This window comes from Halichoeres trimaculatus, unplaced genomic scaffold (genome assembly GCF_033239565.1).
Source record: "Halichoeres trimaculatus isolate MK-OKI-2021-1 unplaced genomic scaffold, fHalTri1.1 fHalTri1_scaffold_8, whole genome shotgun sequence".
Classification (NCBI taxonomy): domain Eukaryota; kingdom Metazoa; phylum Chordata; class Actinopteri; order Labriformes; family Labridae; genus Halichoeres; species Halichoeres trimaculatus.
Window position 1 is genome coordinate 33,272,667 of NW_027437186.1, and position 61,046 is coordinate 33,333,712.

The following is a 61,046-nucleotide window of genomic DNA, read 5'->3' on the forward strand; positions in this document are numbered from 1 at the left end:
TAACTGGTAAATAACCGTATTCTCATGTGTATGGCACTTTATTGTACAGTATAAGAGTAACACAAAGTGCAAAATCGCAGTAATGATGGGACAAAATAAAGTTACCCGGGGTCTTAAATTTAGGCTGTTAACTGGCAGCAGTGGAATTGTCTTAAGTATATTGGAATTGTCCCATAAATAACATTACAAGACCCTTTCAGCCTCAAGCACGAGTAAGTCTAAATAAATAAATGTTGTTGTTGTTATTATTTTTATTATTATTATTATTGCTATAATAATAATAATAATAATAATAATAATAATAATAATAATAATAATAATAATAATAATTTATTTTATTTAATAATTATAAGTTTGATATTTTTTGATGGTTACCCTCACCTGAGCTTGGATTTTTGGTCAACCAAAAATGAATAACAAAGGATATGATTTTATTGGTTTGGTCTGTCTCTTTTCTAATTTTTCATACTTATATTTTTTCTTTCCTTTTCTGTTTTTTTTTTTTTTTTTTTTTTTTAATTTTATTTTTTTTATTTAATTAATTAATTTATTTTTTTAACATATTGGTTGATCACATAGGGCTTTGAAAACCATGGGGGGGATCAGTCAGCTCTTCTGCGGTGTGTGAAAAAGAAAATACTGCAAATCATTTTAATGGCTTTATCTTTTCAAAGCTCCTTTAAGGACTTTTGGTTTTGCATCTATTGTAGCGCCTCCCTCTGGACAAAGTGGTACTTTGAACTCTTTTTGAATTCATTATTTACTTGTGGAAGAATTTTTTGCTGATCCGTTGTTTAAAAACTATAAAACTTCCCCAAACAACTTCTGAAGTTTTTTTTGTTGTTGTTTTTTTCTGGCACATATTATATAGCTGTAGGCATAGCTAAACAACATGCAGTATTTGATTGATGATGGACTCAGTTCCCTTTTTATCTGTCTTTACTGGAACTTTGAGGATAATTTATTATCAGCAAATTCAGGATGATCACATATATATGATACATAATAAATCATACATTGACAAAATAAGCAGCCACTAAAAGAAAATGCTGAGTTGTGACATGTTATATTATATTTTATTTCTCATCTTTAACCATCTCAAATAATCAGAAACCCCCAATTTGTCATTCTGGAGAAATGATCTCTCAAGGCCCAGCTTCAGGAAGACTCATGCATAGTAAAATAACGGGTCAGTGTTGTCTTTGTTGAGTCTTCCTTTTAGGACATCTACAGTACATCATACAACAATGCAAAACATAATTCAAGTTTTTAAAACCAAGTCAAATGTCAGTCCTCATGGGAAATGTCTCATATTGTGCAGACGAGGATCAAAAATAACTTAGTATAATGAAAGCCTGAAACTAAAACAAGAGGTAAGTTACCGTAAAAACAAACTGCAAAAGCTGACAACACAGCACTGCTCTTATCTTAAAAGAGTGTGATGATAAAACAGTTAAATAAATGAGAAGTTAGGGGAAAAACATTTATAGACTTTGCTTCTGCTGGGACACATTGCTATAAACGACATCTTCATCTGTTGCTTGGACCTGTGAAAAAGAGGAACAGAGAGAAGCAGGCTGTGTTAAGGTATATGGTGCATTTGGCATTTAAGCTAACTTAAGCATGCTAACAAGCGTGTACAGACTGGTGATGAAAACCAGGGGTGAGAACTTTGTATAAATCACTGCCCTGAAGGTTGTAAACAAGGTAATATTTGCTGACTGAAAAAATCAATTGGTCTGTAGTTTCACTACTACTTAGCTTAGCTTAGGTAACAAAGTGGTGCTGAGTGTAAATCTGTATCCTGGGCTGATTTATAAGTCTGGACTTAAATGTCACAAAGTTATTGTCTTTGTGTTACTGTATTAGTATTTGTCTGTGCAGAAACCAACAAAGAAATGCAGAACAAGTTTGCATGTGGAAACCATAAGCAGGTGTTTTTGTCTGCAGAGGCCACAGAGCTGTACACCACATCCACAACAGTAACATCTGACAACTGGGTTGAATAAAAATACATAAATGAATCTTTTTGTTGATCTTTTGCTTTTCTTTTCTTTTTTCTTAAAAAAAAAAAAAAAACCTCTCGGTTTATTTTCGCTTTAAGTCTTAAAGTGAACTTAATGAGTGACACAAAGTCATGCTCTGTATAACTGTTACCTCGCTTGACTTTTTTCTCACGTGGCTAACAACAGTGTACGTTATTTCGTCTTCATCCTGTAAGACAAAAAGCAAACGTTATTTTTGTTAAGACCTTACGCAGTTATTATAGTTCCCGTGCAAAGTAAGCACATGAAGGATTTTCTCAAAACCAGAAATAAGAACTAAAACCCACAATCAGTTTGTCTGTTACTGGCTGCACCACCACACACCACATTTGTTTAACTTTGTCTACAGCTGCAGATTGATTTCCTTTTGACTTGTTTGTGAGTATATTCAAAGACATGAAGAGTGTCTGAAATGACTTAACATTTCTTACCGTTTCTGCAATCGATGGCACTCGTCTGTTCACTACAGAGAAACAATCAAGACTTATTTCACTGACACTAAAAATATAAACAATTAATTTGAAAAAAAAAAAATCATTTAAGTTGTTTTTTGTGTATCTTGAATCAGCTTCCCCTTACCATGTCTCTTAAACAGGAACCAGATTAACAGAGTCACCATAACAAGGAGGATCAACACACTCAAGCTGATGATTATTGGCTGGTACACAGTGCTGAAGAATACAAACAAAGTAAGCAAAATCATCCAATAGATGAAAATAATCAGTCTTTGAACAAATGATGCAATTGTTTTTGAATGCAAAGACTCCTGACCTGGGGTCCTCATTGGAAACTGTGGTTGTTTCTGGGCAGCAGGACACAGAGAAGAGAGCGACTCAGAAGATCTAATGGCTCTTAATCATTTTTACATTTCTAGATCTATAACTGACAGATATTCATTGTACTCACTGGTATTATCTCCTGTGTTCACAGTTAGATGTACAGGCATCTGAACATCTCCTCTGACGCAGAAATACCAGCCGCTGTTCTCCGGCTTCAGTCCACTCATCGTCACAGTGAAAAAGTTTTCAGATTCACTGATGATCACACTTGATCCATCTATTGACCCAGATGACTTTGTAACACAGGACCCACCCAGGCGGCACCATTTATTTTGACCTGAGTAACTATGTGAACACTTGATGGTGATGCTTTGTCCTGTGGAGGTTTTAAACTGATGATCCACATAGAGACTGGGAGTACCTGAGGAGAAATAACAGTTTCTTTGAAGGGACTGTGCAGAAAGTTTGGTGCTGTTATGTCCCAACTGCATTATTCACATTACAAATGGCAAATAGAGGATGTGTCTATGGCGCAGAATCAGACTTTCATGTCTGCCATGAACCACAAAGTCATTGTAGCTTCTTCATATTAGACCTAATCTGCTTTAAATTTCATACAATCTATCAAGGTTCACTCCTAACATGTCTATAAGCTCAAACCTCTGCAACCAAAATAGCGCCATTAGGGTAATACACACCACATATTGCTCACAAGTCATATAAATGAACACCAATAAACACCTTCAAACGTGTCACGTATCATCCAAATTCTTCAACGGTCTCTTACCCACTTTATTGCACATGATAAAAATATAAACCTCATGACCATACCTACCAAACACAGTCAAGGCAGATGTCTGTCTAACATGACTCTGGTTCTGTCCGAAGTTTCTGTCTGTTAAAGGGTTTTTTCCTTGATATTGTAACTTGCTAAATCCTGCAAAGCCCTGTACTCATGGTGGATTATGATGAGATAAGACTCCTAATCGGATAAGACTCCTTATCTTGTCTTGATGTTGGGTTTCTGCTAATGGAATTTTATCAACATGTATGGGTCTAGACCTGTGAATGTTTTTGTAAAGTGTCTTGAGATAATGTTTGCTATGATTTGGCGCTATACAAATAAAGACTGTTTGTTTGATACTGCTCAAAAGCAGCACTGTAGCATTCTCTATGCTCAAAATTACCCATGTATGCTTGCTACAGGGGCTGAATCTTATCTAGATAAGTGACTTTTTGCAGAGGCAGATCTTGCATGATGGCCAAGGGCTCACTTTTCACCGCTTGCCAAAGCTTGTGGCTTTGATTCACATTGTAACTGGCAGGTGAATACTTTCCTCATTGTTTAAGTTGCTGTCATATGACCACAATAAATACTCCTTTACTGTGGGAGGTTAAACATTTAGGGCTAAAACTGTTGTCTGATTCTCGGTGAGCCCTCCTTTAAGAAATAATCTAACATCAATGCTTTTATTTTGTAAAAGGTCAAAACAGTTTGAAAACAATTGTTGTTGTTTTTTTGTTAAAAATAAGTTTTCTGTAGAAAAATAAACACAGAAACAAATGAATACAATATTCCTGCTTTGATTTTACTCCTCATGAAACATACCCAATTTCTAAGATTAAAAATGAGAATTTCAGGGGAACTTACCAGAGGTGACTGAAAGTTGAAAATACGTCCCAGTGTCTCCCCAGTTACTGATCTCCACAGCACACCAGTAATAAGCATCTGAATCCATTAGATCTCCGATACTCACATTGAAGATTCTTTTTTCTTTGTCATCAGAGATTGAATACTTCTTCATATTTCCCTGAGTTGTTTTAATTGCATAGGAGCAAGATTTCCAGTAATATCCTTTACACAGGTATTTCACATTCCTTGTGTATTGTGCTTCATACAGACATGGGATGGAGATTGAACCTCCAGCTTTCACAGATACTTTACTGACTGTAGTTATGCTGTCAATTCCTGCAAGATATACACATACACAGCACGTTATTACATGTAAATATTCAGAGTAATAAGATTTAAAATTTGGATATTTCAGTTGATAATAAAGATGACTGACCTGTGATTCCTGTGAGGATGATGAGAAAGCTGATTTGACGAGCCATGTCACTGAGAGAGCAGAACACGTAACCCCAACAAGTGCACTGTGATACTGAAGCTCACTTCCTAATTTTTACCTAATGTACAAACACTTCTGTGAAACTCTGACCTCCCCCTGCTGTAAGAATGTGGTTTTACATTGGTGGCTGTGTAAAAATGAATTTGCTAAATCATCCTTGTCCACAACAATGTGAACTGAGGTGTAGGCGTTATTGAAGGTACAACAATATTAGAAATGAAGACATCATCAGTACAGGGGTTTGTGGATACACAGAAACAAGAGAAGAGGGACAGAGAGGAACACAGATCAATGATTGTGTTTTTTTTCCACTGTATTTTGGGGTTTTTTATGATTTCAGTCAGATAGAAAAGGACCATGTAAAAACCAATTCAGTTTAGTGGTTTTAGAAAACAGTCAAGGTAGCATCACAGACCTGGATAGGGATGAACACATGCCCAGTTTAACAGCATTTTTCTTTGTACTGATCACAATAATCTGTATGAAAAGTGAAGGATTACTTTCTAACCATACTGAAACAAGGTCCAGATCATCAACTTATGAGCTCCTATTCTCATGAATAATACAATGAATCACCTGCATTCTGTCTAACAGCATGTCTGAAGTGTTTCCTCATGTGACCTTCTTGACAGAATTCTCACGTCTGTTAACCCACGTAAGCAGTATATTACCTCCTGTTCAGCGCTATTAACGGCAAAAAATAGAATTACCATGAACTCTAAAGTAGACAATATGAAGCTGTGTTGAGCAAGAGCCGACCACATCAAGCAGACGACTGATCGACCACTAATGTGAGATGCCAGCCAGAGCAATTTGTCACCAGACAACTGCTTTACATCAGAAGAAGGAGACAAAGACTGTTTCAACTTCGTGTTAACTGCAAAATTTCATCACTTTAAGTCCCTCTTCAGTTCCTCTGATGCTATTTTGTGTTTTTTTGTTGGTTTTTTTTGTTTTTTTGGTGACGGAGAAACAGTTGCAGCACTCTTTCAGAATAAAGTTTGGGTAAAGGTTTGTGGAAAACAAAGTTTGAAAGATATTGTGAGAGTTCAAGGTTTGCGTTTAAGCTGACCATTCTCCTCTTTGTCCTCAGGGGTAGAATGAGTCAGTAGGTGTAAGACCCAGCTCTTATTGATTTTTCAGCACTACTACTGAATGTTGTTGAAGTTTGTGGTTTGCTGGCTTGAGGGACCCCCCCAAAAAAATAAATAAATAAATAAATAAATAAATAAATAAATAAATAAGTAAATAAATAAATAAATAAATAAATAAATAAATAAATAAAATTAAATAAATAAAAATTCAAATAAAAAATAAAATACAATTAATTAATTAAATCAATAAATAAAAATAAATATAAAAAATAAAATAATAAATAAATAAATAAAATTTAAAATGAATAAATAAATAAATAAATAAATAAATAAATAAATAACAAATAACTCATAGCACTGTGGTCGCACTAACTATGGTTTTTTTTTTTCTGAATTCTTGCTTGTGTTGTGTGTCGCTTTGGACTAAAGCGTCTGCTAAATGAAACTGTAGAACTGTAAACTGTAAGCTAAACAGACTCATGTCTGCTGTAGTTTCTTAAAATGAACTTGCATGAGCGTCACAAGTCATGCTCTCTGTAAATAACCTTTTATCTTGCCTGACTTCTTTCTCTTGTGGCTCACAACAATGTATGTGGCTTCCTTTTTTTTCATGTAAAAACAAGCCGAAGGTTATTTTTGTGAAGATCACGCACATGTTTATTTGCAAGACAACCTTACAGTTGAGCAAGTCCTGCACAAAGTGACCCCTTTTGAAATCAGTCTAAAGAAGATGCTTTTGAATGGGGTTAGGTTTTATTTGGTAAATATTATGTTTTCAGCACAAAAAAAGTCCAGTTCACACAGCCTCAGACCTTGCTTGAGGATCTTCATTTTCCTAAGCAGTAGTGCTTGCAACTTCTTCTTCTTCATCCTATGATGGACAAGCATTGAGAAGATGAATAGACTCCAAAACCAGAATTAAGAACCATAACCCCCAATCAGTCAGTTTGTCTGTTATGTTCTGTCTTGTTGGAGAGTAGAGATGACTTGAAATGACTTGACATGTCTTACCATTGTTGTGGTTGATGCCTCTTGTCTGTTCTCTACAATTGAAACAATTGAGACTTATTTGAAATAACTTGTTTTTTAAATAAAATACAAAGAGTAAACTGTTTTTGTCAATATCACACACATCAAAGATCAGCTAACACTTACTGTATCTCTTAAACAGGAAGCAGATCAAGAAGCAGGTAAGCAGAGTCACCACGATGATCAACCGCACAGGAGCGGTACTCCGGTAAACAGTGCTGCAACACAAAAACAAAGAGAACAAACCTTAGAAAAAAAAATATACACCACACTTATAAACAAAAAATGCTGCTGCTTTCAAAAGAAAAGACTCCTGACCTGGGGTCCTCATTGGAAACTGTGGTTGTTACTGGGCAGCAGGACACAGAGAAGAGAGTGACTCAGAATATCTAATAGCAATTATAGCTTGATTATTTTCAAATAACTAAACTGCATAAATACTGATGATTCACATTTCTAGATTAACGGAAAGTAATTCATTGTACTTACTGGTATTATCTCCTGTGTTGACAGTCAGATGTACAGGCATCTGAACATCTCCTCTGACGCAGAAATACCAGCCGCTGTTCTTCGGCTTCAGTCCACTCATCGTCACCGTGAAAAACCTTTTAGAATCACTGATGATCACTCTTGATCCATCTATTGACCCAGATGACTTTGTAACACAGGACCCACCCAAGCGGCACCATTTATTTTGACCTGAGTAACTATGTGAACACTTGATGGTGATGCTTTGTCCAGTGGAGGTCTTAAACTGATGATCCACATAGAGACTGGGAGTACCTGAGGAGAAATAACAGTTTCTTTGAAGGGATTGTGCAGAAAGTTTAAAGCTATTATGTTTCAACTGTATTATTTACTTTACAACTGGCAGATAAATACTTTTCTTATCTTCTTAGTTGCTTTCAAATGGACACAATAATTATTCATCTCCTATGGGAGGTTAAGTGACGAAACTGTGTTTGATTCTTGGTCAGCCCTCCTTTATTAAACAATCTAATATAAATGATTTGCATTTAAAAAAAGGTGAAAAGAGTTTAAAACATCACTTTTTAAAATAAAAAATCTTTTCAAGACAACAGCAAACATGAAATATATCCACGGTGATTTTGCACCTTAAGAAACAATCCCAGTTGTAAGATTAGAATTTTAAGAGGAACTTACCTGAGGTGACTGAAAGTTGAAAATATGTCCCAGTGTCTCTTTCTGTACTGATCTCCACAGCACACCAGTAATGAGCATCTGTATCCGTCAGATCTCCAATAGTCACACTCAAGATTCTTTTTTCTTTGTCATCAGAGAGTGAATACTTCTTTGTGCTCGTCTGAGTTGTTTTAATTGCAAAGGAGCAATAGTCCCAGCTATATCCTTTACACAGGTATTTCACATTCCTTGTGTATTGTGCTTCATACAGACATGGGATGGAGACTGAACCTCCAGCTTTCACAGATACTTTACTGACTGTAGTTATGCTGTCAATTCCTGCAAGATATACACATACACAGCATGTTATTACATGTAAATATTCAGAGTAATAAGATTTAAAATTTGGATATTCCAGTTGATAATAAAGATGACTGACCTGTGATTCCTGTGAGGATGACGAGAAAGCTGATTTGATGAGCCATGTCACTGAGAGAGCAGAACACGTAACCTGAACAAGTGCACTGTGATACTGAAGCTCACTTCCTAATTTTTACCTAATGTACAAACACTTCTGTGAAACTCTGACCTCCCCCTGCTGTAAGAATGTGGTTTTACATTGGTGGCTGTGTAAAAATGAATTTGCTAAATCATCTTTGTCCACAACAATGTGAACTGAGGTGTAGGTGTTATTGAAGGTACAACAATATTAGAAATGAAGACATCATCAGTACAGGGGTTTGTGGATACACAGAAACAAGAGAAGAGGGACAGAGAGGAACACAGATTAATGATTGTGTTTTTTTTTCCACTGTATTTTTGGGTTTTTCATGATTTCACTCAGATAGGAGAGGTCCGTGGAAAGAGCAATTCAGTTTTGTGGTTTTAAAAAACAGTCAAGGTAGCATCACAGGCCTGGATAGGGATGAACACATGCCCAGCTTAACAGCATTTTTCTTTGTACTGATCACAATAATCTGTATGAAAAGTGAAGGATTACTTTCTAACCATACTGAAACAAGGTCCAGATCATCAACTTATGAGCCCCTATTCTCATGAATAATACAATGAATCACCTGCATTCTGTCTAACAGCAGGTCTGAAGTGTTTGCTCATGTGACCTTCTTGACAGAATTCTCACGTCTGTTAACCCACGTAAGCAGTATATTACCTCCTGTTCAGCGCTATAAACGGCAAAAAATAGAATTACCATGAACTCTAAAGTAGACAATATGAAGCTGTGTTGAGCAAGAGCCGACCACATCAAGCAGACGACTGATCGACCACTAATGTGACATGCCAGCCAGAGCAATTTGTCACCAGACAACTGCTTTACATCAGAAGAAGGAGACAAAGACTGTTTCAACTTGGTGTTAACTGCAAAATTTCATCACTTTAAGTCCCTCTTCAGTTCCTCTGTTGCTATTTTGTGTTGTTTTTTTTTTTGTTTTGTTTTTTTTGGTGACGTAGAAACAGTTGCAGCACTCTTTCAGAATAAAGTTTGGGTAAAGGTTTGTGGAAAACAAAGTTTGAAAGATATTGTGAGAGTTCAAGGTTTGCGTTTAAGCTGACCATTCTCCTCTTTGTCCTCAGGGGTAGAATGAGTCAGTAGGTGTAAGACCCAGCTCTTATTGATTTTTCAGCACTACTACTGAATGTTGTTGAAGTTTGTGGTTTGCTGGCTTGAGGGACCCCCCCCCAAAAAAAAATAAATAAATAAATAAATAAATAAATAAATAAATAAATAAATAAATAAATAAATAAGTAAATAAATAAATAAATAAATAAATAAATAAAATTAAATAAATAAAAATTCAAATAAAAAATAAAATACAATTAATTAATTAAATCAATAAATAAAAATAAATATAAAAAATAAAATAATAAATAAATAAATAAAATTTAAAATGAATAAATAAATAAATAAATAAATAAATAAATAAATAACAAATAACTCATAGCACTGTGGTCGCACTAACTATGGTTTTTTTTTTTCTGAATTCTTGCTTGTGTTGTGTGTCGCTTTGGACTAAAGCGTCTGCTAAATGAAACTGTAGAACTGTAAACTGTAAGCTAAACAGACTCATGTCTGCTGTAGTTTCTTAAAATGAACTTGCATGAGCGTCACAAGTCATGCTCTCTGTAAATAACCTTTTATCTTGCCTGACTTCTTTCTCTTGTGGCTCACAACAATGTATGTGGCTTCCTTTTTTTTCATGTAAAAACAAGCCGAAGGTTATTTTTGTGAAGATCACGCACATGTTTATTTGCAAGACAACCTTACAGTTGAGCAAGTCCTGCTCAAAGTGACCCCCTTTTGAAATCAGTCTAAAGAAGATGCTTTTGAATGGGGTTAGGTTTTATTTGGTAAATATTATGTTTTCAGCACAAAAAAAGTCCAGTTCACACAGCCTCAGACCTTGCTTGAGGATCTTCATTTTCCTAAGCAGTAGTGCTTGCAACTTCTTCTTCTTCATCCTATGATGGACAAGCATTGAGAAGATGAATAGACTCCAAAACCAGAATTAAGAACCATAACCCCCAATCAGTCAGTTTGTCTGTTATGTTCTGTCTTGTTGGAGAGTAGAGATGACTTGAAATGACTTGACATGTCTTACCATTGTTGTGGTTGATGCCTCTTGTCTGTTCTCTACAATTGAAACAATTGAGACTTATTTGAAATAACTTGTTTTTTAAATAAAATACAAAGAGTAAACTGTTTTTGTTAATATCACACACATCAAAGATCAGCTAACACTTACTGTATCTCTTAAACAGGAAGCAGCTCAAGAAGCAGGTAAGCAGAGTCACCACGATGATCAACCGCACAGGAACGGTACTCCGGTAAACAGTGCTGCAACACAAAAACAAAGAGAACAAACCTTAGAAAAAAAAATATACACCACACTTATAAACAAAAAATGCTGCTGCTTTCAAAAGAAAAGACTCCTGACCTGGGGTCCTCATTGGAAACTGTGGTTGTTACTGGGCAGCAGGACACAGAGAAGAGAGTGACTCAGAATATCTAATAGCAATTATAGCTTGATTATTTTCAAATAATTAAACTGCATAAATACTGATGATTCACATTTCTAGATTAACGGAAAGTAATTCATTGTACTTACTGGTATTATCTCCTGTGTTGACAGTCAGATGTACAGGCATCTGAACATCTCCTCTGACGCACAAATACCAGCCGCTGTTCTCCGGCTTCAGTCCACTCATCGTCACCGTGAAAAAGTTTTTAGATTCACTGATGATCACTCTTGATCCATCTATTGATCCCGATGACTTTGTAACACAGGACCCACCCAGGCGGCACCATTTATTTTGACCTGAGTTGTTATGTGAACACTTGATGGTGATGCTTTGTCCAGTGGAGGTTTTAAACTGATGATCCACATAGAGACTGGGTGTACCTGAGGAGAAATAATAGTTTCTTTGAAGGGATTGTGCAGAAAGTTTAAAGCTATTATGTTTCAACTGTATTATTTACTTTACAACTGGCAGATAAATACTTTTCTTATCTTCTTAGTTGCTTTCAAATGGACACAATAACTATGTTTTAAAACATCACTTTTTAGATAAAAAATCTTCAACAGCAAATATGAAATATGTCTGCAATGATTTGCACCTCAAGAACCAATCCCTTATTTTTAAGATCTGAATTTAAAGGGAACTCACCTGAGGTGACTGAAAGGTGAAAATATGTCCCAGTGTCTCTTTGTGAACTGATCTCCACAGCACACCAGTAATGAGCATCTGTATCTGTCAGATCTCCAATTGTCACATTTAAGATTCTTTTTTCTTTGTCATCAGAGATTGAATACTTCTTTGTATTCATCTGAGTTGTTTTAATTGCATAGGAGCAATATTCCCAGCTATATCCTTTACACAGGAATTTCACATTCCTTGTGTATTGTGCTTCATACAGACATGGGATGGAGATTGAACCTCCAGTTTTCACGGATACTTTACTGACTGTAGTAATGCTGTCAATTCCTGCAAGATATACACATACACAGCATGTTGATACCTGTAAATATTAAGATTAATCCTGCTTTATAGAATATTTTAGTTTATGATAAAGATGACTGACCTGTGAGTCCTGCGAGGATGATGAGAAAGCTGATTTGACGAGCCATGTCACTAAGAGCAAAACACGTTACCTGAACGATTGCACTGTGAAACTGAAGGTCACTTCCTAATTTTACCTAAAGTTCAAACACTTCTGTGAAACTCTGACCTCCCCCTGCTGTAAGAAAGTGGATTCACAATGTCTTCTGTGCAGAAGTGAATTTACCAGACCATCTTTGTCTGCAGCAATGCGAACTGAAGTGTGGACGTTCAGGAAGTCAAGACACCCCAGAAAAGAAGACGCCATCAGTACAGGTGTTTGTGGACACACAGAAATACTTAGAAAAGAGGGGCAGACAGCAACTTAGAGCATATATTGTGGGGTTTTTTTTATGTATTTTTGGGCTTTTTATGGATCAATCAGATGAAGTTCAGCATATTACATGAACAAAATTTTGACTTTGTAGTACGAGCAGCAAATTTGCCAGGTGCTTCAGAGCCTTTTGGAAAAATATGTTATCCACTTGAACACAGGTGGAGACAATGACATTGGGGCTCACAATCACTATGGCGGGAAAAGATGAGGGCAGGATGTGTAGCTGCCTGAAACAAGAGAAGAGACGTGACTACAAAATCAAAGTGGACTTGACACCATGAAAGGCAAAACTAGAGTAAAAAAGTGCAAATTTAACATGAGACATGACAAAAGAAAGCCACAATAAAAGTGATCAGAAATGATAATTTATTAAGCAGTATGAAGACATATGTTATATAAAAAATGCTTGTACACCTAAAATAATTGGACAGACACACACACACAAAAAAACATCACAGCTTTGTGAAATATTAAAAAAAAAAAAGTCAAATACCTACATAGATGACTTGTGAAACAAAAGTATGAAAAGCTTACAAAGGTTCCAAAAATGAGACTCTACCATTGTCTCAGCTTTTAAGGCGATTTGTGGAGACTGCACATGTTTTGTCAGATATTCATTGTTACGATTATGCCTAACTATGTCCGGTCTTACTTACGAGAATTGACATGTTCACAAGAGAATTAAGAGAGCAGCATATTTCTCATCTTAGAGACCCTAATTTGTCATTCTGGAGAAATGATCTCACAAGGTTCAGCTTTGGGAAAACTCATGCACAATAGAAGAATGGGTCGGTGTTGAGTTTTCTTTCAAGGACTTTTACAGTACATCCTACAACAATGCAAAAGATAATTGAAGTTTTAACAAACCAGGTCATACTGTGCAGACGAGGATCAAAAATAACTTAGCATAGTGAAAGCCTGAAACTAAAACAACAAGTAAGTTACTGTAAAACCAAACTGCAAAAGCTGACAACGCAGCACTGCTCTTATCTTAAAAGAGTGTGATAATAAAACAGTTCAGTCAATGAGAAGTTAGGGGAAAAACATTTATAGACTTTGCTTCTGCTGGGACACATTGCTATAAACGATATCTTCATCTGTTGCTTGGACCTGTAAAAAAAGAGACACCGAAAAAAGCAGGCTGTGTTAAGGTGCATGGTGCATTTGGCATTTAAGCTAACTTTAGCATGCTAACAAGTGCACTAAGGCCTGGCTTCACAGACAAGGCTTATATTAAGCCAGGAATATGCCTAAGTCAGACTAGTAAAGCTGGGTCATTAAAGTAGCTTGCATCACCATAGCTTACATTTATTTTAGTTTGTCCCAGACTATAAGGTCCTGGAGTAAGCTTCAATGACAAAACCTGCGTCAATTCTCATTAGCCTAAGTGGGAGCACAGCTCATCAGCCTAACGGTAATTTTAAGAACATGGAATAGAATTGAGGGCAGCTTTGCTGAAGGGAATTTTGACACCAAACATGAGTGAATCCAGAAGAATGTATTTAAAGGACTTTTCGAGTTTGAAAAAACTCTACTTAAACAAATTGTGGGAAATCATGCTGTCATTGAAAGTAAAGGCCATACTGCTGCCATTAAACACAAGAAGAGGAGTGCTTGGGATGCCAAGAACCACAAAGCGATCAGAACTTGGAGAGAACTGGGTACAGGCCTACTTCTTTGAGACATGGAGGAAAGTCTATGCACAAGCAAATTGGTTTTCTCAAATACGTCTTCTTTGTACATACGAGAGCGGTCTCGGAAAGTCATTTCATCAAACTGATTCAATGGATTACTCTGATCGTCTGGTTGGCCTCTGCAGCAGATATTGGTCTTCATTTAGATATTCCAAATACTCCATGCTCCCAAACCATTTGTGTGCTCCCTTTAACAAACTAAGGGTACTAAGCTGATGTTAAACCTGCCTCTTTGCATGATTAATATAAACTTCAATTTAGTCCTGGAATAGCTCTAACCCCCCCCCCCTTGCCATTGGCTTTGAGTAATCCAGAACAGACGAAATCTGTGGCTATTTTAAGATTAATCTGTGAAAGTGACTGAAAGTTAAACCAGCCAAAACTGCATTTTAGTCTTGGACTGAGCTTGAGTCTCGTCTGTGAAACCAGGCCATTGTCTTTGTGCTACTGTATCAGTAACAAAGAAATGGAGAACAAGTTTGCATGTGGAAACCATAAGCAGGTGTTTTTGTCTGCAGAGACCACCGAGCTGTACACCACATCCACAACAGTAACATCTGACAACTGGGTTGAATAAAATACATAAATGAATTATTTTGTTAATCTTTTGTTTTGCTTTTCTTTTTTCTCAAAATGAAAAAAAAAGAAAAAAAAAGAAACCTTTTTGTTATTTTTCCACTTTAAGTCTTAAAGTGAACTGAATGAGTGACACACATCATGCTCTGTAAATAGCTCTTACCTTGCTTTACTTTTTTCTCATGTGGCTAACAACAGTGTACATTACTTCGTCTTCATCCTGTAAGAAAAAAAGCAAATGTTATTTTTGTTAAGACCTTACGCAGTTATTTTTAATGCCCGCGCAAAGTAAGCACATGAAGGAATTTCCCACACACGAGGGAACCCACAATCAGTTTGTCTGTTAGTAGCTGCACCACCACACACCACATTTGTTTAACTTTGAAGACATGAAGAGTGTCTGAAATGACTTAACATTTCTTACCGTTTCTGCACTTGATGGCACTCGTCTGTTCACTACAGAGAAACAAAACTTATTTTACTGAAACTAAAAATATAAACAATTAATTTGGAAAAAAAAATCACGTTAAAGTTTTTTGTGTATATTGAATCAGCTTCTCCTTACCATGTCTCTTAAACAGGAACCAGATTAACAGAGTCACCATAACAAGGAGGATCAACACACTCAAGCTGATGATTACTGGCTGGTAAACAGTACTGAAGGGAGCAAACAAAGAAAGCAAAATCATCCAATAGATGAAAATAATCAGTCTTTGAACAAACGATGCAGTTGTTTTTGAATGCAAAGACTCCTGACCTGGGGTCCTCATTGGAAACTGTGGTTGTTACTGTGCAGCAGGACACAGAGAAGAGAGCGACTCAGAATATCTAATGGCTCTTAATCATTTTCACATTTCTAGACTATGTTCCAGTTATGCATTTTCAAAAGACTGTCCTTCACAAATGCTAAAGATTCACTATCTGAACTTACTGTTGTTTATAGTAGTACTGGTTACACGTTCCTCAGTCACAGTTACATGTACAGGCATCTGAACATCTCCTCTGACGCAGAAATACCATCCGCTGTTCTCCGGCTTCAGTCCACTCATCGTCACCATGAAAAAGTTTTTAAAATCCCTGATGGTCACTCTTGATCCATCTATTGACCCCAATGACTTTGCAACACAGGACCCACCCAAGCGGCACCATTTATTTTGACCTGAGTAACTATGTGAACACTTGATGGTGATGCTTTGTCCAGTGGAGGTTTTAAACTGATGATCCACATAGAGACTGGGAGTACCTGAGGAGAAATAAGAGTTTCTTTGAAGGGATTGTGCAGAAAGTTTGAAGCTATTACATTTCAACTGTATTATTTACTTTTCCACTGGCAGATAAATACTTTTCTTATCCTCTTAGTTGCTTTCAAATGGACACAATAACTATGTTTTAAAACATCACTTTTTAGATAAAAAATCTTCAACAGCAAATATGAAATATGTCTGCAATGATTTGCACCTCAAGAACCAATCCCTTATTTTTAAGTTCTGAATTTAAAGGGAACTCACCTGAGGTGACTGAAAGGTGAAAATACGTCCCAGTGTCTCTTTGTGAACTGATCTCCACAGCACACCAGTGATGAGCATCTGTATCTGTCAGATCTCCAACAGTCACATTTAAGATTCTTCTTTCTTTGTCATCAGAGATTGAATACTTCTTTGTATTCATCTGAGTTGTTTTAATTGCAAAGGAGCAATATTCCCAGCTATATCCTTTACAAAGGTATTTCACATTTCTTGTGTATTGCGCTTCATACAGACATGGGATGGAGATTGAACCTCCAGTTTTCACGGATACTTTACTGACTGTAGTTATGCTGTCAATTCCTGCAAGATATACACATACACAGCATGTTGATAGATGTGAATATTAAGATTAATCCTGCTTTATAGAATATTTCAGTTGATAATAAAGATGACTGACCTGTGATTCCAGCGAGGATGATGAGAAAGCTGATTTGACAAGCCATGTTACTCAGACAGCAGAACACGTAACCTGAACAAGTGCACTGTGAAACTGAAGGTCACTTCCTAATGTTTATCTAATGTACAAACGCTTCTGTAAAACTCTGACCTCCCCCTGCTGTAAGAAAGTGGATTAACAATGGTGGCTGTGTAAAAATGAATTTGCTAAATCATCTTTGTCCACAACAATGTGAACTGGGGTGTAGGCGTTAAAGGTCCCATATTATGCAAAAATCACTTCATTAAGTCTTTTAGTGAAATTTGTGGGTCTTTGGCTTTCCTCCCAGCCCACAAAATGTGATATTTAATGACAAAACCTGTACTTAGTAGTGCTTGTTAAATTTAAAATCCTGACCTAAAACGAGCTGTTTGGATTTGGGGGATTTGCTAACGTCAGCGAGTCCCTTTTTTGACCAATCAGGAGCAAGTCTGACCTGATTGGTCCACCGGAGCAGATACCCCCGAACTTCCTCCCCGCCCACTCCCTACTGCTGGAGAGAAATCCCTACTGCTGGAGAGAAATCCCTACTGCTGGAGAGAAATCTCTCCAGCATCTGAGAAATCTCTCCAGCAGCTCGGAGGAGAATGCCAAAGTTGAAGAGCCATCACTGCTCTGGTTTTGGCTGTAAACAGCCACATAGTTCATATGCACAAGCTTCCCATCTCGGAAGAAGACAAGACTAAGTGTCTAGAGTTCATTTATCAGGAAATGTTCCAGCTACACTCAGTAAAACTGTGCATGTGTGTGCTAGTCACTTAACGGCCGACTGCTTTTCCAACTTTGGACAGTCCAACAGAGGGCTAGCCAATAAACTGGTCCTGAATCCAGGCGCATTACCAACCATCCTCCAACAAACCTGGGACCCTGTAAATGTGAGTATTTTAAATGCTGTGTGCTGTGGAGCAGATGTAAGAGCTTTTCCTCAGTGTCCCCCCTGTTCCTGTGTTAGCTTCAGGATGCTAACTTTAGCTGTGGTTAGCCTGTTGTTTTAGCCTGTAATGTTACGGAAAATGAGCGTCGCTGTTTTCTAAACATTGTGCACTCAGAGCTCGAGGCGCCGCTCTCAGTGACGCGGAAGATCGGGGTGGTATCAGCGGTGGCTCATTTACATATGAAGGCCACGCCCACTAAATCAGAGCGTTCTGAACAGAGGGGCTATGAGAGCCTGGAAACAATGCTGCTGTGCTTGATTTATTGGCTTTTTGGACCAAAACATGTTACTACCATTTTATGAAGACATCAATGATCCATACTAAACTGCAGAAAAGGAGCAGAATATGGGACCTTTTAGTGTTTTTTTTTTTGTTTGTTTTGTTTTGTTTGGTGATGGAGAAACAGTTGCATCACTCTTTCAGAATAAAGTTTGGGTAAAGGTTCATGGAAAAAAAAGTTTGAAAGATAATATAAGAGTTCAAGGTTTAATGTCTGAAATGAACACATTAAAAAGTGGTTGTAACAATGAGTCAGGTTTCTGCATTGTCCTGTGGTGTCCCTCAGAGTCCTGTCTTCACTCTCCTATAATTCTCCCTTTATTTGCTCCTCCAGGGTGTCTCGTGACAACCTTTAAAGATGTTTCCGATTATTTCCATGCAGATAAAATTTAGCTAACACAACATCAAGCTGGGTTTGCATGAACACCTTTCAGTCAAGTATACCCTTTAAGACAAACACTTGGAAAAAAAAAGCGACTACTGTAGAAATGTTTGCAAACCTAATTGGAATATGCTTTTTTGATAACAGTTTAATCTCAATTTTTAAAATGAAACAGTTTAAGATCTCATTACCTTTTCTGTGCGTGCTGCAGTTTCAACACAAAGACATTTCACATGGCTCCTAACACAGCTTGATTTTTTTTTTTTTTTCGCAACAGCACTGTCTACAACACTGGCATCTGCCCTGTTAGAGCCCGAAAAGTAATTAAAAAAATAATAATAACTGACCAAAATGATCATTTATAATGCAGTATGTACACATTTGTGGTAAACAAGTTCTTGTTCACTGAAAATAATTGGGCAGACCTGAAAAAGAAAAAAAAAAAAAAGAAAGAAACAAAAAGAAAAAAAGACAAGTTGTGACACATTTTTTTAAAATGTCAAATGCTTACATAGATGACTTGTGAAACAAAAGTATGACAAGCTTCCAAAGGTTCCAAAAATAAAACTCTACCATGTTCACAGCTCTGAAGCACAGATTAGCAGTTTGGAGAAAGTTTACAGGATTAGTAGCATATTAAAAGTGACTGGGTCACATATCTGTGCATAGCCCCCCTGAAGGCCAACCCTATTCAGTCACTGTGGGGAAACTCACAAGATCCAGTTTAAGGAAGACACGTGTACAACGATAGAAGGGGTCAGTGTTCATTTATTCAAATATCAGTCCTCATTGGAAACGTCTCAGTTTTGCAGAATAGGGTCAAAAAATGAATGGACACAGTAATACTCTTAAACTAAAACAAGAAGTGGATAAAACTAACCTGCAAAAGCTGACAACACAATGCTGCCGTTATTCCAAAAGAGACTGATGATAAGATAAAAGCCAAATAGAAGAAGTTAGGGTAATAAAATTTGTAGATTCTCTTCTGATGAGAAGCAGAAGTGTGAACAGTGTTCATCACTGCAATGAAGATTGTAAACATGCTAGTACTTGTCAAAAAATTAAATATCAGAGCTGATGCTGATTGGATTGCCACTACAGCTTACCAGGTGTTTGGTAAGTGATGCTGGATGTGAATCTTTTTCAGGACTAAAACAGAACAGAGTTACTGTAATGTTATGTCTATGCTGGAATTCAGCTGAAAAAGAAGAACAAGATGTTTGACACGTTTGCATGTGGAAATCAGTAGACAGTTGTTTTTGTCTGTAGAGGCTACAGAGCTGTAAACCACAGACACAATACTGACGTCTGGCTGTTGGGTGGAGTTAACCAGTAACTGCTGCAACGAAGACCAGTCTCTGCACTTTAACTTTCAAGCTAAACAGGTTCATGCCTGCTTTAGTTTCTTAAAGTGAACTTGAATGAGCGACACAAGTCATGTTCTTTGCAAATAACCGTTACCTTACTTGACTTTTTTTCTCTTGTGGCTCACAACAATGTATGCGGTTTCCTTTTTATTATGTAAGAACAAACCAAATGTTATTTTTGTTGAGACCTTACACAAGTTTATCTGCAAGACAACCTTTCAGTTGAGAAAGTCCGGTGCAAAGTAAGCACAAAAAAGAAAAGATACTCGGTTTCTTTTTATGATCACATGTACATTCTTTTGAAATCAGTCTAAAGAAAATACTTTTAATGAGTATTTATATTTTCAGCACAAAAAAGTCCAGTTCACACAGCCTCAGACCTTGCTTGAGGATGTTCATTTTCCTGAATAGCAGTGCTTGCAACTTCTTCTTCTTTATCCTGTGTTGGACAAGCATTGAGAAGATGAATAGACTCCAAAACCAGAATTAATAACCAAAACCCCCAATCAGTCAGTTTGTCTGTTATTTTCTGTTTTGTTGGAGAGTAGAGTTGACTTGAAATGACTTGACATGTCTTACCATTGTTGTGGTTGATGGTTCCTGTCTGTTCTCTACAACTGAAACAATTGAGACTTATTTTACTGACCCTGAATATTGAAGTAACTCATTTATGGAATAAAATACAAAAAGTTAACTATTTTTGGTATATATTGCATTCATCAAAGTTCAGCTAACACTTACTGTATCTCTTGAACAGGAAGCAGATGAACGGAGTCACTATAACAAGAATGATCAACCGCACAAGATTGATAATCCAGTTGACAGTTCTGCAACACAAAAACAAAGACAACAAACATTGAAAAAGAAAGGTACACCACTATAAACAAATAATACAGTTAGTATGAAATGCAAAGACTTCTGACCTGCAGTCTTCACTGGGAACTGTGGTTGTTTCTGCAGCTGCAAAAACACAGAGAAGATACAAACTCAGAAGATCTAATCACTCTCATTTTCAAATACTTCACTTCACAAATACTGATAATTCACATTCTTAGATTATTGACTGACAAATATTTGTAGTATTTACTAGTATTATGTCCCGTGTTGATGGTTAGATGAACAGGCATCTGAAAATCTCCTCTGACGCAGAAATACCATCCGCTGTTCTCTGGCTTCAGTCCACTCATCATCACTGTGAAAAAGTTTTTAGATTCACTGATGATCACACTTGATCCATCTATTGACCCAGACTTAGTAACACAGGACCCACCCAGGCGGCACCATTTATTTTGACCTGAGTAACTATGTGAACACTTGATGGTGATGCTTTGTCCAGTGGAGGTTTTAAACTGATGATCCACATAGAGACTGGGAGTACCTGAGGAGAGAGATGTTTTTTTTTTTACAGGGATTGTGCCGAAGCTGTTGAGTTACAATTTTATTATCAGCATTACAGATGGTAGATAAATACTTTTCTTATCCTCTTGAATGGTTTAAAGTCAAAACAGTTAAAAAAAAAAAACATCAGGTATTTGCATTGCAAAAGGGAGACTTCAGCAAATAAAAATATACACATACCTAACTTATAAGATTTTAGAGGGAACTTACCTGAGGTGACTAAGACTTGAAAATACGTCCCAGTGTCTCTATGTGAACTGATCTCCACAGCACACCAGTAATGAGCATCTGTATCCATCAGATCTTTAATAGTCACACTGAAGATTTTATTCTTTATGTCTTCAGAGACTGAATACTTCTTTGTATTCATCTGATTTGTATTGGTTTCATAGGAGCAAGCTGTCCAGTAATATCCTTTACACAGGTATTTCACATTCCTTGTGTATTGTGCTTCATACAGACATGGGATGGAGATTGAACCTCCAGTTCTCACAGATACTTTACTGACTGTAGTTATGCTGTCAATTCCTGCAAGATATACACATACACAGCATGTTGATACATGTGAATATTCAGATTAATCTTGTTTTATAGAATATTTCAGTTTATGATAAAGATAACTGACCTGTGAGTCCTGCAAGCATGATGAGAAAACTGATTTGACGAGCCATGTCACTGAGAGCAGAACACACACTGAACACACACTTCCTAATTTTTATCTAATGTGCAAACGCTTCTGTGAAACTCTGACCTCCCCCTGCTGTAAGAAAGTGGATTTATATTGGTTGCCGTGCAAAAGTGAATTCGCTAAATCATCTTTGTCCACAACAATGTGAACTTGTGAACTAATGAGGTCAAGACAACAGAAATGAAGACATCATCAGTACAGGCGTTTGTGGACATGCAGAAATAAGTAAAAAGACAGACACAGAACTGTGATTTTTAAAAAAAAAATTCAATCAGATAGAAGTGGACAGTGGAAAGAGCAGGACACAGAACAAAAACCAAGTGACATGCGGAAAAAGGCCACAGGCTGAACTCATGGACTGCACTCTAAACCACTCGGCCATCTGTGCTCTGTAGTGATGATGTTTGACTTGTGATTTCAACATGAAGGATTTGACTTTCTAATGATACTGAAACAAGGTCCAGATCATCAGCCTATGAGCTCTTATTCCCATGAATAATACAAATAAGCAGATGCATTCTGTCAAATAAGAAGAGAAAGAGGTCTGAAGTGTGTCCTCGTGTGCCTCACATGACAGAATGCTTCACGTCTGTTAATCCAGAATATCATGAAGTTACAAAAGCAACTTGATTCCATTTGTTTCTAGATAAGATCTTTTCATTTTAGTGGAAGAAACAAGGCATTGGTGGACTTATTCTCAGCTTTGTGTTAAACACTTAATTTCAACAGTTCACCATGGTTGTAACAACAATTCAGTCCTTTCTGTAACTGTTAGTAAGAAAGCACCGGGGTCAATAAAACTCACCAAGTCCCAAACAAGCTCCACATAATTTTTTAACGCTCTTACTTGCATGTACAACCGTAATTCAAGATACTGTATTAGAAAGAGCCAAGGGTTTAAAGGTCCCATATTCTGCTCCTTTTCTGCAGTTTAATATGGATCATTGATGTCTTTGTGAAATGGTAGTAACATGTTTTGGTCCAAAAACCAATAAATCAAGCACAGCAGTATTGTTTCCAGGCTCTCATAGCCCCTCTGTTCAGAACACTCTGATTTAGTGGGCGTGGCCTTCATATGTAAATGAGCCACAGCTGATACCGCCCTGCTCTTCTGCGTCACTGAGAGAGGCGCCATGTGACCATGACTACTGACGCTGAGGAAAAGCTCTTACATCTGCTCCACAGCACACAGCATTTAAAATACTCATATTTCCAGGGTCCCAGGTTTGTTGGCGGATGGTTGGTAATGCGCCTGGATTCAGGACCAGTCTATTCGCTAGCCCTCTGTTGTACTGTCCAAAGTTGGAAAAGCAGTCAGCCGTGAAGTGACTAGCACACACATGCACAGTTTTACTGAGTGTAGCTGGAACATTTCCTTGATAAATGAACTCTAGACACTTAGTCTTGTCTTCTTCTGAGATGAGAAGCTTGTGCATGGAACTATGTGGCTGTTTACAGCCAAAAACAGAGCAGTGATGGCTCTGCAACTTGGGCATTCTCTTACCTGCTGCTGGAGAGAAATCTCTCCAGGGAGGGGAGTGGGCAAGGAGGGGGTTTGGGGGTATCTGCTCCGGTGGACCAATCAGGACAGACTTGCTCCTGATTGGTCAAAAAAGGGAAACGCTGATGTCGGCAAATCCCCAAAATCCAAACAGCTCGTTTTAGGTCAGGATTTTACATTCACAAGCTCTTCTAAGTACAGGTTTTGTCATTAAATATCACATTTTGTGGGCTGGGAGGAAAGCCAAAGACCCACGAATTTCACTTAAAGACTTAATAAAGTGATTTTTGCATAATATAGGACCTCTAAAGTCAACGAGTTCAATGTGAACAAACCAAAGTGTCATGCATTCATATTTTAATAATTCAATGAATAAACATTTAAAAACAACAAAAAAGTCTGATATTTTTCATATTGATAAGAGCTTTCACCAGTGTCCTTAAATAAGTTCATAAGATTAAAAAATAAACAGTTCTTTAAATTTTAAAAGAACCAGGGAAAACTGGCTTTAAAAAAGAATTCACTTTAAAAAATCTTCACCACTTTTACCAAACTCACAAGTGATTGTGTTACCTCAACCTGGACTCTATCAAACACCTTCCCTTGCTATTCTGTGTGTGATTAGCTTGCTAGCTTCCATAGACCAATGCTCAAAAAGTGCTGGGATTATTCAGGCCAATCAGTCGTGTGCAAACTTCTTCATATCACATCTTTAGTTCATCTTCAGCCTACAAGGAGAAGAACAGCAAAACAAAACTAACAACTAGGGAAAAAAGATAAAGTAGCCAGCCACGCCAGCAGCTTTGTGAGGATTTACTTGGACACATATCAACCACTTCATGTGGTTCACTTCCCTGGAAATGGGTTGGACACAACTTTGCCTTCAGAATCGCCATAAGCTTTGTGACATGGAGTGTTATACTGCTGGAATTAGCCAACAAGTGAGTAAACTGTGGTCATAAAGGGATGGACATGGTCAGCAGCGATATCTGATTAAATGCTTGCATTCAAAGCGTGCTCAGTTCTTACTGAGGGGCCCAAAATGTGCAGAGAAAATGTCCCACACCATTACACCACCACCAGCCTGAACTGTTGATACAGGCAGGATGGTGTAGTTTAGTCCAAAGTCTTACCCTACCATCACCGTTGTCACAGGAATTGGGATTAGGTCCAGTTTTTCAGTCTTCTACGGTCCAGTTTTGGCGAGTCCATGTGAATATCAGCCTCAGCTTCCTGTTCTTAGCTGACATGCTGTGTGTCCAAAGATGGTCTTCTGCATACTGTTGTCTTTCCATCATCTCCAACCAGTCTGTCCATTCTCTTCTGACTTAAACAGCAGTGTTAGCAACTCCCTCTCCATCCTGTGATGAATGAACAATGGAAGGATGCTAAATAGATGATAAAACAAGAAATAGAAAACCCACAATCAGTTTTTTATTTGCCACTGGCTTTAACACATTTGTCTGCAGTTGAAGATTGTATTCCCTCAGTCTCGACATTTCTTACCGCTGCGGGGGTTGATGGCTCTTTTCTTTTCTTGACAACTGAAACACGAAAAAATTATTTCACTGACCCTAAACATTTATCTCATTTACAAAATTAAAAACAAGTCAACTGTTTTTGCTTATAATGCTTATAAAAAAAAGTTCAGCCTACACTTACCATATCTCTTTAACAGGAAGCAGATGAATGGAGTCACTATGATAAGGATGTTCAACCGCAAAGGGAGGCTTACCCAGTCTTGACAAGTGCTGCAGCATTCAAAGAAAGCAAACCATGCAAAACAATAAAATACACCAGACAATAAACAATGCAGTGGCTTTCGTATGCAAAGACTGACCTGGGGTGAACATAGGGAAAGGTGGTTGTTTCTGGATCTGCAAAAACTTGGAGAAGAGACAAACTCAGATCTGATGACTCCTTCAAAAAAACTGTCCTTCACAAATACCAAAGATTGATGTTTTTACACTCTTAACTTACTTTTGTTTAAAGTAGCACTGGTCACATGTTTCTCAGTGACATTTAGATGGACATTGGGAACGGTGGTTATTTCTGGATCTGCAAAAACTTGGAGAAGAGACAAACTCAGAAGATCTAATGACCCCTAGCTATGCATTTTCAAATAACATCCTTCACAAATACTTAAGATTCACTATCTGAACTTACTGTTGAGTATAGTAGTACTGGTTATACGTCCATCAGTGACAGTTACATGAACAGGCATCTGAACATCTCCTCTGACGCAGAAATACCATCCGCTGTTCTTCGGCTTCAGTCCACTCATCGTCACCGTGAAAAAGTTTTCAGATTCACTGATAATCACTCTTGATCCAGCTACTGACCCAGATGACTTTATAACACAGGACCCACCCAGGCGGCACCATTCATTTTGACCTGAGTTGTTATGTGAACACTTGATGGCGATGCTTTGTCCAGTGGAGGTTTTAAACTGATCATCCACATAGAGACTGGGAATACCTGAGGGGAATAAAAAAAAATTCTTTAAAGTGCTTATTCTCCTCATTAAACATATTATGTATTAAAGGGAACTTACCTGTGGTGACTGAAAGGTAAAAATATCTGATATAATGTCCCTTTGTGTTTGTCTCAACAGCACACCAGTAATACTCGGTGTCATCTCCTGTCAGATCTTTGATAGTCACAGTGAAGACTTTCTGTTTTTTGTCATCAGAGATCAAATACTTCTGTGAATTTTCCTGGTTTGACTTAATTTCACTGGAGCAAGTCCTACAGTCACGTCCTTTGCACCAGTATTTCACATTCCTTGTGTATTGTGCTTCATACAGACATGGGAAGGAGATTGAACCTCCAGTTTTCACAGATACTCGGTAGACTTTGGGCATGCAGTCAATTCCTGCAAGAATATATTCACAGCATGTTGATACATGTATATTCAGTTTAATCCTCCTTTGATACTTCATCACTAAATACATTTTAAAAATGTAATTTAAAGCTAGAGAACACAGCCCTTCTGTCTGACAGCTTGTGTTATTATAATCTTATATTTGTGCAATTTAAGGCTTAGAGATGATAACAAAGATGATTCCTGTGACTTACCCATGAGTCCAGTGAGGATGAGGAGAAAGCTGATTTGACAAGCCATGCCACTGAGAGAGCACAACACACAACCTGGACCAATGCACTGTAAAACTGAGGGTCACTTCCTGGTTTTACTTATGGAGCAAATGCTTCAGTAAAAGTCTGCCCTCCCTCCCTCTACTGAAAGGACGTGGATTAGGAAGTGTACAGAAGTGTGGACGTTGGTGAAGTTAATACAAATCAAATTGAGTTCTTGATCCAAGCAGATAAGGTCACAATCATACTGGGAATCATGTGACCCCAACATTTCACAGGATCTAATAATGACTTTAAATGGCTTTGCTGATGACCCACTGTGGCTACAAGGCAGACAAATGATCTGTTGAGGCTTTTGGGCTGGGTCTGACTTTTAAAAGGATCACTGATCATCATGGAAAAAGAAGCTGATTCATAAAAGGTTTAGTCCACAACACATGTATCAAAAGGTATATTTACAAAGGACTCAGGAAGTTCATAATTTTCATTTAAAGGAACTGAAATGCAAAATAGTTCCCCACAATTTACCACAAATTACACTGACAGAACACCGGTAAAGCTCGGCATTGGTATCAATCCAATCTTTTGTTGTCACATTGAAGAGTCTTTTCTTTGTCGATGTTCTGACCTAGAAGTATTTGTATACAGTTCATTTAGGCAGAAGAAAGCACACTATACTATAAGTAAGGACATATACAGTAAATGATGTTAGTTTACACTTGTTTAATATGTTAATTTTGGGAAAATGATTGGAGTACTGTCATTTCATGTTAGTTTGATTAAAAAGTGAAAAGTCCTTATTGATCCTTTTGTTTTTTAAATGTGTGACGCCTCTGACCTGCATTAGAGGTGACGTGCAGGGTCAGGGGGTAAAGGTTAGAGAAAAAAAAATGCTTGTACAGTGTATCTTGGTTATGAAGGATGCAATATTTCAGAGGGAAAATAATCTTAAAAAATACAACACCGGGGAGAATACAGTTGTCAAACGGAAGACAGAGTCCTGGTCTATTCATAGGTGCAACATCAACAGAAATGAAAAACTTCTGTGTTTTCTGTAGATATAACAATATAAAAATAGAAATAAAAATACCATGTACTCCATAAAAGTGCATCTTGCATTTTATATAATAAAATAAAACCAGATATGTTGAAATAGCCAGAACCATTTATCTAGAGACAAATTCTTTTATAGCAGGCAGAGACATACCAAAAACTTCAACTGCCAGCACTTAGACGTCACTGATTTACCTCACTGAAATACCTATTATATTCTCTATTTTAAAAAAAGCATGTTAATATTCTCTTACCTGTGATTTCCTTCACTTCATCACAAATTTTTACCTTGTGCATCATAGCGATAGTTGATCTTTGAAAAAGCAGAGCTCAGGGTTGATTTTGTCAACTAGAAGTACGACTGCTTTTGCAGATTTGCAAAGATACACATCAGCTATAACAATTGGAAAACATTTGTTTGATATTGGAGGTGAAAAACAGCTCCCCCCTGACGTGTGGATCTGAACAGGTGTGTGTGTTTACACACATATACCACAGAGTGAACAAACAAAAGTCTGTGTGTGCACGACAGAATCAAACAGTGAATACATTTCAGCTCGATCGTAACCAAATATTTTGAATTAAAATCTGACTGTTGCCTCACAGATGATTTAGCTTTTGTCTTAGCTCCTCTTGAAATAATTTCAGACTTCAATAACACAATGTGTTGGGGCAGTGGTTGGTTCACTCAATGAAACCGTTTTAGCCATCAAAGCCACTTCCTGTGTCAGGTCAGTTTCAGCAGGCCTTGATCTAAACTGATTGTGACTTAACTTGTGCTTGGCTCCATATTTCAAACTTCTTGTCTTTGATTACAGTTTTGAATCTTACACAAGATAAAAAGCATCCTGAATTACATAAGCTGTAAATGCACTGGTTTGCAAACTATACCAACAGGGACAGAGTGTTTCTTCATTACCAACTGACGGATAGACTGCACAAAGGGACAAGAGATTTCAGAAGTGATCTCATATTTTAATGTCTTCTTTTATCTTTGGATCATTCAAGGTTATTTTTTTTGTTTTTGTTCACTGTGCTGTAGATCACGCTTCCATCTGCTGTTCCAGTCTAACAAGAGAAAGAAAGCACAGGTTGTAAAATGACGATGGGCCAACCGTACACTAAGTCGTTTCAGTTATTTACAGATATGTATTTAGATCCCTGTGAGTTTAAACCAACTACATACCGCTTGTTGCACGTGATCTTTCATCACAATGGTGCTGTATGTCACACTGTCTTCAGGTATTCGGTTCTGTTGGATGAAAGGCCCAGGACAATTAATACATTTCAGGGAATTGTGCCAACTCTGTTGTGCTTTCTGTTTTACCGTTGTAACAATGAAGACTCGTATCTTACCTTCATTTGGACAGAAGAGCCTTTATTATGATGGATTTCAGAGTACTGTACATCAGAATCACTCCCAGTTTGTGAGTCCTGTGATGGATGAATTAATATAATGCATTTATTCTGCTACAGTTATGTTTTCTGGTATAACTGCACTATTGTTCATTGATATTAGTGGACAAGTGAATCTGCATTCAGAGGGTAGTCTTAATATGCATGTGCTGGGGGCAAGTGTCAGGATCAACCAGGCCATTTTAGTGGCTACTTTAAGTTTATAGAAATTTTCCTAAGAAAAAAAAAAAAAAAAAAACTCAGTCACTGCTAAAATCCAGATTGAAAATGCTATGCTAATTGCTGCATCATGATGAAAATTAGTTCTATAAAACTGTTTAGGTGCCAAATTTGCCCAGAGACTGCATTTTCTTCATAGGCTCAGATTGTTTGGTGTCAGTACGAATGTGATGCCGAACTTCTATAATGCTGTTATGAGAGTCTGACCAGATATGGGGTGGCAGCCTGGTTCGGCTCCTTATCTGTTCAGTGTAAATCTAAGTTAAACAAAATGCTTCAATGTACTATGAAACTGGTAGGTAAGAAAAATTACCTGTCCCTTTAAACTATCTTTGAAAACATTGTCGGAGCCGGACACAAAACAGCTTAAACGACTCCTCTCATGTTCTTTATTCAGAATATGAATAATTGCCCTGTGGAAGAGCTAGCAGAGTAAAAGTAAGCACTTTAAACTCTCCTTTCTCCTGACTACCATCACTTTACTTAACAAAAAATCTGCGGTAATGTAAGACAATGCACTTTTGTACGAGCAGGAGGGCTGTCTTATGAATGAATGATGGTTGAATTGACTGTGAGCATAGACTGTATATAGAGTGGACAGCGTGGCTCCGCCATTTATCATGGTACAGTTTTTAAGCAAGAATTCCACCGTCACAGGCGCCACCGTTGTAGCAGTTTGGAGCCAGAGTCTACGCAGTAGACAAAATAATAATCTTTTTTTTTTCTTTTGAGAGTCTAATCACTTCCTGACTCTACCTCCCGACATATTTTACAATCCCTGAAAAAAAATACACAAGAACGGAAGCTGTCAATCATCCTTAAACGTTACATAAAGCATAGTTTTTCACCTCGTATAACTAATGAAAACGAAACTTTTCAGAAAAAAGAGGACTTGGATACAAGGCAGCCAAATAATATCTTCAAATCACCACAACAATCGTACATGAGAAACATTTCTACGAGGTGTATTAATTTTTTAATGTTTGACCACAGCCCATCTGGGACGGCTGGAAAGCCGGATTTTTAAACCTATACTGCAGCCAGCCACCAGGGGGAGCAGTCTTTGTGGAGACCTCACTTCGAGCCGAGCAAGATGACGTCCTTTTTTTTTTTTTTTCAGTCTATGACTGTGAGCAGCACTGCACTTATTTCCAGGACAAATTTTACTCTGGGGACAATAAAGTTTACCTTATCATATCTCAAGATGTTTTGGTCCTTTGGTTATTTCAATTAAAAAAAAAAATAAAACACTCACTCTAATTGTTTCTCACTAAAAAGCATGGGTGATAATGCTGATTAAGATCACAGAACATAATGCTAAAAGATTGTTGGTAACTTACCCCAGTCATGTCAGAAGCCTCAGGTTTGGACTTACCTAAAACACATTTGACAAAGGTGTTTCATTACAACAGATGCCTGAAGACCTGAGTTTGTTTCAGACTGACCACAAACTTACGTCGAATGATCCTCCACCCTAAAAGGGCAGCAGCTACCAACAACAGCAGGAAGATGAGGGCGATGATGAGAACAGTTGTCTGGGTGAAACTAAAATGAGAGGCAAACTTAATGAATTTAAAAAAACTCTGTTACACTTATACATCCTTTTCTTATAGGTCGTCTCCTCCGGCTGATAACTTCAGTGTGCCTCAGTTTTTCAGAAAAGATGGCAAAGTATAAAGAAAATGATGCTCTTCAAAGTGAGACGGAGAGGATGGAGAAGTGAAAACATGAAACAGGAGTTACCTCTTGGGTTCATCTTGCAGGCTCTCCCCTCCTGCCTGACTTTCTGTGGAGTGCATGGGTGAAGATGTGTTAGGCCCAACATCTGGAAGCACGGAAGAAAACAGGGGAATTTTGGAGGTTGTTCCTGTAAAATTTCATTAGAAATTAAATCAAGGTTTATTTTTATATAAGATGTCAAAGTCTCTTTCTAACACTGACATAAAAATGTTCTCTCCAGCAAGAAATCACTAATTGAAACATTTTTTTTAGCTAACTTTTATCATGGTCTAATTCTTTTGACAGATATTGAAGAGTTGGCATCTTACTTGCTGTATTGGTGTTTGCTGCTGTGACTGTAGATGAGCTTATTTTAAAAACAGTTATGTGCACTGGCATCTGAAAGTCTCCACTGTCACACCAATACCAGCCACTGCTCTCTGTTCTCAGTCCACTCATAGTCACACCGAAAGCATCAGGGTAAGTTTCACTGATGGTCACTGTTGTTTCATGTATTGATCCACTCTGTCCTGTCACACAGGTTCCATCCAAATGACACCACCTTCTTTCTTTCAGGTTTTTATGGTAGCATAAAACAGTCACACTTCCTCCTTCCATTGCTGTGATTTCCTGTTGGTCCACGTACAGACTTGGTACATCTTATGAGAAGGAAAAAGAAAGATTAAATTGAGCAAGGTCTATTTTAATTCCAATAAAAGGGTTAGTGAATAACTGATTTCTTCTAGTTTTCTACGGTATGTAATTAGGAAAAAAGATTTTACCTTTAGTGACTGACAGCCAAAAGTATTTCTTGACATCTGGGGTTGAGCCTGCCTTCTCCACAGCACACCAGTACCAAGAGCTATCTGGGTCATTCATGACCACTGTAAAGATGTTTTGCCTTCTGTCATCAGAGATTGAAAACATGCCTGTATTGTCTGGTTTGTCTGTTTTAACAGCATAGTCGCAAGAAATCCAACGAGGTCCTTTACACAAGTATTTCACATGGCTACTATAGGACGAATCATAGAGACATGGGATGGAGATAGAGCTTCCAGCCTTGACGGATACCTCTTTCACTGTTGTGACTTCACAGTGAAATCCTGAGAAAAAAGCAGAAAATGTTTTTAAAAATTGCCCTCTAATGCATCTCATATCCAACAAACATCTGCATCAAGAATCATAACTCAGGTTAGAAATGATTTCACATCTTGATTTCACATTAACTGTAACACTTATATCACACTATACACTCATTTATTCACAATATTCTCATTAGCCTTGACTTACCCATGAGCCCAGAGAGTATAAGGTAAAGAAGAAATGGAGAAGTCATGCCTGCATCAGTGTTGAAGGAAAATGAACTATTGCACTGTCAAGAACCGCATTTCAGCTCAGTCTCTTCCCCATTTTACCAGTATCAGCACAGACTGATTTACATAGCAGTAAAATTTGGTACATTGGCATTGACTCTTCTGAAGCGTACTTCCTTTATTAGTTGGACATATCAACACTGTTACTTAACTTTAGAGACTCATAAAGGTTTAAAACTTAGCTGTTACATTTGCCTTTGGGATAAAAAAAAAAAGTAATTAGTGTTAGCTTTAAAAGTTTGAGGGTGTGGTGATTCACAGACACGCACACACAAAATGAAAACAGTAACAAATAAGTCATTAAACAAGAACAGGAAAATTAGACTTATAACTTTTACAACGTCTTAAGCTCTAGAGAAGGGAATAGTAGGCTAGTTAGAAAAACCTGCTAACACTTACAGCCTACTCTAGTGCATTGTTAAAGTTTTAAAAGCTGCTTTCTGTAGCCAATACACATTGTATAAATAACCACAAAAATGATAGATACAGTGGTTTCCTATTGGGCTTTAATTACCCATAAGATAGCTTGTTTTGCCTGCTTACCTTATGTTCATCAATAGTTACGGCAGTGCACACATTGACAACGAAGTACCACTAAGTACAATAGTTTGTGAAGTTATTTATGGGGGGTCGACCACCATAAAATGCTATTTTTACTAAATCATTTTGACTGATGGTAAATGACTCACAGCTTTCAGTGGAGAAACCCACATGATTCACTCAAAGCTTACTACATTACCAGTACACGTTTACATAATGTGAAATACTGAGACACAAAATTGTGTCAATAAACCAGAAACACTCCCAACCCAAAGACAGACTCCTGAGTACGAGACCTTTGTCATAATAAAGGAGCCACAAAACCAGGCCCATTCAGAGAACGGCACCAAATATCATAATAAATCATAAGAATGATGTTTTTTAAGTGCATACTTTGATAATAAACCGTAGTCTACTTTGAACATCAAGTCTATTTCCATTAATCATGAACTTAACATCCACTTTTGTTTTCTCTTCATATTGAGTCTTTGGTTTCATATTTTGTCATGACCTCGGACCATGTCACAACCAGGCACTTTTTATTCTGTTTACAGTTTCAATTCAATGTTTGAAGAATGCCAGCTCATCTGAATCATTGACTGTTTATCGAATTGAATATAGAAAAGAATAAATTTTAGAACAGAATAATTTTTTACAATTAATGACAATTTGTGGGATAATCTTTTTCCAGTCTGTGGTCTGATTTAATGGACCCACTTCCGTTGCTAAACTGCATGCACAGTACTAAAGATTTTGTTTTACTTTGTTTTTCATAATTATACTAGAAAGAAGGAAAATTTGATTTTTTCATGAATATGATTTTATTTCTAGCAAAATTTCATATTCGTAAAATTATTTTTCTAAGAAAAGTCCTTGCTTTCATGTTTTTAAAAAAGAAATGTAACTTTACCTTAAGCTTAAATCTACAAATAAAAAGGCTATTGAACAATTGACTTTTGTATTATGTATAACCTTGTTGTATAATGAACATTGCCAATGGCACATTTTTCTTGTGTTCTGTTCCTTGCATGCTTCCTGTTTACTTATTTATTTTAAGCTTTTTTTCTTTAGTGAAAATATATATATCAATGTATACATCCAAAAAAAAACAAAGCTCGAGGCTCAAACAAACAAAAAAAGTACAAAAATAAATAAATATATATATATATATATATATATATATATATATATATATATATATATATATATATATATATATATATATATATATATATTACATTTCGTATTATATGCATACATTTTTGGTCTTCTGGGCTTTGGCATTTGTGCAATAATTTAAGGAGATTAAATACGAGGACAACAGTGACTTGAATACAATAAATTTTGGCTTTTGATTTAAATGCTTACAGCTATGAATGTGATATTTGGCTAACAACAACATTAAATTTACACAAAAACTTTTTTTGAGGGGAGACTCTTCGTAGCAATACCAAAAATAATATCCTTACAATCAATTTGTCCTTCTATAGAAAGCTTTACATTCACAAACAATGTTATATACTTCCTGTTTAAATTAGAGCTGTTGAGAAAAAAAGAAGCGCGTGCACAGCTTTATGATGACGTAGGTTGTGAAGGGGTCAACGGGAAACTAGTCTGCTAGAAGTATCACTAACACATGACAACTGACGTAAAGGATAACTTAGTAAAGACAATATTTGAGACAAAACGTAGCAATCACCATTAATGCAGCAGCCTTACATATATTTCTGGTCAGGGTTTCTCTCCAGACGACCTCACTGCAATGGCCGACGCAATGGCCCACGTCGACTGTTGATGACGTTTTTATGTAACTTTTGACTAATGCGCGAAATACAAAGCGACAGAAAGAGGAACTTGTATTCGCGCTACTAAATTACTATTATCGTCAGTAATGGAGTACGGAAAAGAGAGAGTGGTGGCGTTAGTGGACATGGATTGTTTTTACGTCCAGGTGGAGCAGAGGATCAACCCGGCCCTGAGGAACACCCCCTGTGTTGTGGCGCAGTACAAGACGTGGAAAGGAGGCGGGTGAGTTCCTAGCACAGAGACTCATTCCTGGTGATCAATGCATCTGAAACTTACAGCTGCATGAAGCAGGGTTTTTATGCCTCAGGGTAACACCAGTTAGTAAAAATCAAGGGCCTTCCTGTCATAATGTGTCTGTTTTTTACTCAGTGCTGTTGTCTTGCAAGCTTATTTGCTCTGCTTCTCAGCTTGTGTCATGTCAGTTGCAGTGACCATCTGAATATCTGTCTCTGTGCTGGCAACTCACCCGCCTCTGTTTTCCAAGGATAACCATCTTTACCTCTCACCCTTTCACTTATTCATGTGGTTTGTAAAATAAACGTGGGTCTAAACTCATTGTCACCCTCTGTTAGTATCATAGCTGTTAGCTACGAGGCCAGAGCCCATGGTGTCACCAGAAACATGTGGGTGGAAGATGCCAAGAAGCTGTGTCCAGATCTACAGGTGGCGCGTGTACGGGAGTCTCATGGCAAGGCAGACCTGACACAGTAAGTTTGGGTGAATATTAAATGTTGAATATAAACCCTTCTAATCTTCCTGACCTTTCGATTAGTTGGGGGGGAAAAACACACTTCCTCTTTTGTAGTTACAGAGACGCCAGTGTAGAAGTGATCGAGGTGATGTCTCGCTTCGCTGTGATTGAGAGAGCCAGCATCGATGAGGCCTACATGGACTTGACTGCTGCAGTTCAGCAGAGACTGAAAACAGTGACTAACAAACACATCAAGCCTCACCTGTTGAAGGCCACCTACATTCAGGGGTACCCACAAAGACCACCAGAGCAGGAGGCATCTTCAGAGGACGCTCCCTTGGATAAAGGTTGGAGGCTGTTGTTGTAAATTGGCACTTAACAAAATCCCCAAATTATCAAAACTCTTAACATCTTTTTTTTCCCCAGAGGAGCAGAGGTCCAGAGGTCTCCTTCAGTGGCTTGCATCCTTGTCTGACTCCCTCCAGGGAGAGCAGAGCTCTGCAGAGCTGCAGCTTACTGTGGGCGCGCTCATTGTGGAGGAAATGAGGGCTGCTGTGGAGAAAGTAACAGGTTTCCGCTGTTCAGCTGGAATATCCCACAATAAGGTATGAAAACCTCCAAATGATTCATTCAAACTGTTTTCAGGGTGCAGAACTTTGGAGTAGTTGCAGACTTTGGTGTGAGAACAGATTTTCATTCTTTTTTCCAGGTGTTGGCCAAACTAGCCTGTGGTTTGAACAAGCCTAACAGACAAACTGTTCTGCCCCTGGGCTCTGTGGCAGTGCTTTTCAACTCTCTGCCAATCAGCAAAATGTGAGTTAAAAGTTCTACTCTGCTGCTATATTACACTGAAAAAATATTGACTAAGTCCACACTGTACTCATATCTTGATTATTTCTCTGGTGCAGCCGTAACTTGGGAGGTAAGCTGGGCGCCTCGATAACAGGAACTCTTGGGGTAGAGAACATGGGAGATCTTACTCGCTACTCCCAGGCCCAACTGGGACAGCACTTTGGAGAAAAGACAGGGTAAGACGAACCTAAGCTGTATAAGTGTCATGAGATAGCTGCTAAGGAAGTAAACCCACTTGCATTATATTGTGATACTTTCACCCCCAATCCAATACTGATATTTCTGATAAGTCTTAATTAAGGCTGAACGATTTTGGAAAATAATCTAATTGCGATTTATTTGGACCAATATTGCGATTTAGCATGCAATTTTTTTTATTATTATTATTTTTTTTAATTTTTTTTTTTTTTTTTATTTTTTATTTTTTATTTTTATTTTTTTTATGTTTGTGTGTGTGTGTGTGTGTGTGTGTGTGTGTGTGTGTGTGTGTGTGTGTGTGTGTGTGTGTGTGTGTGTGGTGGGGGGGGGTCTTTTGCATTATTTACTAAAAACAATTGTTAAATCATTCTATATCATTCTATTGTATGGCCTACATGTTTTGATGACATGAAATAGATTGAAGCATAAATTGATACGAATAATATATCTTCATTTAACTATCAAGATCACAGTAGAATATTGACAGATTGATTTAAGTTCGATCCTTGTAGACGTGTAATATTTTTGCCAGAAAAAACAGCATTTTGACTTTTGCTTGTTTTAAGGCAGAAGGAGCACAAGTTACTGTGTCCCCTCCAGGCCTGAATACATGAATTTTTTTTTTAATTTTTTTTTTTTTAATTGCAGACTCTGTGATTTGAAAACTGCACTCTGTTACATTGCAATGTCTGTTTAAATTTTATTAATTGTTCAGTCCTAGTCTTAATATAGATATTTTTGAAAAAATTAAAAAATCATATTTTAGTCAAGTTTGACATAAGATTGTCCTCTGCACCTCCACTGTGGTAGATGGCGCCAAAGAGCTACTCAGCTGTATGTTGCCTATAGACTGTATGATAGATACAATCTCAAAGTAAAACCAAAATATTTAATTCCTGAACTTGATGATATATGTTTTTATGCCATAGACATGAATGCTTTTCTATGTTTTTGGGTCAGTTGGTTTAAAATCATTTAAGTTTAATTTCTTACAGTGTAGTAACTTTTAGATTTTATCAGATTTTCTATGAGAAAATACTGGTTACACCAATTAACATGTATCATTTTCACCGACTGAACACGTCTTTCACCCAATAATTTCTTTGTAACATTAGTTTAACATCACAGTAGTTAAAGTGACAAACTTCATGCACTTTATTTTTTAGTTTAGTTTAGTTTATGCATGTAACACTGCACTTAACTTTTAGTATTTCAAAAAGACTAATATAGAAAAGTTTTAATTATGTTTTTCCAAACATTATTTAATGAAGTCTGCAGAGAAAAAATATACAAATTCTAACCAATCCTCTCTTCTTTGCAGCCAGTGGCTCCATGATTTGTGCCGGGGGATTGAGTTTGAAGCAGTGAAACCCAGACAACTTCCGAAGTCCATCGGCTGCAGTAAAAACTTCCCGGGGAAAACATCCCTGGCTACAAAAGAGCAGGTAGGATCCAAGGGTGCCATTGAAAATTATTCTACCATCTGTTTTTTACTCTTTTAGCCTTATTTACTTTGTGAGGGTTGTGGATTCATGTTAGTATTTCACAGGATTTTTTTTTTTTAAGTTTGAATGTCAATGAGAAAGAATCATTCTCTTCCAGGTTCAGTACTGGCTTCATCAGCTGGCCCTTGAGCTGGAGGAGAGGCTGACCAAGGATAAAGAAGTGGTGAGCAAGTGCAGTGCATGGTTTACAATTCAGTCCATTTCTGTCGTTTCATTCTGGCATTAAGCACAGGTGCTTGGTTTGGCTGTAATATTTTGCATAGTAAATATAACTGTGTTTTACATGTTTCCTGTCGTTTCTCAACCACATACAGAACGGTCGAGTGGCTAAGTTGTTGACAGTTGGTGTGCGTCAGCTTGGGGACAAGAGGCCGAGCAGCTTCTCCCGCTGTTGTGCTTTAGTGAAGTATGAAGCCAACAAAATCTCCACTGACAGCTTTGCCATCATCAAGTGTCTCAACACGGCTGGAAACCACCAGGCTGCATGGTAATAACATGTTACAGATTAAGAATTAATAGTTGGAGGAGTCCAGTGTGATTTATAACAGCACTCTTTCCCCAGGACTCCACCCCTCACCCTGCTCCACCTCTCAGCCAGCAAATTCAGCGACACTCCGGCAGCAGGGAGCATCGCAGGCTTTCTCTCCAGCGATGTGACGTCAACCCAGAGCGCTGCGACTAAGTCCTCCACACAGTCACCACCTGAAGTGAAAAATGGTGCCACATGCAAACAACCCAGCTCCATTCAGTCCTTCTTTCAAAAGGCAGCAGAGAAACAAAAACCAACAGCTGAAGCTAAAAGCTCCACGGGAATTCCACAGCCTTCTTCACATCAAACCTCTGATAATACGTTAGAAACAAATACTAAAAGTCAGTTTTCCTCTCCTCCTGTCCTCTCTAACTCTAAAAATGAATCAGCAAGTCCCAGTTCAGGTATTTCCTCTTTCTTCCAAAAGAAAAGTCTTGAAAGAAGCTTACAAACCACAGATTCAACAAGCAATAAGACTGAGATAGGAGAAACTCCAGGGCCGAAGAAAGACACTGAAGATGTTGAAGATGTGTCAGAGCTACAGGAACATCATACCTCAGACTTTACTTCTCCTCAGTCGCCAAAAGATGATGAAGACACTGTTCCAGAAGTGAATAATGGTCCTCTGGCTGTGGCAGCAGAAGACATGTTAGCTTGTGAACGCTGTGGTGAGAAGGTGCTGGTCTGGGAAATGCCTGAACACAATGACTACCACTTTGCTCTCGACCTCCAGAAGTCCCTCTCCTCATCCTCAGCAACTGTCTCATCCTCATCCTCCACAGTCACGACTTCTCCTTATGTCCCCTCGGGTTCTTTCAGAGAAGGATCAGCCAGCTCAGGAAAATCCACACGGGGTAAGACCAAAAGCAGGGGCCAGTCAGGACCGCAACCCAAGAGGCAGAAGTCCCAGGGTGGAGGTTCAGGAACTTTGGATTCTTTTTTCAAGAAGAACTGAAACTGTCACAAAGATCTGCAGTTTTTTTTTTAACAGAACAAAATACACAATTTTGCTTCTACGCATTTATAATAAAAAATGTAGAAATATGTGAATTAAACATAATTCCTCAGAGAATGGGAAGCCATAATGAAAAAGATATGCAACATAGAACTTATTTGAAGGAATGTGCTATTTTTTTATGTCAGTGTAAGAAATGGCAGAAAATTGATTTTTGTAAGGAACTTTTTCAGATGCTAGTATATTAAAGATATTTTTTTACAAGCAGGGACAGTGTGAATTTTGTTGCAATATTTTTACTTGCCAGTAGATGGCACCAATCAGTCAAAGACTTGTAATTACCTCCACCAAGGAGGTTATGTTTATGTGAGTTTGTTTGTCTGTAAACATCGTAGCTCAAAAAGTTACCAAAGGATCTTGATAAAATTTTTGGGCAATGTTAAAAATTAGATAAAGAAGAAGTGATTAAATTTTGGAGGTGATCCGGATTTTTATCTTTGTGAGGTAGGGCTGTTTTCACCATATGTGCATATAACTCCACCATAAATGGTGGGATTGCTTTGCAAAACAATACAAGACAAGGTCACCATAATTTCTGACAGATGTAAAAGTACGATCCAGATCCTGCCAATATTCCAGATACTAAAGTCTGGAATATGAAATATGTACTGGGTCATCATCATTTTCAACACTGTCAGGAAACAAGTCATCGTACAAACCTGCAACTAACACCAAATTGTAGCAGAAAAGTCTGCTACAAGTCAGGCTTTGAATCAAGATCCAGAAAAATAAATTTATTTTAAACACTTAAAAAAATATTTAAGGGATTGCAACATAAAAAACTGAGTTTTCATGGTGTATTACAATGTCTATCTACACTGAACCTTTAATGGGATCAATAACTTGTTCTTGCACTCTCTTGCATCAGCTGAGGAGCAGATTCAGAGGTGCAGCACCAGGAAATTAAACCCTTCTAATCTGTAGTTTATGAGCTGAGTCATGGCTCGTGCACATGCCAGTCAGTAAATGAAACATTAACTAAGTATGATGACATGATTGAAAACTTTGAGCAATTCTCTATTTGTCTTCAAATAAAACAACTGCACATTCTTAACAGACAATAAAAGTTTTATTCGTGTACATCAAGATACACAAATTAGATCTGTACATAAATATTGCAATTCACCCAAATAATCAAAATACCACACTTTCAACTGAGAGGAAAACGGGTCTGAAAGCGTAATTCGAAACAGTAAAGAAGTGTCGGTGACAGTGAAAAATGTGTTAAAATGAATCGTAAAACCCAGAACTACTAGAAAGCTATAAAATTCTCTCAGGTGTATTAAAACAAACACCTGGTTTTAAAACTTTGTGAATAGAAATCTTTTGGTTGAAATGCATCTTTAGCCTCCCTCTCTTTGATTATTTCACACAAACTGTGCATAGCAACAACATGGGAATAACAAAACATAACATTTCAGTCGTCTCCTTCACATAGAAGGAAGCAGGACCTCAACCTATGAATACATCACACCAACACGCTAGAATAAGACCAATGACGAGGCTAACAGCATGAACAGATAGCTGAAGCTGACATTTCAAGTTATTTTCTTACATTAAACTTTAAAGAGTAGCACCAACTGAAGTTGTGAAACTTTGAGGTGTAGTGGAAAACTACACGAACAGTAGTTCCACCAGGCACTGTGTTAAATGCTCCAAAGTTAGTGACATCAGTAACATAAGTGAGGACATCAAGTGCCTCCATCTGTAGGCAGCATACAGAACATCGAATCCATGCTTACACTTTTGTCTTTGGGAGAATCACCCTTGTTATTTTTCCTCTACCCCCCGTGCACCAGCAGACACCTCCATAGGAGGAGCCCTGTGTGAGTGGAATGCTGTCTAACACCATGTTTTCACTGACCTGAGTAACTAAAGCACTTGAAGGATAGGCAGCAGGATTGTTTCTAATCTGCTGCACTATTGTGAGGCATCTTTTGTGACAAAAACATTATTCACATAGACATACGTGTACAAAAAGAAGCTTAAAGGTGACTGCCAAAGTGAGTTATCCTGACAGGCTAGGTCTTACTTAGCATACCTCGCAGTGCTTGCCTTTACATCTACATAAAGTGCCTTTGTCATGGCCTGAAGATGGTTTAGCATATAGAACGAACAAACTAAAATTCGTCAGTGCTGTTACCGTACATCACAAGTTGTCATCAAGAAAGGATTGTGATTGCTCACTTCTCATTCAGGCACTATGTTGGTAATAAGTTGCTGTGTTGATGTTACAGCAGTGACATTAGTCGTCGACGTTAAGGTCTGAATATCTCAAACTAGTAAAGGTTGTAAACGATTGTGCAATCATGTTTCAGTGCAAGTCTGTGTGTTTATGTTAAAATGTGTTATAGGAGTGCGTTTTGGTGAAAACTGTGTAAGAAGCACTTAAAAAAGTGTGTGAGAGCAGTTTTGTGTGTGCACTACAACCTCGTGTTCTCGACAGTCAATGTATCACTTTGGTAGACGTTGCTCAGTGGTATGATGAGTAGGTCGCTGTTGGGTTTACGTCTACCAGTGCCTTATAATGCATCACTTTCAAACTCAAAAAAATGGGTGAAGTAAAAGCAGTTCTAAAAAGCTGAAGTAGAAAACGAAGGGCAATAGTGACAGAAAGGCTTTGGAAAAGGGTGGTAAAATAAAATCCTCTTAAAGGGGTTTACTGCGTGAGAAAGAGGGTGTTCTTTGGAGAGAGCAGGGGCTGTTTCATGAAGCACCTCGTTTATTGGAGGGACGGTGTTTTCTCATGGCTCTCCTGGAAGTTTTAGGACTCCTCATCCTCGCTTTGGGTCGGTAGGTACTGCGCAATGGGCTGTAGCTTGGTGACATGGCCGATACCTTTCGTTACACCCTGTCTGAAGAGCACCTTAGCGCCTACTTTCAGGTACTCAGGGTGTTTGATGAACTTGAAAAGAACTACTGCTTTCTCCCCTGTTCGCAGCTCCTCCTGTACATGAAAAATAAGAGAAGACACAATGAGAAACCCAGAAAAGATTAAATGCTGAATCTTTTCAGGCAGGTATTCTCACCTTGCCATACACAGCCTCCACAGTGGCAGTCTGTCTCACGTTGCCGATGTGCACAGTAACCTGGAAGCCTTTGTGGAAGGTCTTTGCATGAAAAAGCAGCACAATCTCAGCCTCAAACAACCAGCAGATGGTAGGATCCATCTCTGGACTCACCATCACCATGCCCTGAAAGTGGAAAATCCACAGACGTCAACAAATCAGAATTTATAATGACAGCTTCGCTGTTTCTCAGACCAGGCATTGAGTTTCTCACCTTGCGTAGCAGTGATCGGTCAAAGTTTCCCAGGGCGAGTGTTGCAGCCTGACCCGCTCTGAGTACCCTGCATCCCGAGCGATTCCTCTGAATGCTTCCCACGGTCAACTTGTGGAACTGGCCTGAGTCTGTGGGCCCTACCACGAGCTGATCCCCCTCTCGGCATATACCACTGGACATCCAATAAGAACACAGGGTGTAAGAGAGTCGATCAACACATTACAGAAATGAACAAAAATGCAGAAAGTAAGAATGAAGTCACACTAACCTGTACAGAGTACCTCCTACCACCGTCCCCACCTCTGGCACTGTGTAGATCTCATCCACCTGTGAGGATGCACAATGCTTTAATCACACCAATATCATGAATGTATAAGCAGAGAGAGTCTGTGCCAGTTAACCTTCTACCTGAAACTCTGTTAGCTGCTGCATGAGCTCCTCCTGCTCTTTGCTGTTGCTGAGAGGAGGGATGATGTTGAAGAAAACCTTCAGCAGGTCAAGACTCTCTCCAGACACGCTGGACAAGGTGAAGATGGGCGTGATGCTGCGAGGAAAAACACAAGCATGAGTAAAATCACATTTTGAATTTCATCTACACATTCAGTTCTTTCTGTATGTTTCATCCTTTCATACTTTGGCGACTGGGCAAACTGCTGCGCTGCTGTGACGGCGTCATCTGTGCTGCTTATCACCATGGGCACCTTGTTGCAGCCCGGCTGCTTCAGAACACGCTCCAGCTGCCGAACCGTGCGCTCCACTGTGGCTCGTGTGCAGAGGTCCACCTTACTGATGACGATGAAGATGGGCACCTTCAGGGCCATGGCAATTCCAAGATGCTCTCGTGTCGTACCAGCTGGCGAAGAGGAAAGACAAGACTGAAGTTAGACTGGCACAAGCCTCACAATAAATTCTTTTAAGGGGACATATCATGCTTGTTTCTCCTTTTCACTATGCCAGACTAGGATGGCTGTAACGCATTTGTGCCCTCAGTACAAGTCATTTAGTTCCTTCATTGCCCCACAATAGCGTTCTCAATATCCTCATTTTAGGCCATTCTGAAGATCTCGTTGAAACGCTCCGTTTGGAGAATGACCTCCAGTAACCTCGCAACGTCACAGCCCTTTGTGCTCTGATTGGTCAGTTCTATCAGAGGGGCGGAGGGGGTAGAGCCAGGGGGCGGTTTTTGCAGCATGGCAGTATTTACAAAATCGCCATACTGGATGGGGCAGACCGAGCGAGTTTGCTGTTTGCCAAAACTTCACCGTAAGGCATTGATAGCACTAATAAAATGGCAGAGTGTAGGATACGTCCTTTTGTATTGGACCCCGAGTCAGACCCGGACGGTTCTGCAGCTCAGGAGGAAGAAAATCCACCTGGACACAGATCATCTCAGGACGCTTCAGTGTGGTGAGTCAAACCGGTACTGTAGCATGTATAGTTTATACGTGGAAATATAGGCAGACTTCACCGATAAACTATTTCTATAACAGGGCTCCATCTTGCTCCTTCACTTTTCTCTGTCTGTTTTATCCATCATGCTGAAAGTCTAGTCTAAAGATTGCCTCTACCGTCAGTTCGTCACTATGTTATTACCGCAGCATTATTGTGGTCCGGGTTCACAGTGCATGTCAGAACAAGCATGCAAATATCACAACGTCTGCTAAAACTACAGTGTTTTAACTGCTAATTCACCATGTAAAGCCGAGCTGCTCAGCAGAGCAGAGTCCCTGCATCCAGCATCTGAGGGGGGATACTCGGCTCTTGGTGGGTGTATCTCTCGGTGGCGGTTGTGTGACTAACTGACATCACAGAGGAGGAGCTGCTTTATCAGATTACTCCAATAAAAAGAAAGGTACCTCTTGTCGTCACGACAGTCGAAATCTCGCAGCCAACTGGCAATGACCTATTTTCAGAGGCATCAAATCTCGTTCTAGGATATCAGAAAAAATACAATATCTCATTTTTTGAAAATTCAGGGGGTGTAAGGTCTTGTTTTCAAATTTATTATATTATATGTAAGTATTAAATCAGCATGATATGTCCCCTTTAAGGAATCACACATGTACTTTTACAAATCAAATGCAGTATATAAACAGAAGACCCTGTCTCTTCCCCTCTGAATATGTAAGGAATTCCACTTCCTCGAGCTGTTGTGACTGAAGATAACACTCCTTATCTGCCAACAGATAATTTAGGTTTAAGGGTCAGTAGACCATGTACACTGACTGTTCAGCTGAAGTCGATTTCACTGTGACATGTGATTATTATGTCATCCAAAGCAGACGATGGGTTCAGAGTGCAAGGAACTCTAAACCTATACAGTTATTACATCATTAACTAACTTCTCTGAATACAGTAAAATCTTGCAGATGCAGTAGAACCCTGGATGGGAAACGCCTGGTGGCTCATGTGCCGGAGAAGCCCCTGTGAGACTGTTATTGTCTTCAAATGTGGGTCACATCTCAGCCTAAAGCACGGAGGAATTCAAGGGCACTGACCCATAACACATGTACAGACAGACAGACATGCACCCAGAATAGTTTGACCCCTCATCAGCTGAGCTGAAGTTTGTTTTGCTACTTGTGTTATATTTAGCACACCCAAGGTAAAGGTGCATGTGATGCTAGTCCTTCATCCTGTTTAAGGTAAAGGTTGAAGTGGGGTTACGGATATTAAAGGAGTCACATATATCCCAGAAAAAAACTGCTCTCTGGCGTTTGGCCTCGCAACAGATACGACCTAAGGTGAGTCGTGTGCCTTACACAGATCTGTTACTCTGTGTTTCATAATTTAAACGGTTGCTCTTGGGTTGCAGACATCGTGTCTTCTTCCTGTCTGTTGCAAAGCAGGTTATGGTACTCATTCTCGACCCAGTTTCCCACAGCCAGACCTGATTTGGAACAGACACCAAAAAATACTGTGCTGTGTTTTGATGGTGACTGGCAGGTAGGGATGGGAATCGAAAACCGGTTCCTGTTGAGTATAAATAAGAAATGTTTCGATCCTCCGATATTGTTAGCCTTTGTGCTTAACGATTCCCTTATCAATTCTTTACATTGTGCCGGAGCCGCCGGGCCTTTCGTAAGCTTGTCTGCTGCAGCTATCTTAGATTAGCAGTTAGATAACGTTTCCCAAGAAAACTCTGATTCAGGATTCTCAGCTTGAAGTTTTCCTGAAGAGCTGACTTCATAAAGAAATTTACATTACTCTCTCTCAGGAGATTCATATTCAGTACATTCAAAATGACATAAATCACCTTATTTACCAAAATGACGCAAGTTTGATGCTAACGTTTATGGGGAACTGCATTGATATGCTAGCAGTAAGCATACATTGGTTTCATCACAGAAACATATCACATCAACTCTTTGTAAAAAATACTGAGAATTTCAAATGCTAAAAGCTAACAGGCAACTAAAAGGCTCATGGCTGACTTCATAACTACAGAAAGCTTCCAAACAACTTAAACCATTGCTATAACCACTTTGAGACACTAGATGGCCTACTTGAATTATTAATATATTACAACTCAGTACATTAATGTCACATTGTGCAATTTTTACCTGTTTCTGTATCAGAAACATCCAGACTCAGGGACCAATTACATTTTATTCACTTACAGTATAAACTCAATTAAATGTTGTTGACACAGAAAACCTGAAAAGCTCCTTTTTGTACCAAGAAAATTCACAACAGGATTTGATAAAGAATCAGATTGATAAGCAGAATCGATAAGGGCATTGGTGTTGACAAAATCTTATCAATTCCCATCCCTACTGGCAGGTAGCTGGCAATCGCCTTCAGTTATAAAACAATAAAAAGCAGAAAGAAAATCAAAACTCTCCTACATTTCTGCGACTTCATCAGTGAAATGTTGGATGCTGAGAAGAATTCAGCAACACGCTATCCTGACAGTCTCAGATCACCTTGTCTTCTGGAGGCGTGGGTTCGAATCCCACTTCTGACCTATTTCCACCAAGTGTCTCATATCAAGGAGTAGGGATTCTCTGTTTTCTCTTCATATGATACTGTAAATACTGAAACATTAGGGTGAGGTAGAAATGGAGTAAATTTGCAGTCACCCACTGCTTCTCACTTCAGGTTTTACTGACAAAAACAATTATTATTCTTTGCATATATCTTCTTTTTTCTTGTAAAAGATGCCTCTGTTTTCTTGTTTGAAACAGCGAAGGAAAACAGGGCTGCACCGTTTAAAAGAAGAACTTTTTCAAAACGAAACTCATCTTTAAAAAAAAACAAAACTCAACATGAAATTTACAAGTGAACAACTTCCCAAAATCCTTTCTGCAATTGAGTTAAAGTTAATTTGTGAATAAGAATAAGAAAAAAACACCTCATAACCTTCACCTGCACATCTAGAGCAACTGAAAACAGTTTGTCTAATGTCCTCAGCAGACTGACGGTTAGAGCTCTAAACACTTTGTCCAAGGCTCTGATTTCACTCCCGTCTGAGTTATTTGCATTAATATATTACGACTTCTTATTGCTTCATATCCAGATCAAGTTTAAAGCTTTTGCTTCTTACAGCAAAGAGACTCTGCTCAGGAGGGCACACTCTGCTCTTATCTGAGCCCACATGCCGTGCCTGTCGCAGCCCCTCCCCCTTCCTGTTTTATCGCCGTGTCAACACTCTGCTAAAGTATGTCAGGATGGCCGAGCGGTCTAAGGCGCTACGTTCAGGTCGTAGTCTCCCCTGGAGGCGTGGGTTCGAATCCCACTTCTGACAGAAATCCTTTATTTATTTGCGCAACAGCCACTGGAACACGTTTGTATAGTATCAGTAGGAAAGTTTGTAAAGGCTGGAGCAAATAAATCATAAGTGAGAAAATGAAGGTTTCAAGCTTGTCCTCATTGAATCAGAGCAGCACACATCCTCTACTCTGATACTTGGTAGTTGTGACCATAAAAGGTCTTTTTAGCCATGATAGGTTTTAATGGGAAAGACGAAAGACTTTATCCTTTCCCATTTTCTATGGGACACAAGCTAATGCTGTTTCAAGCTGAAAAACAAATGAAGGAACATAACAGCAGGTATGTCAAACCTGGAGAAGAAGACAATACTAGGCACAGCATTTTAACTGTGTGAAGAATTCAGACAGCTCTAAAACAGGAAATTTACAGGGCTGAAGCTTCTTTAAGAGCTCATTATTTTCTTCTTCAAAGGACACGGAAAATATGTGATGGCAATAAAGATGATAGATTAATGGCCTAATGTAATTTTGCTACTTTTTTCACTTTTGCTTTTCACTTGTAGCACAGAAAAATATTCCAGAGCTGTTTCCTCTAACGGGAAAAACTTGTTTTGTTTAAAAGCAACAAATAACAGTGTCCCCATGTAGCAGGTACCATAACATTTCTGTGCATGTATTTTCCCTGGAGTCCTGTCTAAACTAGTCTTTTGTGATAAATATGAGTATTTTATCATGGACAATGACTAGTGTAGCCCATATGTAAATTCTGACAGCTGCACTCAGCTGAAAGCTTTAAATAGTAAGGCAATAACTTTCTTCAAGTTGTGTTTCTCCAGCAAAGTCAGCAATGTTGACCTACACAGTTTAAGAGTCATTTGAAGGTCTCAGGTTTTTCAGGACTGTACAGAGCTAACTCCAGGGGGTCAGAGGACTTTGACATGAATGGCTGGTATTTGAGATATTTTTGGACAAGCAGCAACGAGGAGAAGGTTGCAGGAGTACTGGTCTGTTACATAAGGTCAGATATCGAATGTTTGCCAAGTGCTAAGCTACAGCTGCCCACTACAGTGTGGAGGTGGGGCGTACACAAACATAGGCTGTCTGTCAGACTGGCCCTGCTAGTTTCTATTACCCAGCTGTGTCACTTTGACAGATAACTTTGCTTATCTCAACAGTAGAGTGAGAGGGTACGCTGCACAGAGACTACAAGCACACTTTAATAAACACACACCTATGTTTGTTGACAAATCTCTAAGGTACTTCACCTATCAGATCGTACTCACCAATGCCTGTATTTGCGCTAACGACCAGCATAGCGAAATCAGGGCAGTAGCTAGTGAGGCCGAAGATGGTGGTCTTCAGGTACTTGTGGTGACCCGCGAGATCTATGAATGTGATCATTTTAGAGGCACTCTCACAAATCTCCTCAGCTGTTCGAGACTCACTGTAATTCACAACCTTGAAGGGACAAAAATAGATAGACATGATCCTCAGGAGCTAACTTGACAATAAGGGTCAGGCTACTGACATTTCTTCATGAGTATAACATTTCTACATTGCATGAATTATTTGTATATGACTTAATTAAAGAATTGCATCATGTTATGTTGTTAGGCTGATACTAATAAGCAGCGGTACACACATGGAGTGGACGTTATTTAATCTCAGGTATATTTTGTCCTCTTACCTCTCCTTTACTATTGAAGCCAAGTATTTCAAAGCTGATGCTGGAGGTGCGACCAGTTTGGATCTCGTGAAGATGCCTGAAAAGGTTGAGCCTTGCTCTCCCCCGGCCATTGTCAAGCTCCCCTTGTGTCAACACACCTAACAGAGTGGACTTCCCTGAGTCCACATTACCCAGTACTGCTACCCTTAGGTCCAAGAACTGAATGAGAAAAAAAAAATAGGCATACAAGCTCACAGTGAGGATATGTCAACAACTACAGTAAGTAACAAGAACTGAAAAACAAAACGCCATCGCTCTACTAACCTGCTGGTCATCAGGCACCTTACGAATGAGAACCTCAGCTATCTTACGAGGCACATCAGAGTCATAGTCCACCTCTCGCTGTCTCAGAACAGTGATATCAGCCCCAACTCTGTCAGAAAAATAATACATCACGTTTGTAATCACATCTCAATACTTCCTGTTTGTTTCAGGTTTGCACTGGATCTTAAATTGTGATGAAACGCCAAGATTCAACTGGAAAAAGTTTGAATACTCTTGACTCACTTCTCTGCCAGCTTATGAAGTGTCTTTAGTGAGGCCCTCATATCTTCCTCCGATAGCCCCACCAGCATGCCGTTGTCCTCCACACCTATTTGATAGACAGCTTCCCCTCGGCCCTCCTGCAGTCGCCATTTCATTTGTGTTGCCAGGTGCTCAAAGCGGTATTGTGTTGGATTTACCAGCTTCAGCTAGACCAGAAAAAGACTTTACAAATCAGTGCTGCACTGAAAGACTCAAGTGTAAATGTAGAAAGCTGTAACTCCGGTGCATAGAACCAAGAGATAAAATGATTACTGTAGGCCTGATTCAATTAAAGCCCATCAATTTTCTATAATTATGTGGCAGGGGAAGCAGCTGTCTGGGTACTAAAAATGAGCTTGCTAATCTCTCCTGGTATTGGTTTTCCACTGCAGACCCTGTGAGAGTGCCCTTTCTACATAGTTTGTCAGCTCTTTGACTCCTTTGCAGTGGCTCCTTGAAGCTTTGAAAAATTATCATTTAAATGTAGAATTTTTATTTTCCTTAACTGTCCACAGGCTGGCCTAATAAACATGCTTGATTATGCAAAATACAAGTAAACCACTTAATTGAGAAGTTGCGTAATATTATCTACAAGTTATCAAATTTATTTTTTTCTTTAAAGAAAAAAAAAATTAACAATTAAGTTTTTTATTTTATTTTATTTTATTTTATTTTATTTCTTTATTTTTTTTTTGGGGGGGGGGGGTCATTTAAATTTCTTTATTTTTCTAATTTTGCAAAAAAAAAAATTCAGAAGTAAAATTTCTTTTAAAAATGTTGGCAATATTTTTAGATCCAATTTTTTTTTAAGATTCTTAAATTTAGTGATTGGTCGTTCAATTCTTGCAAATTTTTGAAATTTCTTTTTTTTTTTTACTTTTTGCAAATTTTTGGGAAAAATTTTGCAAGTTTTTAAATATTAAAATGTAATTCTTTTTATGAAATTTGTTACATTTCCAATTTTTGAAATTTTTTACAAATTTTTGAAAATTTGCAAAAATAAAAGCAAAATTTTGAAACTTCACAATTTCTTGACATTTTTGCAAATTTATTTAAAAAAAAAACTAAGAAATTACATGTACAATTTCACTGATTAGAAAATCTTGTTTGGGTAAAAATGTATTGGATTTAACTTTGTTTAGAATTTTAAAGACTTTATACTGTTTAAAGATAAAGTCAATTTTGTGGCTCGTGAATGGCTTTAATTCAGGTGAGCTGAGGCAAAATGGCTCCTATGAAAGTAAAGGTTGCAGACCCCTGAGTTATACAAAGGTGCAACTCTGAAGTATCTTTTGCACACAGCACTGAATTTGCATGACAGCCGATTTGCTTACCTTGTACTCTATATTTCCCTCTTCAGCCTAAGAGACAAGAGGGAGAAACAAAGAAGGTCAGACAGAAGCAGAACAGGAACAAAAGTCTAATTTCTCTTCAGTTAGACTGAAAAGAAATGAGACAACAGGTTTTTAAAAAGCAATTCGACAGAATAAGCAGACAAATTATTGCCAGGGAAAAGCTGTCATTAAAAGCTAAACAAATGGTATTACTGCTTAGCTAGCTTTAATATGCAGCTGCTTAATACATATTGTAACTTTAACTGTAAAAGTCAATATACTCTTTAGGTTAAGTCTACAGAAAGTGTCAAATATCTCGTGTGTGTACTTATGCTAATGATCACAGCAGAACAGTGCAGTTGGAGGGAAAGTGAGGACATGACAGAGGTCTGACTGAGAATATGTTGAGACATGCCCAAGTTTGAGTTTCTGACCATGATTGGAAAAAGGATTAAATGCTAAATGTTCGCCTTCACTTCTAAGGGTGTTTAAGTTTATGTATCTTGCTCTGTGTACCAAAGGTTGAAGTAAAATGTCATTACTGTGTTGTAATACAGTTCTTGAGTTAGTGCCAGGGACTGTGCTTCTGAGATACGCTGGATAGTTTGACGGAGTCCCAACCCGCCCCCTGCCTCATATTTACAAACACAGCTGTCCCCCTGCTCGCAAGCAAAACACAAGCTATCTTTAGTAGGTGGCTTTAAAACACACTTTGGGATTACTACTGTGTTGTAAAGCAAATGGAAATTCCAAATTAAAATGCAAAAGACACTCAAAGGTTACTTTGGACGGGTACAATCATCAAATTCATTTTAACGGTACTACTACCGGCGAGTTAGCTACGTGTCACTTTGAGTTCAGAGAAAAGTCAAAGTACAATTTTAAAAAGTATAACTTAACAAGCACAGTTATTAGAGAAAAATACCACTTAATGCCCACATACATACATCTCAATTCACATTGTAATTCACAAATTTGCTATTATTGCTTTGCTATATTGTTAGCTACGTAGCGCTAGCTGTGACGTTAGTTGTGCGGTAGTTTAAGCCTTACCTCTGGAGGTAGATACGGAGTGTTATTGCTTGGTTTGAAGTTGCGAGAGAACCGAGTCTTTGCTTTCTTGCTCTTACCGCAGGCTTTTTTCAGAGCTACCCCATAGCCATTTCCCTGTTTGTGGTTAGACGTATGAGACCCAGAGCCGTGTCCATTTCCTGAGCCAAATAAGTCCGATACCCTCTCATCCATCAGCTAACGATACCCAGGAGCCTAACTTGTAAGCTAGCTGATAAGTGTTTGAATAAAATGATGTTACGTTATCAGAAAAAAAAAACTAGCAAACGAGCCTTTATAGTGTCCTTCAGCCCCCAAAACAAAAACAAAGCACCGACCCCCACCAACTCTTCAAACCGAACAATAACAGGACCGTCCGAGGTTCTCTTTTTGAGTTTACAGTGTGGTTACGTCACACTGTTAAAGTGAAGGGGTGCGCCTGATTTGTACAACTGCTGAGCGCGCGTGAGCGGTGAGACTTGTTAACCAGCTCAGGCTAGATTGTATGCAAGTTTAAACCCCGCTCGTCTGTCTTCATAGGATCAGGAAATGAACACATGAACACACCGTTTGTCTTTCTTTCGTTTTTTCCTTTTTGCATCAGACGAAAGAGGAGATCTTGTTATGTAATGTGTAAAGTTGGTGTGCTGATTCAAAATTTCATCATATTGTTTTTCTACTGTCAACAATTATTATTTTTCCACTTATTCTTTTTGTTTATTTTTATTTTTATTTTTTTTTCACTTTGCCCAGCTTTCAAATTTTGTCCGGGTTTATTATTTATTTCAAATTTTAAACAGTACAGTATGGTCTAGGTCAGGACCAAGGTAGTTATAATATATAATCGACTTATTCTGAGCTGTCAGGCTGCTTGCAGCTTAGTTAATGTTAAAAATAAATAACTAGATAAATAAAAACTTCATCGTGTGGTGATCATTGGTGGAACTGACTATTTACAAACTCAAGAAAAAAAAAATACAAATCAAATAAAAGCTGATTGGCGTTTCTGTTTTTCATGAATTAGTGTTTGTGCTTATGTTATGCTGCTTATGCTCCTATTCAACAAACGTACAGCATTGCTTGATCACAACTGACGTGAACGCAGAAAACAGCTTAGTCCTTCAACCTAAACACGGAGGCACCATTTGAACATCCTAGAAAGGTAGTGGTGAAGTACGACCTCTGCTGGAAGAGCCTAGATGCTGCACATACCAACGAAAGTCCCCCACTTACTGTATGTAACTTACAGATAATAGCCATTATATGTTTATTTTCTATTCGTGAATAATAAACTATGAAACAAAACTGTACTCGAAACTAATGCGATTCATGACCTTTGATACTTCTTCTAGAGATGACCTTTACAAATGAGCAAGCCTAACATCCAGTACGCCTGATACTTTCTTCAGCAAAGTGACATCAATTCAGCAAAAATTCTAGCCAAATCATTGTAGCTCAATAGTTATTGTTATGGTCTGAAGCCTTCAGCCAGGGCCCCTTCTAGCAGAGCTAGAAGGAGCCCTGGCCGAAGCCCAAGGCCCATATTGTATTTTGTTCTTAGTTTTTTTTATATAGTTATTTTTGACAAGATGTGCCTATTTATTCAATACTTAAAGAAGTATTTTAATGATCGCAAAACTGATTAAAACATCAATATTGGTCAGTGCTGATTCAGATATGACATGTAGGCCTAGGGGGGTGACATATATATTTATTTGTGTGTGTGTGTGTGTGTGTGTGTGTGTGTGTGTGTGTGTGTGTGTGTGTGTGTGTGTGTGTGTGTGTGTGTGTGTGTGTGTGTGTTTGTGTTTGTGGCCTGCCTCTTCCTGAGAACTACCCCTCAGTTGTTTCTTTTGGTTTTTGCTCAGAGCAAGTTCTGCAAAGGGACACTTATGTAGTTTTGGTGTAGCCACTGAGGGAACTTTTAACATTAAACATTTATTTTATCGATCTTCGTCATGTCTGGATACCCGCTGTTATTCTTCCTCTTGTGTAAGTTAGATCTCATTCTCTTTTGTTCTCTCTAAATACAAGAGATGATTTAACATATTTATGAACAATGTTGAACCAGGATGAAAACTTTTGATTAGGCTTTATCTAATATCTACACCAAGTTTCTAGAAAAACACAACCTACCGTTGATTCACCTTTAATGTACCTGTTTCCTTTGTGAAAATATATTTTCTTCACCAGATTTACTTCCTGAGTTAAACGCACAAGGTTAGTTCTTAAGTTTAATAATTGTATCATATGTGAGTAATACACATCATATCATACACCATATATCATTCCTCCACTTTATGGAAATTGTATCATCTTTGTTATTTCAGTTTAATACTTTTTATTACATTTTCAGCTCTTCCTCCACCTACTTTGTCAGTGAATCCAGCGGTGATCACAGAAACAGACTCAGTCACCATGAACTGTCAGACTCCTTCATTCCATTCTCCGCTTGAGTGTTATTTCAACTTTATGAGAGGACAACCTGCTGAAAAACTCCCCTGTCGCAAGACTCTGACAGGAACTGAGCTACTGAGGGTGACACAGCAGAGGTCACCTGCACAGGTTGAACTAACTTGTTTTTACCTGTATGCATCTCAGTCTCCTCGGAGTGAGAAAAGCTCCATCATCATTCGGAGTGAGTGAGCACTGCTGCCATGAACTGTTTGTATAAATAAGATACACACACAGATTCAGTGAAAAGTAAAGCTCGACGACAGACTTTAGAGAGACACCATCTCTTGTAATATCTGTATGAATAACTATGAAATGTTTTATTAGAAATGTCACTCTCAGTCAACTAATCCAACATTTTCTCACATTTTCAGCCTCTCTTTCACCCACTTTGACGGTGAATCCACCTGAGATCAGTGAGATGGACTCAGTCACTCTGAACTGTCAGCCTCCATCATCTGCTTCTGTGTCCCAGTGTCATTTCTACAGTTCAGGTGGAGGACCTGGTGCAGTCCTCTCTTGTCTGCAGACTCTGACAGGAAGTGAGCTGCTGAGGATGTCAGGTCAGAGTTCACCTGCACAGGTTAAGCTCAGCTGTTTTTACACTGAGAAGCTTGGAGAGGAAGATTCACCATCTCCACACAGCGCAGTCTCCACCATTAGAGTACACAGTGAGTAATTCATATATCTAGCAAAGAAAATATCTGAACAAACTTAATCCTCATTAAAAATCCTGTAGAGTGTGAAAGTGATGGATATGAATTTTGATATTTTGATAAACTGAGTTGTGATATCAGACCTGATGTTGAATCTGGTTGTGATAGAGTCGAGTTTGAGTTTCAAATTCACATGAGACTGCGCACACTTAGTTATTTCAGCTTGCATCATGTGTGATGTTGTATCTCTTGGTTTTCTGAAAATGACAGCATTGACATTGAAGGCAATTCTTTTTTCTTCTTCTCTAGGTTTAAAACCAACTCTGAGTCGATCACATTTGGATGATGATCTTGTTCTCTTTATCTGCTCTCTTCCCGTATTTGCTGCTCGTGGCACTAAGTGTAACCTGTACTTCGGAGAAGCCAGTGGTCCTGCAAAAACAAAAGTTATTTCAAATACGAGAGCCAAAAAACTCAAAAACTCAATCTGCCAGTTTTATTTCACCTTGGATGATTTAATGAGTTGGCTGCGTTCAGTTCAACAGAGAGATGCCAGCTGTGACTACACACTAGGAAGTGAACCCAACCCTTTGTCTCCTCATAGTGATCGATTCAGCTTGATGGGTAAGTCAGAGGAGAAACAAAATTTACTGCAGCAGATCTCACGCTGACACTGATAAAGAGATAAAATGAATTTGTTCCTGTATCTTCCACATATTTGATAGTTAATACAACACCACTGAAACTGCATATTTTGCATCACAGGTTTTTTGCTTGTGTAAAATACATAAATTAATCAACTTTGTCCCACATTTGTCAGGTCTAAACCCTAATTTCATTTTAGATATTGTGGAAAAAGAGTCCAGTGCAATCCAGACAACTTCTGCATCTACAGTGACCACAGGTTACGCAAGACATGTCATACATACCAAAAAAAAAAAAAAAAACAAGCATTCACAAGTTGATCTGTCAAATATTTCTATTTAGCAGGTCTGAGGCTCATAGATCCCCGTGCTGTTACCTTTCGAAAAAACACACAAGGTCATAAGATTACAGCTTCATTAACCCCTGACTCTACATCATTTATGTTTTAAAATGTTAAGTGTTATCATCTTTAAAGTTTCCTCTCTCTTTATTAAACAGGTCTGACTGTTAGTCCACCAAGTAGCACTGGTGGTGATGTTGCTTCATTTCAAACATCAGTTGAACCATCATCAGGTGACTGCTCATATTCTAATAGCTTATGCTAATTTGTGTCTTTTTGCTCTTTGTGAAGCTGAGAGGATCTTGGATTTGAATGTTTTATTTTGTGTATTTGCCTTTTAGAAACAGATGGAACATCTCTGATTACAGAAACTACCACTGAAACAGGTACTTTAGACCAGATTCAAAATGTGTTTGTGTATTGTTGTGGGCATATCAAAAACTTCTGTTGCTGTTCTCACTAGGTGCAAGTGTTACCATGCCTGGCAGTAAAGACAGCGGTCTACCAGAAACTCCTCTGAAAACACCTTCAAGTAAGATTGTGTCATTTCCCTTGAGATAGGAAGTGTTGACAACCTGATTAACTTAATTACTGTGTTTCAGGGCTGAAAAAGACTTCACATCTGATGTTTACACTGAGTCTGGCTGCTGAGCTATGATGAAAAAAGCATGTACATTCCTGAAGCAAACAATGTGAGAAGTCAAACTGTTTCTTGTTTTGGTCTCTGTTGTGTCCAAGCAGAAGGGTGGATATGGATGTTTGTTGCAGCGACCGTTGGTTGTGGAGTGACTGCGGGTGTTGTGTTGCTGGTCAGCAAGAGAAGAGCTGGTGAGAATCCAACTTATTAAGAATCTGGTTTTAAATACATGTAAAGAAATGTTGTTAGAAAAAAAATAAGCTTTAACCATCTGTAGCATTTATAAGCTGCAGGAGTAAAATGCAAACTTCTAATCTGAAATTCTATTCAGTCTTAAAAAATAAAAATAATAAATTAAGTAAACAACACTTGTGAATACTCATTGTGTTGAAAAAGCTAGTAACACTTGAATCTGAGAGTGAAAAAGAGACATGCATGTGGTTTAACACTTGTGCACAGAGACAAAAATAAACTCATGGCTTCACACCAAATGTCTTTCACATGCATCGTCAGAGAGGTCATGCTGTACTTCCCCTTTCTGTCTTTGGTTAAGAGACAGGGGCATAGACTTGACTGAAGTATCACACATGCAAATAAAATGTGGTGTAAAATACACACAGTGTGTTGTTTTTTCACCTTTTAATGTTTTTGACCACAGAGATAGTTTAATAGAGGATTTGCACCTGACTGGCACACCTCTTGTGAAATTGTCATCTCAGAGTTTGTCTCTCCAACAGGTCCAGGGGAAATGAAAAAGATGCTGACACAATGTAAAATGGTAAGTTATACATTGGGAATACATAAAAATCTCACTGGTCATATGAATCAATGCTACAGTTTGTTTCTTTGTTTACAGGATGACCCGGGTTATTACTCCGCATGCTACTACTCCATCACTACGGCTGAGCAGTCAAAGGTGGAAAGCTATCAGCTTGAAGAATTCTTTAAATGGAAAGTTGTCTGATGTGTATTTGATGAGAGAGTTTTTTTTCCTCAGCTACGTCAAACTAATTTCATATTGTTACTAGAGAAATTGCATTTCCTTGCAGCAAGTGCAATGAAATGCTGAAGCCATAAGTGATGTTCAATGTTCAAGTAATGTTAACATTTTCATACCTGGAGCCGAGATTTTTCATTTCTTTGTGTTTGAACTTTTTTTTAAACTTTGCTTTGAACTTCTATGACTAGGGATGGGTACCTTTCACATTTGAAACGATACGGTACCGATGCCCGGTACCTGACAGTCGGTACCGATACTCAACGGTACCAGATTTCGGTACTTTTTTGTGTTTATGTGGTCAAAAATATCAATTTGTTTAATAATGAAATGTAAAAAAATTCAATTTAACAAATTTATTCTTCAATATATAACCTTGCAATGCTGTGTTCATGTCCAGCATAGAAAATCACCTACTCTTCTACTCCCTCACAGTCACAAAGATGCATTTAGGTACCTAAACATGGTACCTTTTGGTTTTACATGAATCGATACCTGGTACTTTTGACAGAATTTGGTTGGTACCTATAAAAGTATCTAATTCGGTACCCATCCCTATCTATGACTTTGTTTGATCTGCTGTTAAACTTGGGTGCTTTGAGTAGTGTAACTCATGAGAGCAGATTCAAAACATAAACTCACTTTGTCTCAAAACAAACATTAGATTTGTCTCACTGTTTTATTGAGATCTTCAGTTTACTTTTGTTGCATAAACCACTTAAAAAGATTCACTTGAGGACCCCAAGAAGAATCCACATGCTGTATTTCTACTCATATGCTTTCCTCTTTCTAAGCTGAAAACACAAAACACTCGGAAACTGTGACTCCTTGTTCCTGCAAACAGACTGAGATTTGAGAAAAGTCAGCCAACTCCCCTGTGGGAAATGAACCGTTCCAGACTGTGGCATTTCTCAACACTGATTGGTCAGACGGCTTCTGATGTAAGGGCTCAGCCCATTCAGTTCTGGCTGCGTGAGGTGTTTTGGTATTTTTATTGCCTTAAAGTCCTTCAAAAATTCACATCCAGATCCACACAACACTGCTTAGGTTGTGCAGCTTTGTTCAAAACACTGCGACAGCTCTTCAGTCAGCATGGGTTACCCACTGGTGATTGTGCTCTGTGTGGGACTGCTGCAGCAGACAGCGCAGGCCGTCCGTATGGACAAACTTGCAGACAACAAGACCTGTGGAGATGCAGAATGTTCATGTAAGTCAGAGAAGCATGGTGCATTTGGTATCTCTAGAAAGCTTTCTCTTATTATCTTTACTTCACTGTTCATCATTTCTCTCTTCTCTTCTGTATTCTTTGTGTTAATAGATGTTCTGTCCATGGCCACAGTCTTGGATGATTTCTCAGCTCCTGATTGCAGATTCATCAGCCTCAGGAAGGGTCAGACGGTCTATGTGTATTCTAAACTCACACCAGAAGAGGGCGGTGGAGTCTTCTGGTCTGGAAGTGTATGTACCAAAAACCACAGAGGGTCTGAAACAGCTGTGGCTAACAAATATACGCTTTGATGTCTCCTTGAGCAAAATGTCACAGGAAGTATTTGCTTAAATATTCATTTGTAAGCATTTGAATTATGTCAAGTCTAGAAAGAAATTTTAAATGCATAGAGCCTTTTAATGTGGGTTATGGTAATTTTTTTTGCAAAGGTCATGTTATTTTCTCTGGCAGGTCTACAGTACGCGGTACGTGGACCAGATGGGCATTATTGGATACTTCCCTGCAACCATGGTCAGGGAGACACAGAAGTTCATGGAGGACACTGTGAAGATTCCCACAACAGTGAGTTAAACATGACTTTTTGCAGCTAAATATTTCAGATGTTTTTAATGAAGAAAATAACAAAATCATCATTTCTTTCTTTTCATTGTCAGGACACAGACTTCTACTGTGATTAAGCCATGGCAGACGGAAAACTTTTGCTTTCAGATTCCCTGACTGTTTTTAAAAAGACCACAAACCTGCCACTCCTGTTGTTCAGTTAGCGAATCCATTTTTTTCTTCTTCTGTCTTTACAACACTCTAAATAAAATCTGATTAACTTCAATCTACTAAGCTGATTATTTGAAAATTTATACATTTGACATGTATTCTGCTGATTTAAAGGTGCTGTGAGTGATCTTGAAAAAGTCTCCCTTTTAGATGCCTGATCGTAATTCACACTTTTAAATGAGACGATCAGCACCAATATAGCTGGTTACAGGTTGTTTTAAATTGCAACTTCTTAGCATCCAGTTCGGGTCGTCCAGGACTAGATTAAACTACATCACGTCTAGGTCTCCATTACAACACAACGCTGGCTGAGATCTGTGTTTTTCTCTGCTAAAAACAATTTCTGTGATTAATTTTTGTAGCGATGGTGGACACAGGAGCCGAACTGTCAGACAGAAAGAGGACAGAAGAGCAGAAGAAAGATAAACAGGAGAGAGATACAGCCCGAGCTACAGGCTAATTAGCCGTTAGCTTTGGCCGTTACACTCTAAAACACAGGAGCTAAGCTGTTTGTGCTTAAGGTCATTCCAACCCTCAGTCAGCAGTTATTCTGCAGTGATCTGTTCAAACTTGAGAGTCTATCAATAAAATGAAGAGTGAGGTTACGTTAGCTCTGCTTAGTAGATGTCAGCTGTCAGCTGCGCTAAACATAAATGGCTACTAAACTACTTATAAACTGACAGTGTTTACTTGTTACACTAGATATGTCGGAGCACAGGGCTAATATATAGCCAGCAACTACAATGTTTGCTTGATGTCACGTTTCAAACCGTAACGCTACGCAACTGTACTGATAAATACCTTACCTTGGCATGTTGTACCCAGTAAAAAGTTGTCTTAAACAAAAAATTTTGTTTCAATCCGAATTCCATTTAATTCCAAAACAAAAAAACACCTCATTTAAAGTAATTTACGACAGCGTGTGGAGATTCCGGACCACAAGGTGGCGAGGGAGTGCATTTGAAACAGATCCTCCTCATAGCATCTTTAATGTCGCAGACACAGCAATGCAAATTCATTCAAATTTACATCTCACTTAGCTTTCTTACAATTTTTTAACATTTTCCAAGAGTTCTGAGGTTGATGCTGAATTCACAAAAAAAGTGACTGATATTTAAGTTTTCCAGAACATTTTATACATTCAAACACACACGACATCTGTGTGTGTCAGTTGTTGTAGTGTTGTAGAGGTCACAGCCAGCAGTCTGCAGGATGGCACTAAG

At 38.3% G+C, this 61,046-nt stretch overlaps 5 protein-coding genes, 2 long non-coding RNA genes and 1 other non-coding gene across 13 annotated transcripts; 3 read left to right on the forward strand and 5 right to left on the reverse strand.

Annotated features, from left to right (window-relative positions):
* Positions 1–1,484: 1,484 nt before the first annotated feature.
* Positions 1,485–4,968, reverse strand: LOC141794739 (polymeric immunoglobulin receptor-like). Its single transcript, XM_074675199.1, has 8 exons — positions 4,894–4,968; positions 4,476–4,793; positions 2,952–3,245; positions 2,817–2,847; positions 2,625–2,716; positions 2,477–2,508; positions 2,158–2,214; positions 1,485–1,547 (listed from the first exon to the last, which is right to left on the reverse strand). The coding sequence occupies exons 1-8, from the start codon at positions 4,937–4,939 to the stop codon at positions 1,485–1,487; spliced, it is 933 nt and encodes a 310-aa protein (XP_074531300.1). The 5' UTR covers positions 4,940–4,968.
* Positions 4,969–20,445: 15,477 nt separating this feature from the next.
* LOC141795366 (uncharacterized) lies at positions 20,446–20,910 on the reverse strand. The gene is made up of 3 exons (XR_012598593.1): positions 20,791–20,910; positions 20,609–20,694; positions 20,446–20,484 (listed from the first exon to the last, which is right to left on the reverse strand). It is a non-coding gene; the product is annotated as an uncharacterized LOC141795366 (long non-coding RNA).
* A 4,052-nt stretch (positions 20,911–24,962) lies between these two features.
* On the reverse strand, positions 24,963–25,343 carry LOC141795365 (uncharacterized). The gene is made up of 3 exons (XR_012598592.1): positions 25,295–25,343; positions 25,117–25,205; positions 24,963–24,998 (listed from the first exon to the last, which is right to left on the reverse strand). It is a non-coding gene; the product is annotated as an uncharacterized LOC141795365 (long non-coding RNA).
* A 2,932-nt stretch (positions 25,344–28,275) lies between these two features.
* Positions 28,276–34,771, reverse strand: LOC141794922 (polymeric immunoglobulin receptor-like). Of its 5 annotated transcripts, none has more exons than XM_074675565.1 (9): positions 34,590–34,771; positions 31,740–32,060; positions 31,287–31,616; positions 30,982–31,105; positions 30,695–30,783; positions 30,579–30,613; positions 28,960–29,037; positions 28,790–28,855; positions 28,276–28,671 (listed from the first exon to the last, which is right to left on the reverse strand). In XM_074675565.1, exons 2-9 carry the CDS (start codon positions 31,882–31,884, stop codon positions 28,603–28,605), a joined length of 936 nt encoding a protein of 311 aa, XP_074531666.1. In that variant the 5' UTR covers positions 31,885–32,060; positions 34,590–34,771; the 3' UTR covers positions 28,276–28,602. The 5 variants fall into 5 exon arrangements, with proteins under 5 accessions (XP_074531666.1, XP_074531665.1, XP_074531664.1 ...); XM_074675564.1 differs by having other exon boundaries at positions 34,570–34,771; XM_074675563.1 differs by lacking the exon at positions 34,590–34,771 and adding an exon at positions 32,248–32,300 and having other exon boundaries at positions 30,982–31,063.
* polh (polymerase (DNA directed), eta) lies at positions 34,683–39,435 on the forward strand. Of its 2 annotated transcripts, none has more exons than XM_074675558.1 (10): positions 34,683–34,898; positions 35,249–35,383; positions 35,482–35,714; positions 35,794–35,972; positions 36,077–36,180; positions 36,276–36,395; positions 37,739–37,862; positions 38,020–38,085; positions 38,237–38,409; positions 38,485–39,435. In XM_074675558.1, the coding sequence occupies exons 1-10, from the start codon at positions 34,762–34,764 to the stop codon at positions 39,404–39,406; spliced, it is 2,193 nt and encodes a 730-aa protein (XP_074531659.1). In that variant the 5' UTR covers positions 34,683–34,761; the 3' UTR covers positions 39,407–39,435. The 2 variants fall into 2 exon arrangements, with proteins under 2 accessions (XP_074531659.1, XP_074531660.1); XM_074675559.1 differs by lacking the exon at positions 34,683–34,898 and adding an exon at positions 34,926–34,993.
* Positions 39,436–40,595: 1,160 nt separating this feature from the next.
* Positions 40,596–52,503, reverse strand: gtpbp2a (GTP binding protein 2a). The gene is made up of 12 exons (XM_074675560.1): positions 52,099–52,503; positions 51,046–51,072; positions 49,694–49,878; positions 49,451–49,559; positions 49,148–49,345; positions 48,744–48,918; positions 43,382–43,601; positions 43,157–43,292; positions 43,017–43,075; positions 42,749–42,920; positions 42,496–42,660; positions 40,596–42,413 (listed from the first exon to the last, which is right to left on the reverse strand). The coding sequence occupies exons 1-12, from the start codon at positions 52,288–52,290 to the stop codon at positions 42,231–42,233; spliced, it is 1,821 nt and encodes a 606-aa protein (XP_074531661.1). The 5' UTR covers positions 52,291–52,503; the 3' UTR covers positions 40,596–42,230.
* Positions 47,413–47,495, forward strand: trnal-cag (transfer RNA leucine (anticodon CAG)). Its single transcript has one exon. It is a non-coding gene; the product is annotated as a tRNA-Leu (tRNA).
* Positions 52,504–58,705: 6,202 nt separating the features above from the next.
* Positions 58,706–59,844, forward strand: LOC141795506 (otoraplin-like). Its single transcript, XM_074676410.1, has 4 exons — positions 58,706–59,031; positions 59,143–59,282; positions 59,503–59,613; positions 59,706–59,844. Exons 1-4 carry the CDS (start codon positions 58,917–58,919, stop codon positions 59,727–59,729), a joined length of 390 nt encoding a protein of 129 aa, XP_074532511.1. The 5' UTR covers positions 58,706–58,916; the 3' UTR covers positions 59,730–59,844.
* Positions 59,845–61,046: the final 1,202 nt, after the last annotated feature.

Bases quoted from the DNA above. Each gene is read 5' to 3' on its own strand.
- LOC141795506 (XM_074676410.1), top strand. From the start codon at position 58,917: ATGGGTTACCCACTGGTGATTGTGCTCTGTGTGGGACTGCTGCAGCAG. The intron at 59,032-59,142 runs GTAAGTCAGAGA...TTGTGTTAATAG, and splicing joins TGGAGATGCAGAATGTTCAT to ATGTTCTGTCCATGGCCACA. The intron at 59,614-59,705 runs GTGAGTTAAACA...TTTCATTGTCAG, and splicing joins CTGTGAAGATTCCCACAACA to GACACAGACTTCTACTGTGA.
- gtpbp2a (XM_074675560.1), bottom strand. From the start codon at position 52,290: ATGGATGAGAGGGTATCGGACTTATTTGGCTCAGGAAATGGACACGGC. The intron at 43,293-43,381 runs GTATGAAAGGAT...TTTTCCTCGCAG, and splicing joins CAGTTTGCCCAGTCGCCAAA to CATCACGCCCATCTTCACCT. The intron at 42,414-42,495 runs GTGAGAATACCT...TTTCATGTACAG, and splicing joins TGGAGGCTGTGTATGGCAAG to GAGGAGCTGCGAACAGGGGA.
- LOC141794922 (XM_074675562.1), bottom strand. From the start codon at position 32,293: ATGACTTCTCCATTTCTTCTTTACCTTATACTCTCTGGGCTCATGG. The intron at 32,061-32,247 runs GTAAGTCAAGGC...CTTTTTTCTCAG, and splicing joins TATACTCTCTGGGCTCATGG to GATTTCACTGTGAAGTCACA. The intron at 31,106-31,286 runs GTAAGATGCCAA...GAAATTTTACAG, and splicing joins AGCAAACACCAATACAGCAA to GAACAACCTCCAAAATTCCC.
- polh (XM_074675558.1), top strand. From the start codon at position 34,762: ATGGAGTACGGAAAAGAGAGAGTGGTGGCGTTAGTGGACATGGATTGT. The intron at 35,715-35,793 runs GTTGGAGGCTGT...TTTTTTCCCCAG, and splicing joins GGACGCTCCCTTGGATAAAG to AGGAGCAGAGGTCCAGAGGT. The intron at 35,973-36,076 runs GTATGAAAACCT...TCTTTTTTCCAG, and splicing joins CTGGAATATCCCACAATAAG to GTGTTGGCCAAACTAGCCTG.
- LOC141794739 (XM_074675199.1), bottom strand. From the start codon at position 4,939: ATGGCTCGTCAAATCAGCTTTCTCATCATCCTCACAGGAATCACAG. The intron at 4,794-4,893 runs GTCAGTCATCTT...TATATCTTGCAG, and splicing joins CATCCTCACAGGAATCACAG to GAATTGACAGCATAACTACA. The intron at 3,246-4,475 runs GTAAGTTCCCCT...ATTTCTCCTCAG, and splicing joins TCAACTTTCAGTCACCTCTG to GTACTCCCAGTCTCTATGTG.